The 72,089-nt window shown below is 41.9% G+C and overlaps 2 protein-coding genes across 3 annotated transcripts; one reads left to right on the top strand and one right to left on the bottom strand.

The window, feature by feature from the left end:
* Positions 1 to 22,761: 22,761 nt before the first annotated feature.
* Positions 22,762 to 23,668, bottom strand: LOC134227621 (uncharacterized). The gene is made up of 2 exons (XM_062709275.1): positions 23,318 to 23,668; positions 22,762 to 23,260 (listed from the first exon to the last, which is right to left on the bottom strand). The coding sequence occupies exons 1-2, from the start codon at positions 23,666 to 23,668 to the stop codon at positions 22,892 to 22,894; spliced, it is 720 nt and encodes a 239-aa protein (XP_062565259.1). The 3' UTR covers positions 22,762 to 22,891.
* LOC134227523 (uncharacterized) lies at positions 23,569 to 49,795 on the top strand. Of its 2 annotated transcripts, none has more exons than XM_062709119.1 (4): positions 23,569 to 23,695; positions 48,576 to 48,972; positions 49,037 to 49,317; positions 49,380 to 49,634. In XM_062709119.1, the coding sequence occupies exons 2-4, from the start codon at positions 48,622 to 48,624 to the stop codon at positions 49,468 to 49,470; spliced, it is 723 nt and encodes a 240-aa protein (XP_062565103.1). In that variant the 5' UTR covers positions 23,569 to 23,695; positions 48,576 to 48,621; the 3' UTR covers positions 49,471 to 49,634. The 2 variants fall into 2 exon arrangements, 1 of the variants encoding a protein (XP_062565103.1); XR_009983706.1 differs by lacking the exon at positions 23,569 to 23,695 and adding an exon at positions 49,654 to 49,795 and having other exon boundaries at positions 49,380 to 49,586.
* The last annotated feature ends 22,294 nt before the right edge of the window (positions 49,796 to 72,089 follow it).

Here is a 72,089-nt window from a genome sequence, read left to right as displayed (position 1 = left end):
AGGGAGATCACGGCATCATCGGCAAGTTGTCTAAGCGTGCATTGTCCTTCCAAACAATTGTCAATATCTTTAACATAGAAATTGTAAAGCAAGGGACTTAAACATGATCCTTGGGGAAGGCCCATGTAGCTATTTCTGGAAGTTGTCAGAGTGCCGAGAGTAAAGTTCATATGTTTTACTGACAACAAATTGTACAAGAAATTATTCAAAATAACGGGTAATCCACTACTGTGCAGATTTTCCGACAGTACTTCTATGGAAACAGAATCAAAAGCGCCCTTAATATCCAAGAAAACTGAAGCCAGTTGCTCCTTGTGCGCATAGGCCAGCTGTATATCTGAAGAGAGCAACGCTAGACAATCATTTGTTCCTTTACCTTTTCGAAAACCGAACTGAGTATTTGACAGTAATGCATTTTGCTCGACCCAATGGTCGATTCTTGAAAGGATAATTTTTTCCAATAATTTTCTCATGCAGGACCTGTCGCCATTCTGGTGGTACGATGTTGTACTCCATGAAACAGTTGTACAGGTCCAGTAACCGTCTTTTTGCGATATCTGGGAGATTTTTTAGAAGATTGAATTTGATGTTATCGCATCCCGGAGTAGAGTTATTCGATGAAAGAAGAGACATAGATAGTTCCAGCACTGACTGATTCTCGAAATAGCGGTTCTGCTGGTACGGAATCTGGACAGACCTTTTTTGCGAAATTGAATATCCATCGATTGGAGTATTCTTCACTCTCGTTGGTGGAAATGCGGTTCCGCATGTTGCGGGCCGTTTTCCAAAGTGTTGTCATTGAGGTTTCTCGTGATAGTCCCTCGACAAAACGTCGCCAGTAGCTACGTTTTTTAGCCTTGAGAAGATTTTTGAGCTTTCTTTCAAGCCTCAAATACTCTTCGAAAAGCTCAGACCTTCCGTGTTTACGGAAAGCCTTGAAGGCATCAGATTTCTCAGAATACAACTTAGTACATTCATCATCCCATCCAGGAGTTGCTGGCCTTCTTATGACGGATGTACTTGGAACGCGTCGTTTCTGAGCTTCTAGTGCGCTTTTTTGAATCAACTCGGTAAGGAATCGATATTCATCCAGTGGTGGCAGAATATCAGTTGATTCAATACCGATATTTACCGCCGATGCAAATGTTCGCCAATCAATGTTCCTCGTGAGGTCAAATGGGACCTGAACTGGCTCTGATCGTTAATAGCCATTTTTGATTGTGGTGACTATCGGCATGTGGTCACTACCATGGGGATCTTGGATTACATTCCACGTACAATCTAATGATAATGAATTTGAGCATAAAGACAGATCTATTCGACTTTCTTGACCTTGAGGTCCTACTCGAGTTACTTCACCTGTGTTCTAGATATTCAAGTTGAAATCGTCGCACAAATCATAGAAAATAGGCGCTCTGTTATCGTCTCTAGTTTCGCCCCATGCAATACTATGCGCATTCATATCGCCCAATATTAAAACTGGGGATGATAGAAGAGAAACTGCTCTCCAAAGATGTCGACGACTAAGCGAGGCATTTGGAGGAATATAAACTGAAGCTATGCAAAGGTCTTTATTCTTTACATTTACTTGGCAAGCGACGATTTCCAAGCCATTTACAATTGGGATGGGAACTCTGTAAAAGGGGTGACATTTTTTGATCCCCAGAAAAACGCCACCATAGTTATCATCCCGATCTTGGCGAATAATATTAAAATCGTGGAAGTTGATTTCATCTTCAGAAGAAAGCCATGTTTCACAGAGTGCAAATATGTCGCAATCGGAATTGCGAATCAAAAACTTGAACACGTCTAATTTATTTTTAAGACTATGACAGTTCCACTGCAGCACAGTGATTGTATCTTGGGTATTGGTAAGGGTATGCGATAAGACACTTTTTCCTAACGAAACGAAACGAAACGAAATTTAAAATGTGTATGTTGATTCGAAACGAAATGAAACGAAATATAAATTATTTCCGCAACTTCGAAACGATACGATATAAAGGTCTATTTAATTCGAAATTTTACGAAACGAAACGAAATTTTAATTTTTTTCCGCGGAATTTTTATTGAATTGATTTTACATTTTACAAAATTGGTTCACACGCAATCGAGATATATTTCTCCAAAATTGAAAATTTTGAATGAAAAACTGCAAGTGGGCTTTTTATTATCCTGGTCACTGTAGTAACAAAATAAGCAGTCTGAGATAAACCGCCTCTTCCCGTTTACAATTGGCGAAAAGGCAGTACCCCAGCAATAGTGCAGTACCAAATTTCTCTTTATTATCATATTTAGGATGTGATCCCTTCTTTAGAAGTAGATATTTTGCCTAGACTTGTAGATATAATGTCTTCAATGAAAGCAAAAACCTGTCAAATCCGTATAAATGAACCAAAACAAAATCACAGCACAAATTAGAAAACTCACAGCATAATGTATTTAAATGGGTGTTGATTATTTTAATCCGAAAAATTCCGAATTAGCGATCCGGTCTAATAAGTCGTCGGATTAGCGAGGTCCGGATAAGCGGGGGGATACTGTATACAGAAAATCCTTTCATTAGTAAATAATTCCAAATCCACGTTTTACAAAATTACCTTCTTTATATAAGACTTTTTATATTCTTTAGACACCAACAATAATCAGAATACAGATATATGTATATACTATTTCTTGGGAACTGTACATTCTGGCAAATTACGTTCTGGCAATTGGTCAATTCTGGCATATGGTCCATTCTGGGGAATGGGTTTCTGGTAAAATCATTGTGGCAAATGCCATACAATCATTGAGCTAAATCAAAACCAGAAAATGATAGATAGTAGATAAAGAATTGTTAATAGCATACATTTGCTCGCTAGACGAAAACCTCTACACCTTTCTAAAATGCACAAAATCGCAAAGTTTCTACGGCAGCAGTTTGCCAGGTATGAAGAAATAATGTTTCCTTTCTCATACAAAAACTTGTTACAAAAGGATATCATTTACTTCTAAATTCAACCTTTTTATAGGAAGCTCGGAGACCCATTGTCTTATATACAATCAACTCGACGAACCAAGTAATAGTCTGTTTGTCCTTGTATATGTATTTGTGCATATAAGGCATGTAAAAATCGTTGTTAAATTCATGAGTAATGGTATAAGCCGATCACGCCCTTACAGTCAATTTAGGATTAGAAGAGGAAAATTAGTTTGACAATTATAAGAGACCGAGGAATGCTCTGCATCTCAGTGAACACCACGGGAAAGGAATCTTTGGTTTGTTGAAAAGGTAATTCATGTGAAGCCACCTTGGTAAGCGACTAAATATTTAAAGTAAACGATTTTTTTGGGAAACGACTGTGAGGTTTAATCATAGATCATTAATTAACGGCTACGCAGTCTCATATTATTAAAACGAGTTTTTATTCTTCCTACGTTTCGACTCGGGATTAGTGTCTTCTTCAGGGGAAGATTGATTTGTTCGTACCAGACAGTTAAAGTTAGACAAACCATAAGACAAAAAACGAACAAATCAATCTTCCCCTGAAGAAGACACTAATCCCGTGTCGAAACGTCGGACGAATAAAAACTCGTTTTAATCATATGAGACTGCGTAGCCGTTAATTAATGATCTATGATAGTAAACGAAGTTATTATGAAAACTCGAAGACGAAAACCGTGTTTCAAATCAATCTAACTTCTTTTAATCAATGTGTTTCCTTTAATAATAATGTTTTCTTTGAGGTCTACTTAACTCTTAAGAGGTGCGCCCAAACCTGGTTTGAGACATAAGAGGTGAAGAAGTCGGCCGTTAATAAGAAAGAGGCGCTTTAAAAATAATTCACAAGGGCCTCAAGAATCCACGCCACGGCTTTGCCTCTTTGACAAAGTTGTACTGATCAGATTCGTATCTGATTACATTTATACTCTGAGCCTGACGTCTTAAATATTGAGTTAAAATAGTTAAAGATATTTTTCGTTATCTGTTTGACATTTCTAACAAAACACTGAAGACGATTTATAGATAAAAACTAAATACGTATTTGTCGACTCAGAATGGGACTATGCAGTAACCGTTAATATGAAAATTTGTATAACATAAAGTTTTTAAAAACAGCTTTATGATTTTGTTCAGCGGCGCAGCCAAAATTTTTGATAATACACTACCGTACGAGACAGCATGGTTTTCCGTTAAATTTCGTTAAAAGCTAATTTTTTCTAGCGAAATTTTTGTGATTTTACGAAACGAAACGAAATCAAGAAATCAGATTTCGCCACGCTCAAATTCCGCGAAATTCCGCGGAATTTCGTTTCGAACCACCTGAAACGAAATTTTTCGAAATACCGCATATGCTTAGGTATTGGCCGTATTATCCATCGAAAGATACAATTTCTGCAAGAAGGGGCCATGAAGCAGTCAATTGCTTCAGATATGTTTCTACTGTTGGTATAAAGAGGTCAATGATTGCCCTCATTGAATTTGGTATATTGGATAATTTCAAAATACGGTCCACAAGGTCCTTAAAGGATATCAATCCTCGCTTGGACGGAATTCTTCTTTTGGAAAAGCGAGTAACATTCTTTTTTTCATTGATAACCCTAGGCTGATGTTTTTTAGAAACATCAGTTTTAGGCAATGGCGGGAAAGTCTTACTACAACCTGGGTCAAAAGGGCAGTATAGACAGACTGCTTCGGGATTTTAAATAATCCCCCATTACCATCAGATTTTGGCAAGCCTTTATGGATGATTTTTGTTTTCTTACGGCGCAATCCCGGGGAAGACGGTTTCTTCCTCTTTTCGGGCACGTGTACCTCCGCAGAATCATCCATATCGGCTACGTCAGAGTCCGATTCGTCAATGGAAATGACATCATAAAAGTCACTAACTTGAACGGCAGCTGAAATAGCGGCCGTTGCGTTGGCAGTTGCGGATGTATCTTGCGACTTCACCATTTCCGCATACGACTGCTTGGAGCGCTGTACCAACGAGCGCTTCACTTTTTGGGTGCGCTTTTTGTACACCGGGCATTCTTGCAAACCATGGGGAGGATCCAACCCACAATAAGCACACTTTGTTACTTGTTGTTGGCAGGTCTCCTCCCGATGTCTTTCAAAACATTTGCCACAACGGGGTTTATTGTCGCAAAACTCGGCAGTATGCCCCAACTGTTTGCAGTTGGTACAATTAAAAACCCTGGGTACAATAAGACGCACCGGAAACAACATATTTTCGATATCTACATATTTTGGGAGTATCGAACCGGCGAACGTCACCCGAAGTGAGCCTGACTTTGAATACACTTTTTTGCCATCTACCGTGGAAGCTGAATGCAACTCCTTGCAATCCAGAATATCCACGGTAGACTTTATTGCATTCTTCAAGCGGCCTTTTTCCGCAAGTACATCCTTGCAAGTCAGGCTCGCTGCGTTTATCACGCCTTCAATCTCGACCTCCCGCGAGGGCACATAAACCAAATATTCTACATTATACAGTTGGTCTTTTGCAATAGCATTTGCATCCTGATATGTAGGTGCGGTTACACGTAGTTTGTTCCGATTGATCTGATGAAAATCAGTTTTCGGAAAACGACACGTCAAGTCACATTTGATTCCTAGAAAATCAATACTTTTTACTTTCTGCCGAAAGTAAACAACCCAGGGACCAGGTGAGGAAGCCTGGTAAAATCGCGTGCGGACAACATTATCTTTGGGAGGCGTATCGCCTCCGTTCTCTTCATTCATCAGTTGCGGAATGAATTCAAAATTGATAAACAAAAAAAACCAAGAAATAGGAAAAAAATAAGAAAGAAAAAAAAACTTAGATCTAAATTAACTAGTTAATGTTTAGAGAAAAAAGAAAAAAAAACTTAAAAGAAAAATAATAACTTTAATTACAAAATTCAGAATTTGTTTTCTCGTATCACTCTAATTTTGTCACACTCTAAGCAAGCCGACGGTAACTGGTGAACGACAGACAGACAGCAGCTCGACTAGGGATCCTATAATGAGAGATATGCGAAAGCGGCCATTGTAAGCCAATCGAGCATTGAGAACTGTCAAAACGTGAGCCAAATGAACGTTGTTATTGTTGCAGATTGAGACGAGGTTGAGAGGTATTGAGATTGATTTTAAGAAAAGTTTCATCGAATAAACAATTTGTTTTACTTTCGCGAGTAGAAGTAATCTAGTTTATGTATCGTGTTTCGCATATTTGTATTGCACTTTTTTTAGTGATAATGCTTATTTAAACACTACTGTTAGTGGACAGACAAACATATTCTAAATTTTTATCAAATGCAAAGTCATATACAAGCTTCAACATTTTGCGCTGCGGCAAGTGCTGGAAGCGTTTGCTAACCAAAGTCACAGCGTTGCTAAATCGTCTGGAAAAGTATTTGCATATCTCTCATTATAGGATCCCTAAGCTCGACCACTGCTGTGTGGTGAGTGCAAATTGGTTACAATAGGAACGGTTAGAACAATACACTTTGATATACTTATCCGTTCCCGTTCGAGTAGGTAGATGCTGCGCTGGTGCTGTTCGGCCTCTCTGATGACTGGATGGAGACCGAATTAAATCACTTGGAAATGCACGCGTAACCCTTTAGCTACACGTGCACCTTCTTCGACGATCACGAATCGCCTTAGACAGCCACTTAATCCACAGTGGGAATGACGCGGGAGGATATAAAAAACTCACTTTTGTGTGAGAAAAAACTCCAGTTTTGAAAAAATAACTGCCTGCGATGGAGACACGGACATTCACATCCGGCTACTTCAAGCGATCGGCAAAGAATGAACACTAATATTTACATTTTACAAGGAACATTTGCGAAAATGGAATGAAATGATGATGATGATGATGACGAAATGATGATGGTTTGCTTGCAAATTTACCAAAACAAAGACCGAGCCGTTCACTCAAAATTTCGACCAGCTGTTCAAATCTGTCTCATAAAATGGCTTATACCAGAAATGTTGCCCAAATCGGCATTTTCCCTATTTGTCCTACACCTGACTTGGAACGTGGATGCGCCTCTGATCGGGGTAGTAACCCTCGGCGTTTTGGAGCGGCCCCCATAGAGCTCATCCCCTGGAGACTGTCTGCCCCGTTTTTGTGTCTGCTCCGTTTGAGCAGTCACCCCCGACGTCCCCACGAATACTTGACCCTCAGTCTGGGTAGACTTTGGCACCACCGTCTTCGCTGTCACGTCCTCAGTCGATTCAACCTTGCCCGAGTCCGCGAACCCTTGGGCCTCAGTCTGGGTAGACCTCAACTCCACGGATTTCACGGGTTCGCACTTGGCCGGCTCGACCGCCCTCTCCAGCTTGGCGTCCAACATCGACTTTCGAAGTTTCAGCAAACTCCCCTTGAGGTCCTTACTGATATTATGCTTCGATGACGCAAAGTCAATGATGGCGTCCAGCTGTTCCGTCGCCACCTAGAAGGCCGAAAGCCCATCGCATTTGCGGTTCATAAGAGCCTTCTCCATTCGGCTCGGTCCATGGCTACACGTCGCGAACCACGCAGTCTACGGAGGGTCCGCAAGTCATCTTTCGCCTGATAGATCCACCTTACCCGCTGCGCAGCTTGTCTTCTCGTGCCCATCGGATCGTTGTCGAGAACCATTTTAACCGGGTTACTGTCCGACCGTCCGGCTACGTGTCCGGCCCACCGCAGTCGTCCGATTTTCGCGGTGTGAACGATGGATGGTTCTCCAAGCAGCTCAAGCAACTCTATTTGATCGGTACGTATGATTTCCAGCCACTATACATCTCCGAATTTCTCTGCTGGTGTCATTTTCGGCAGTCACCAGTGAGCCCAAGTACACAAATTCTTCTACCATCTCGATTTCGTCACCACCGATGCAAACTCGCGGTAGGTGTCTCACATTGTCTTCTCTTGAACCTCTTCCTATTTATTATGTACTTCGTCTTCGACATATTGATGACTAGTCCGATCCAGTTAGCTTCCCTCTTCTCAAACTTACGTGCCATAATATCAATGTGGTCGGCGTCGCCAAATAGCTGGACGGACTTATTGAAAATTTTACCACTAGTGTTAATCCCTGCTCTTCGTATTACTTCTTCCAAAGCGATGTTGAATAGCAGACACGAAAGACCATCACCTTGCCGTAACCCTCTGCGCGTTTCTAAGGGACTCGAGAATGCCCCTGAAACTCGAACTACGCACATCACCCGATCCATCGTCGCTTCAACCGTGTCAGTTTATCCGGAAATCCGTTTTCGTGCATTAGCTGTCATAGCTGGTCCCAATCGATTGTATCATATGCTGCTTTAAAGTCGAAGAATAGATGTTGCGTGGGCACGTTGTATTCGCGGCATTACTGCAGAACTTGGCGAATGGCGAACATCTGGTCCGTGGTGGAGCGTTCGCTCATAAAACCCGCCTGCCCCACGAACTCCCTTGCAATTAGTGCTAGTCGACGGCATAAAATTTGGGAGAGGCGGCGTTCAACAATGTGATTACGCGGTAGTTGCTACAATCCAGTTTATCGTTCTTTTTGTAGATGGGACACATGACATCTTCCATCTACTCCTGCGGCAAAACTTCCTCCTCCCAAATCTTGGTAATTGACAAAGAATGAATCATTTTATTTGCTCCTCCTTTATATAGGTACTAAATTACTGACAGCTACTGTGATACCAATCAATATGAAACTGGCATTTTTTTGTGGCTCCAGTTGCGCAAGTTATGGACAATCCTCGGTACCCAGAAATGTCATCTCAGTTACTAGTTCGTAATTTATTTTCGACCTTTTAGAACTAGATTTAGCACTGTTGTCAAGGTAACATTTTCAAAGTTTGTTTTTACAATTGGAATATGGAAAAAGAAATCGAATGGCGTGAAAAAAATTCAGGCGAAAAATATTATTTCTTTGGCAATTGCATTTGATTTACCCTTTTTATTTTACAGGAAAGCTAGAACGACATTGTAAAACAATTTGAATCAAACTTATCCTTCCGCATCCGCGGCAGTCCAGTCCAAGTTGTACCGACTTATTCGGTGTTGAATGGATACCAGATTCTTCAGGAATGTTATTTAATTGATTCTATCGTTGTTACCAAAATAACATGTCTGGTGGTTACGAGTAGATATTTCCCAACTAACCCTCTCGAAAAGCTTTGGTGCTGGCGTAACGGCTAAGCAGGTTCCTTAACCGATCGGAAGCACGCACCAGTATTTAATTTTGGCCTTCGAACAGCACTTGACTTGAATACGCTTGTTTGTAGAATCGGGTATTCACCTCCTTCGACATTGGGTGACTCCCCAACATTCGACCGTTACGATTAGGCAGACAGTGAAAACATTATCTTGCAAATTCGTTCTTCGAGAGGTTCAGTACCACGAGCCAATGGGTAGAGTAGAGTGGGGTAAGAGTGTGCGTGGGGTAAGAAGACGTTTTCGATTTTTTGAGGTAATAAAAAGAGATAAACTAGCAGCACTGCATCAGTTTGACAGGTATTCTGGCCAACTATTATCATGTGTAATTGTAAACGATTTGAATAAACAACAAGGGAGATATGGAGTTAGATAATTTTTTGGTCATTTTGCTAAAAATATTTGGGTTTCCGCAACTAGTATTTCATTACCATATACACAGGATTTTGTTTTTACGCGATTTTTTTTCGCTCGTATTTTTTATCGTGTGACTTCAATTTGCCACCAATCTCTTCGCAACATGTTTCAAAAAATCCAGAATAATCACATGACAATTAGTATACGTTAAACATTTAGGATGAGTGGAAAATTGAGAAAATGTAAATCGTGTAAAAACAAAATCCAGTGTATACGTTCAATCAGGTGAACATTATACCATTTCGATAACCTATTGTATAGAGTACTTTATGATGCAGAATACCAATTCGGTTGGTTTTCCAAGAAGTCAAAACCATTACTTGAATAATTTTTGGGACTGTGGGGTAGAAGTACGCAGGAACCGGTGGGGCAAGAGTACGCATATGAATCTTCAAGTTCTGATGTCAAACCCGTATCTCCGGCCAAAATAAGACTTCTTCCAAAGCGTAAAGATCCACAACTAAGAAAAAAGGGACAGAATTTATAACAAGTTTTAGGATAAGTTGAAGTTATTCGGTGTTATAAAGGACTTAGCGAACAAAGAACCCGAAGCGAAATAATGAAATTGTATTAGGACTTGTTGTACACCTAAACATAGTACACTGATAATAAAATGCATATTGTTAACATGTGCAATGCACATATTTTTTGATCAGTTGGTTTTGATTAGTGCGACACTAATCGATTCTTGATAATCGGATCATTATATGTTTCAAGTGCGAAGTTATTACTTTTTCATTACGTCTGCACATAAAATTTAGAATGAACCAATCAATCGGCATTTATTAGAAGCGCACATACATTTTAGAAGGAAAGTTTCCGATGAGAATCTATTAGCCATGCACTTAATAGTTCGTTTTGTTACATTTTCTTATTTTATTTCATATTTACCAAACGTTAGATTACATTTTGATTGTGTCATGATATTTTATACAGGTATTTTAAAAACAAATGAAACTGTAATTCTGGCCTGGAAGATGCTTTTTCGGTTAGCAGCATCGGCGGCACTGGCATCGGCAGTAAATGATACAACGTTGTAAATGTGCAGATCCATTCCTCTTGTCTGAAGTGTTTTGCTTTGCATGATATAGACTGTGAACGTTTCTTCCTGCACTGCCAATGACCGGGCCGGATAATCAACATCGGCACAGTAACATCACGGAAGTTAAACAACTTCATCTGCTGAGTGGTCGGGCATCACTGGATTTCAAATTCTCGTTTGTTATCAAGCAGGAGTAATATAGTAAGGCCCATCAAGGAACCAATTCTCAACATTCAACTTACAAAATCGTCATCATTAACAACACATTATTCCAATAATCCTCCTCCCACTAAACTCACTTGAAGCAAGCAAACATCCAGCTGCCCATGATCTTGATTGATTTTTTCACCGTTTCACCAATTTGTCGTCACCTCCCAGAAGCGCACGTTACATTCTGATGCGATGCGGCCTAGCTGTCGAAACTGTGTTCTTCAGAAGAGATGCTACCTCAAAGGTTGTATTAACTTTAGGCGATTACATTTTCTGGCAAAAATAACATAGATGTTTCAAATAAATAATGGCTGTACAAGTAAAAGTTATCGATTCGCTTCTTCCAAGTAAACTCACCTAAAAGTCTTTCTTCCAATAGAAGAAACTGAAACTGAAAGTATGTTTATGACTCGAAGGAAAGAGAACATCACTTGGCGCCATTTAATTCTGTTCCCGATTTTGTTTCAATTGGGTTGTATATGAAGCCTTTTATACTACATAACGTTGCATTCCAATTTAATGCAGAACTTGTTGATAATCAAAAGTACATCTAATATTTTTTATTACCTGCACATAGAACAGAAAATTTGGTCTCTGATTAGATTCTATGCGACTTATGCACATATAAACTATCATTAGTTTAATTTGAGTGTACGAAAACACAATTTCATCTAAATGATAATTTCATTTAATCAAAAGAAACATTCATAAATTACGCAACGTTTAGCTGGGAGGGGTTGTGAGATGTATGACGATCCATATGATTTTTAGAGGATTCATACAAAAAGTGTAATATAGGGGAAAATGGTGATGAAATAGCCAAATTTTACATTACGTGATTGGTGGACTTTCTTTAAGAAAAATTCCTTTGTATACGCCACGTGAAACCTGATATATATTTTTACCTCTGTAGTTTTTTGTATATACAAAAAACAATGATTTCTCGTATAAAAGTGCACACTTTTAGAACCTCCTCCCCCTTTAAGAGTTACGTAATCTTTAAACATTCCCTAATATATGCTAATAAAACATCAATTAAATGTTATTAACTCTTATTTGTGTTAATATATACTTGAAACACATGATTGGATAAATGCGTACTCTTACCCCACTCGATGCGCACTTTTACACCGGTGGGGTAAGAGTGCGTTTTTCACTTGTCTTGGAATAAGGGTTCTACTAAAACGAATATCAATAATTTCAATATTTTTTGCACTGGGTAACATAAAGGAAGAGTATATGAATCATCGACACTGATTTGATATGCAGAAGCTTGCTTCATAAGGGCCACAGGATCGATTGAAAACTAAGTGCGTACTCTTGCCCCACTCTACTCTAATATTCTTTGGATAAACTTGAAACGCAATCGTAGACAGATTAAACACTTTAAATCAAAATCGATGATAGCAAGTATAACAAGGATATCATCTGGTTATGTGTTCACTAACATATCCACAACAGCTCTCTTTCTGTCTGCTGTAGCCGTATATGGCTGGTGCGTGTAGCAGGACGATTACGATCCAATGACTTCCCCATACGGGTCTTTTACACTACAAAATTCCACACATTTTTATTGGCAAAAATCCATTAATTTAATTCATGATTCTAATTAGTGCACACATAACCACTCTCCACGCGAAGTACAAATATAATCTATAATCAAATAAAATGTATGTGTGGTCTCTAATATGCAGTTATTGAATTTATGTGTGGTACAAATTGCATATATTTGGGTCGCCAAATTGCAAAAATTATGTGTCCGACAAATATATTCAATATAAAGAATTTTTCGGTGTACGTTACTTGTAGCTTTTGTTATGTAATCCTATCTTTTTTAGGAGGACATTCGTTATAATTTTCTACTAGAAGGTCATGAAAGTATGAAAACTATTGCACCAGTCAAAAAGTCTGTGAGAGCCTATCTAAAATTAGACCGTCTGCACACGTTTCAAAATATAAAGCTGGCCAGCATGTATTCTAGAAATGTCCAGTTTAACCAAGCCATCCTTGATTTCGTTGTTATTAATGTTATTATTATCCTGATGTTGTTTATACTACACTGAGATAATTTCGCATCTAAAATATATGTGCACTGCACATATATTTTTGCAATCAAGCTTTGCATATGTACTTTATTAATGCCGCACATAGAATTAGAAATTTTGCTACTCTTATATTTTATGTGCAAGCATAAATAAAATTTGAATGCATGTGAAATATTTTTCATTGGCTCCTTTTAATATATTTTATGTGCGGCAGCCAATATTAATCATTAGACCTGTTATTAAGACCGTTTCAAGCTGATTTAGTTGTATTTTTTCGAATTTTACAAAAATAAGAATTGCGCAAAGATGAAAATATTTATTTTAGATATTCGCAAATGTTGCAGTTTGGGAAACATTGAGAAACATAAACAAGATGTTTTTAACAAATTTTCAAATCTGAGTTTGGCTTCGATATTTTGCAAATCATCCTTGGTTCGACAGGTGGTCTGACTTGTTCCATTTACTGGGTGAAATACGACATGGAAACCTTCTGGCTCAACGAGATATTGTAGATCCAGTTGAAAACCAAACTGAGCTTTCGCGACATTCGCATTTTCTCCCATTTCCGAATGTCGCAACTGCATCGCGAGAGGTGCGCATGATGGCGCACGGCTGTGGCATAGATGCGCACTACTCGCAATGCAGTTGCGACATCTGGAGATAGGAGAAAATGCGATTGTCGCGAGACCTCAGTTCGGTTTTCAACTGGATCTACAATAGTTGATGATTTTTCCGCTGTAGGAACCCGATGAAGACGAAGACGCTGCGCGATTATTCGCCTTTTTGAATTATTTTACCAAAACCAGCAAATCCGTTGCTATTTTAAGTGATGGCCATCGTAGAAACACGCCCCTTTACTGTTGATATTGGCAACGTATTTGAGCTCCAAACACTATTTCGAATACTTTAAACTGAACCTATTTAACGGCTTCCGGAGATCCGAAGCTTCAAGCAGAAATTTCGAGTCGGACCAACCACGATCGTAAAGCTTCAATATGATTCTTCATCTCATCTCGAATCATTTAGTTTGTTCTCACGATTTGGTGCTGATAATCCGGGAGCAAAAGTTAGCGAAGCGACAACAGCTGCCGGAGGAGGATAACTCCTTCGGCAACTGTTGTTGTTGCTTCGTTGTTGCTAATTTGCGCTCTCGGATTATCAGCACCGGAAGACCAATCCCAACAAACATTTGGAAGCTAAGAGAGCGCTTATTCAAACAAAATAGTCTTATTCAACTACAAAACTAGCTTATTCAGTTAAAATTGTTTGTTGGGATGTTTGCTTTATTAGAAATGCTGATTCCTCTACGCTGAATGAGTGGATTGAAGAAGTTGTCTATTGCCATTCGTCGACGGACTTCCCAGCCGGTGTTGACTGCTGCGGAAACATGCGGCATTTCGCGTAGAACTGAAGTTCGCAGAGGTTGCAACCCAAATCAGCTATTGATTACCAGCAACCTGCAAGTGGAATACGCGGTATACGTAATTTAAAGTTCTATAATCTAAAACATATTTATGGCCAATTGGATAACATGTTTGTTTTTTAGCTTACGTTTTTTGCCCAGTCCTTATATGTGGATACAATACATGATTGATCGCTGCCCAACTCTTGTGCACAATTTTGTGGCAATGTTTCAGGATCAAATCAGGAAACATTACCTCTAATAAACTACACACAAATGCTAAGAATGCAAGAGCAACTTTCTAACTCGCTCCACCGCCATTTCGGTGATTAATAATAATAATTATTTATTGAAACGCTTTTGATTTTTATGTGCGCGGATTGATAGCTGGTCAACTATGGGTAAATACATTTAAAATATATCCTCAAATCTAATAAATCATAAATGCTTGACATCCGTATTTCATATGTTTCCTTTTCAATTCTATTGGCAATTAGTAGACTTTAAATGCTGCACATAAAATTGAGTTTAGGAAAGCAGATTTGCTTCTATATGTTTCACGCACATAAAAAATATTGTGGATTTGATTTCAGTGTAGCATTCGATATAACCAGGGCCGGATTCAGCCGGAAGGGGGCCCCGGGGCCGACGGTATGTGGGGGCCCCAAAATGTACAAAAAAGGTTGGTTTTGTGGGGGCCCGGGGCCACGCCCCCCCATAAATCCGGCCCTGGATATAACCTTCAGCCAAGCAGACGTGCGCTTTATTTGGCACAATCAGCACAATGCATGCATCACAAAACCTTTGTTGTAGTTCATCGAATTACATTCAGAGAGTTTACGAAGTAGCCACGTAGAAAAATAATAAGAAAAGAAGTTTAAAAAATATGACTTGTTACTAATTCGGGCAAAGTTCTGCCAAGGTCGACTTTCATTTACTCAGTGGTTTCAAACGAACAAAAGTACTTAACACAGGGAAAAAAAACATCTTTCATTATAATGAATGGTACTCATACGAAACAAATTATAATACTCAACGATTTAGGTAATAAAGTCGTTAACACTCCTCCGACCGTGATAGGTTTTACTTACACGAACGACCATGCCTCGAAAGACACTATTTTCAAATCGCTATATCTCAGCCGTTAGTGAACCGATTTGAACAATTTAGGGACTCACAAATTTTCCCGTCCATCAAGATTTGTCTGAGATGTTGAGACCTCCGATCGGACCAAAAATGACCTCTGTGGACTTCCAAACGTCGGAGCAAGTCGTGATTTTCATACAAATTGCGTGGTTGGTGCTCACCAGCTTGATGTTCATGCTAATATTAGTAAGATATTTCGAAATCCGTGAGATTTAGAAAGTTGCCGTCTTCTACAATTTTGTTCAGGAGGCCAAAACCATACTGTCGCTGATTATATTATTTCGGAACTCGTCCGCTTGGCGGCGCTAGTGTATATGAGAAAGATCGCTGGGTCAAATATTTCGGAATCCGTAAGACTTAGAAAGCTGTCGTCTTCTACAATTTTGTTCAGGAGGCCAAAACCATACTGTCGCTGATTATATTACTTCGGAACTCGTCCGCTTGGAGGCGCTAGTGTATATGAGAAAGATCGCTGGGTCAAATATTTCGAAATCTGTAAGATTTAGAAAGCTGCCGTCTTCTACAATCTTGTTCAGAAGTGTAAAACCATACTGTCGCAGATCATATTATTTCGGAGCCCGTCCGCTAGGCGGCGCTAGTGTATATGGGAATACTCGTTGGGTCAAATATTTCGGAATACGAAAGATTTAGAAAGCTGTCGTCTTCTACAATTTTGTTCAGGAGGCCAAAACCATACTGTCGCAGATCATATTATTTCGGAACTCGTCCGCTAGGCGGCGCTAGTGTATATGGGAATAATCGATGGGTCAAATATTTCGGAATACGAAAGATTTAGAAAGCTGACGTCTTCTACAATTTTTCTCAGGAGTGTAAAACCATACTGTCGCAGATCATATTATTTCGGAACTCGTCCGCTTAGCGACGCTAGTGTATATGGAAATGCCCGTTGGGTCAAATATTTCGGAATCCGTAAGATTTAGAAAGCTGCCGTCTTTAAAAATTAAGTTCAGGAGGCCAAAACCATACAGTAGCAGATCATATTATTTCGGAACTCGTCCGTTTGGCGGCGCTAGTGCATATAGGAATACTCGTTGGGGCAAATATTTCGGAATACGAAAGAATAAGAAAGCTGACGTCTTCTACAATCTTGTTCAGGAGTGTAAAACCATACTGTCGCAGATCATATTATTTCGGAACTCGTCCGCTTGGCGGCGCTACTGTATATGAGAAAGATCGATGGGTCAAATATTTCTGAATACGAAAGATTTAGAAAGCTGACGTCTTCTACAATTTTGTTCAGGAGTGTAAAACCATACTGTCAAAGATCATATTACTTAGGAACTCGTCCGCTTAGCGGCGCTAGTGTATATGGGAATGCCCGTTGGGTCAAATATTTCGGAATCCGTTAGATTTAGAAAGCTGCCGTCTTTGAAAATTAAGTTCAGGAAGCCAAAACCATACAGTAGCAGATCATATTATTTCGAACTCATCCGTTTGGCAGCGCTGGTGTATATGGGAATACTCGTTGGGTTAAATATTTCGGAATACGAAAGATTTAGAAAGCTGACGTCTTCTACAATTTTGTTCAGGAGGCAGAACTCGTCCGCCTGGCGGCAATAGTGTATATGAGAAAGCTCGTTGGGTCAAATTTTTCGGAATCCGAGAGATTTAGAAAGCTGACGTCTTCTACAATTTTGTTCAGGAGTGTAAAACCATACTGTCAAAGATAATATAATTTCGGTACTCTTCCGCTTAGCGGCACTAGTGTATATGGGAATGCCCGTTGGGTCAAATATTTCGGAATCTGTAGGATTTGGAAAGCTGCCATCTTCTACAATCTTGTTCAGGAGTGCAGAACCATACTGTCGCAGATCATATTATTGTGAAACTCGTCCGCTTGGCGGCGCTAGTGTATATGGGAATACTCGTTGGGTCAAATATTTTGAAATCCGATAGATGTAGAAAGCTGGCGTCTTCTGCAATTTCGTTCAGGAGGCTAAAACCACAGACGAACAGACGTAACAGCTTGAACATTTTTTTCCTCTACCGCCACCTTGCGAGCATGTCACACGAAACAATGTTTCGTATGACATTTTCACCAGAAGGCGCTGGGATACAAAGAACAAAGGGATCCGATCGATTCCAGTTTGAGACAGCAGCACGTACGAACGTGTTTTTTGCTCGCGCATTTTTTCCAAGTGTTTTTTCTCGTTCGTTCGCTGTTTACGTTTTCGCTTCGTCGCGTTGGCGTTATTTTCTTCCGGACCCGTCATGGGAGACTCGGTGGCCGATTCGATCGCTGGAAAGTGCCTAAGCGCACTGCTCTTGGAGGCGCGGGTAACCCCTCCAAGCAGCTTTTGCAGAGCAACGTGTTCTCGCCGTTGCTGCTTGATAAAGAAAAAGAGAAAGAAGCAGCAATCGCAGCTGCCGCAGGTGCAACCAGAGTGGAAGGAGAAGTGCCCGCCCGTGTTTGTAAAAGGTGTGTCCGACCGATTTGCGCACAAAAATTTGCCAGCTGATCGCTTAGGGGCTGAAATGTGATGCCGGCAAACAAGGCCCATCATCAATCCGTCGTGGATTTCCTCAAGGTCCACAAGTATGAGTACTGCACTCATGACCACCCCGGCACGAAGCCGCTCAAGGCTTTGCTGCGAGGACTCCACGGAAGGAGAGTCCATGAAGGAGAAAGAGCTCCAAGCAGAGTTCGAAATTTGCGGACTGAAGCCAGTAGCCGTGCACAAGATCGCTCGTCACGACAAGGCGAGGAGATATCGCTACCAGCTTTACCTGATCCAGGACCTGAAGCTGGTTGGCGTTATAAATTACACCATCGCTGACTGGGGTGATATCGCACAGTGCACCGCGATGTCACGCAATGTACCAACTGCTTCAATTTCGGGCACGGCACCAGGAACTGCCGCATGAAGCCGCGCTGCAACAAGTGTGGCGAACACCATCCGACTAACGAGTGCCACAAAATAGAGGTGGCCAATCCCAAGTGCGCCAACTGTGGCGATAAACATGGGGCCACAACAAAGGGCTGCCCAAAGCGAGCCAAGTTCCTGGAAATCCGGAAGAAGGCTTCCACCAGGACCATTCCGGAGAAGAACCGTGTTCCTGTAATCAACGAGGTGAACTTTCCAGCCCTCCCGGCTCGCCCTCGTGTGATTGCAATACTCCCACCGCCACAGCCCCCCAAGCGACCGGCAGCGGAATCCCGGATGAATTCCCCGAGGGACTTCCGGAGGAATTCCTGGAGGAACTTTCGCAGGAATTCCTGGAGGAACTTTCGCAGGAATTCCTGGAGGAACTTCCGGAGGAATTCGTGGAGGAACTTACGGAGGAATTCCTGGAGGAACTTCAGGAGGAATTGCTGAAGGAACTTCCGGAAGAACTTCGGCAGGAACTTCTGGAGGAATTCCTGAAGGAACTTTTGGAGGAATTCCTAAAGGAACTTTTGGAGGAATTCCTGGAGGGACTTCCGGAGGAATTCCTGAAGTGACTTTCGGAGGAACTCCTGGAGGAACTTTCGGAGGAGTTCCTGGAGGAATTTGCGGAGCAATTCCTGGAGGAACTTCCGGAGGAATTCCTGGAGGAACTTCCGGAGGAATTCCTGGAGGAACTTCCGGAGGAATTCCTGGAGGAACTTCCGCAGGAATTCCTGGAGGAACTTCCGCAGGAATTCCTGGAGGAACTTCCGCAGGAATTCCTGGAGGAACTTCCGCAGGAATTCCTGGAGGAACTTCCGCAGGAATTCCTGGAGGAACTTCCGCAGGAATTCCTGGAGGAACTTCCGCAGGAATTCCTGGAGGAGCTTCCGCAGGAATTCCTGGAGGAACTTCCGGAGGAATTCCGGGAGGAACTTCCGGAGGAACTTCCGGAGGAATTCCGGGAGGAACTTCCGGAGGAATTCCTGGAGGAACTTCCGGAGGAATTCCTGGAGGAACTTCCGGAGGAATTCCTGGAGGAACTTCCGGAGGAATTCCTGGAGGAACTTCCGGAGGAATTCCTGGAGGAACTTCCGGAGGAATTCCTGGTGTGAATTTTTTTTGACAGTTTGTTATAACATTTAGAAAATTCAAATATCTCTCTATTAGTTAAACTTACTCAGTTATGACTATAAAATCGTTCAGATGGAGTAAAACCAAAGAGCAGATTTTTTTCCCTGAGCGTAGGACAACCTGTGCGACAGTATGGTTTTGGCCTCCTGAACAAAATTGTAGAAGACGACAGCTTTCTAAATCTTACGGATTCCGAAATATTTGACTCAACGGGCATTCCCATATACACTAGCGCCGCCAAGCGGACGAGTTCCGAGACAATATGATCCTCGACAGTATGGTTTTACACTCCTGAACAAGATTGTAGAAGACGTCAGCTTTCTAAATCTTACAGATTTCGAAATATTTGACCCAGCGATCTTTCTCATATACACTAGCGCCGCCAAGCGGACGAGTTCCGAAATAATATGATCTTCAACAGTATGGTTTTGGCCTCCTGAACAAAATTGTAAAAGACGACAGCTTTCTAAGTCTTACGGATTCCGAAATATTTGACCCAGCGATCTTTCTCATATACACTAGCGCCGCCAAGCGGACGAGTTCCGAAATAATATGATCTGCAACAGTATGGTTTTGGCCTCCTGGACAAAATTGTAAAGACGACAGCTTTCTAAATATTGCGTATTCCGAAATATTTGACCCAACAAGTATTCCCATATACACTAGCGCCGCCTAGCGGACGGGTTCGAAATAATATGATCTGCGACAATATGGTTTTACACTTCTGAACAAGATTGTAGAAGACGGCTTTCTCATATACACTAGCGCCGCCAAGCGGACGAGTTCAGAAATCATATGATCTGCGACAGTATGGTTTTGGCCTCCTGAACAAAATTGTAAAAGACGACAGCTTTCTAAATCTTACGGATTCCGAAATATTTGACCCAGCGATCTTTCTCATATAAACTAGCGCCGCCAAGCTGACGAGTTCCGAAATAATATGATCTTCAACAGTATGGTTTTGGCCTCCTGAACAAAATTGTAGAAGACGACAGCTTTCTAAATCTTTCGTATTCCGAAATATTTGACCCAACGAGTATTCCCATATACACTAGCGCCGCCTAGCGGACGGGTTCCGAAATAATATGATCTGCGACAGTATGGTTTTACACTTCTGAGAAAAATTGTAGAAGACGTCAGCTTTCTAATTCTTTCGTATTCCGAAATATTTGACCCAACGAGTATTCCCATATACACTAGCGCCGCCTAGCGGACGGGTTCCGAAATAATATGATCTGCGACAGTATGGTTTTACACTTCTGAACAAGATTGTAGAAGACGGCAGCTTTCTAAATCTTACAGATTTCGAAATATTTGACCCAGCGATCTTTCTCGTATACACTAGCGCCGCCAAGCGGACGAGTTCCGAAATAATATAATCAGCGACAGTATGGTTTTGGCCTCCTGAACAAAATTGTAGAAGACAGCAACTTTCTAAATCTCACGGATTTCGAAATATCTTACTAATATTAGCATGAACATCAAGCTGGTGAGCACCAACCACGCAATTTGTATGAAAATCACGACTTGCTCCGACGTTTGGAGGTCCACAGAGGTCATTTTTGTCCGATCGGAGATCTCAACATCTTGATGGACGGGAAAATTTGTGAGTCCCTAAATCGGTTCATTAACGGCTGAGATATAGCGATTTGAAAATAGCGTTCCGACTGTTTGGGTGGCACGGTCGGAGGAGTGTTAACATAGTTGTAAACTTTGTCTATGGCGATATCTTGAGGCTCCAGCACAAGAGGGCTAGCCAGAAGTGGAAGTCCGTCCATATTCCTGATGCCAACACGTTCAAGCGAGCGATCCACGCCTTTGATGCGACTTTATCAAACTTTGGGCCACAGCAAGGAATCTCGCCCTATCAAACCGAAAAGACAGAACAATCGAATAATTGTTGTTCGAAGCCCTTGAATGGGCGGTCAGAAAAAGTGCACATCTGTTGATCATCCCAAATCAACCCCACCGGAAAGAACGAACTTTCTCTGCTCTAGCACCCAACTGTCACTAAAAAGGAGTTCTTGGTGATCACCCGATGGGATTCTTGCTCCTGTCAGACATTGAAGCCATTTATAAGCTGCTTAGTCCGCGGACAGAATGGATCACATACTTCGCGCTGAAAACCCTGGACTGGAGTGTGAAGAAGACATAAGTTGATTTGTTCCGCAGTGATCACGGTAACTCTATTACCGGATGGCAGAGCAGCTGCCGCATGGAGACCATTGCCCACGACTCCATACATGTGTAAAACAACGTTCTTTTTTATTTTACCAAAAGGCAAAATGATCACCGGAATGAATGTGTGTGCTTCCAAGATATTACGCACCACTGCTTTTGCTGTACCCTAGCAGCACACATGTTCCACATAAGTTACTGCTACTCATATGTGACCGGATTCAGTCACAATTAAGTTGCTGCAACCATTTTTGTCTGACTTGTGCTGCTCGGGTACTGCATATAAACCAACCTAAAAGAATAAAAAGATATAAAATGACGAAAAAATAAATAATTTTATCTGCAATATATTCCCAATACATCACCATCATCGACCGAAAAATTATAAACAAACAAATGCAATGACAACGATGGGAAATTAGAACAAATTCAAATTCGAAGCGAAGGATTGCTTGGTTTTACTGGGTACCGCTGGGTACTGGTGAACTTAGTACACTGGAACCATAAAATGAGTACTAATTTGCTCTGACCCCAACATCTTGATAATTATAGACGAATCCAAGTAAAAATAAGAAGAAGACACACGACGGTGTTAACTTTGACAGATCCTACAGCGCAGCATAGGGAGATCATTTTAAAATGCTTATAATAAATTCTAGACAAATTGTAATTAAAATCTGATTGATGTATGATACGGAAAAAGTTCCGAACTGTATGATAGATACATTTTGGAAAATATTAAAAAATTGAGATAAGCTTCCAGATATGTAATTCAGAACTTTTTCCGTACCGTACATCAATCAGATTTTAATTACAATTTGTCTAGAATTTATTATAAGCATTTTAAAATGATCTCCTATGCTGCGCTGTAGGATCTGTCAAAGTTAACACCGTCGTGTCTTCTTCATTTTTACTTGGATCTGTCTATATCTATGGTGATACTGCATCGCTTGCTTGATAATTTTATATTTAATCACCAACATGATCTTCAACAAAATAAGCACAGCGGGTCAAAAACTTCGCAGTCTTTGGGATATCTGCATGTTTTATGCGGCACATATCTCCCGCATGAGAACTAATTCGTCAGTTTAGTAGACTAGAAATCAGAAATGGAGTTATCAAATTACGTTGGCCAGTTGGAATAATTTATTTGAATTATGATTTTAGATGTAGCGCTTAATCAGGTATGATTAAAATCGTAAAACTAATTCACACTCAAATCTCGCGTTATCCACCACAGCTAAACACTTCCATTGCAATCAATCAACTCTCAAGCTCATATATTTACAAAAGTTTTCCTCTATTCCAGGGTAGCTAAATTTTCTATTAACGCGTGCCAGTTCACCGTATGTAATGGCGAAGTCCTCCTGAAAGCCCGCCCGAACGGCCGCCGTTTGTGAAATGGGTCCAGTGAAGCAAGACGAGCTCAATTTTAAACCAACTGTGCGGCAGAGAGCGATTCTTGCCCGGAGCATTTCAGTTGCAATACCTCGACCGCGGTAGTCTGGATTCACGGATAAACCCATCGCATTCAAATATCGATCAACACCATAGCGCTCGAAAATATTTGCCCGTTTCGATACGTATTCGATGGTGTCGTAGATCGCCTGAAAGATCGCGCTGTCGAACTGTAATACAAGTCAATTGATTACACTTCTTCCGGTTTGCAATAAGAAGCTACTTACGCGTCGATCATCCTGATCTGATTTGGAAGCCACATCCAATATATTAACTGCCACAATCTCATCCGATCCCTCCCGAAAGCACACCAAAGACAGCCGATCCGGGAGCATCGCTCTCCACAGCGCCACCACATCACTCATGGCGACCAAATCCCGCGACAGTCCCTTCGCTTGGTTCATCAGTTCGTCCCGCGCAAAGTGGTCGCACATGTGGCGAATCGCATCATCGAACCGATCCTCCGGTAGATCCTGTACCCGATACCACGCCAGCTGATTCTTGGCCATGGGACCTTTTGCTTGGAACCGATGCCACACCGACGGAAACAGAACCTTTGCTGGTCGAGTCCACTCCATGGTGTCGTTACCAATCACACGCACACGGTATGTAAGATGGTAATTAGCAACGTTTTGTTTTGTTCGCTCACGATGAAACTAAACCGAACCCGATCGCGCGCCGATCTTTTTATCGGGACTGAGAAGGGTTTACCTTTTTGTTGATCAACAATTCCCAACGGCCTTGATTCAATTTGCGTTTTCGAGTTGTGTTTTGGAGTGGTTCTGCGTTACAGCTGTATATTGAATGTAAAACAATAAATTAGTGCGCTGATTTGTTTTGAGACGCAAGGTCCAACAGATCATTCATCGTCACCATGGGAGAAGAGAAATTTGTCCAAATTGTTTTTTTTTTTTTTTTTTTTTAACTAATGTTATTTGCTAATTATCTAATACATGCATTCATCTCTTAGACTAGGTGTTCCGTGTTTTCTTAACACTATCATCCTTATTTGCTATGTTACGCTTTTAGTTATTATTAATACATTAAAATTGCCTCTGGCAGTTAAATTTTTTCCCGTGTTTTAATTGACCAATGAAGGAATTAAAATGTTTTCAATTTAAACTAAACTTAACCTATTTTATACTATGGGTACAAGGAGTTAATCGTTGCAATAGAAGATTGCAACGATTTTTGTCTAGAATTGAAATTATTTTGTTGGACATTTGTTGCAATGTCTCAATATTAGAAACTCTATGAAGTTCATTGGTACTATACCACGGAGGCAACTTCAGAATCATTTTAAAAATTTTATTTTGAATCCTCTGGAGTGCCTTCATTCTGGTATTGCAGCAACTAGTCCATATTGGCACAGCATACAACATGGCAGGTCTAAAAATTTGTTTGTAAATCAAAAGTTTGTTCTTAAGACAAAGTTTTGATTTTCTGTTTATAAGTGGATATAGACACTTAATATATTTGTTACATTTGGCTTGAAGGCCTTCAATGTGATTTTTAAAAGTTAATTTTTGATCTAGCAGAAGTCCTAAATATTTAGCTTCGCTAGACCATTTAATTGGAACCCCATTCATAGTGACAATATGTCTGCTAGAAGGTTTCAAATAAGAAGCTCTCGGCTTATGTGGGAAAATTATAAGCTGAGTTTTGGAAGCATTCGGGGAAATTTTCCATTTTTGCAAGTAAGTGGAGAAAATATCCAAACTTTTTTGCAATCTACTACAAATGACACGAAGGCTTCGCCCTTTGGCTGAAAGGCCCGTGTCATCTGCAAACAAAGATTTTTGACACCCTGGTGGTAAATCAGGTAAGTCAGAAGTAAAAATGTTATACAATATGGGCCCCAGTATGATGCCTTGGGGGACACCAGCCCGTACAGGAAATCTATCAGATTTAGTATTCTGATAGTTTACCTGCAGTGAGCGATCTGATAAATAATTTTGGATCAGTTTAATGATGTACAGAGGAAAATTAAAATTCATCAATTTTACAATCAAACCTTCATGCCAAACACTGTCAAATGCTTTCTCTATATCAAGAAGAGCAACTCCAGTCGAATATCCTTCAGATTTGTTGAGCCGAATTAGGTTCGTAACTCTTAATAACTGATGAGTGGTTGAATGTCCATGGCGAAAACCAAATTGCTCATCAGCAAAAATAGAATTGTCATTAATATGAACCATAATTCTATTTAAAATAATCTTTCATGCTTATTGAAGAAAACAAACTGATTGGGCGATAATTAGAAGGCTCAGCTGGATTTATGTCCGACTTCAAAATTGGAACAACTTTGGCGTTTTTCCATTTATCTGGAAAGTATGCCATTTGAAAACACTCTTTAAAAAAATTAACCAAACAGGATAAAGAGCTCTCAGGAAGTTTTTTGATAAGTATGTAGAAAATACCATCATCACCCGGGGCTTTCATATTTTTAAATTTTCTAGTAATAGATCTCACTTCATCCAAATTGGTTCCCAACGAAGGGTCAAAAACATTCTCTTGATTGAGAATGTCTTCGAAGCTCCGTGTAACCTGATCCTCAATTGGACTAGTGAGACCTAGACTAAAATTATGGGCACTCTCGAACTGCTGAGCAAGTTTTTGAGCCTTTTCGCCATTTGTTAATAAAATTTTATTTCCCTCTTTAAGCGCTGGAATTGGCTTTTGAGGTTTTTTAAATTTTTTTGTTAATTTCCAAAAGGGTTTCGAACTGGGATCCAACTTCGAGACATTATTCTCAAAGTTGGTATTTCTCAGAATAGCGAAACGTTTTTTAATTTCATTTTGCAAATCTCGCCAAATAACTTTCAACGCGGGATCGCGAGTTCTTTGGTATTGCCTTCGCCTCACATTTTTAAGACGGATCAGTAGCTGAAGATCGTCGTCAATAATAATGGAGTTGAATTTAACTTCACATTTCGGAATTGCAATGCCTCTGGCTTCGACAATTAAATTTGTCAAAGATACGAGAGCATTATCAATATCACTTTTGGCATCGAGAGGAATATCAACATCAAAATTCCTATCGATATACGTTTTGAGAGAATCCCAATCAGCTCTATGATAATTAAAAGTAGAGCTGATTGGATTATAAATGGCTTCTTGTGCGATTTCAAATGTCACAGGAAGGTGATCAGAGTCAAAGTCAGCATGAGTTACCAATTGGCCACACAGCTGACTTGAATCCGTTAAAACTAAATCAATTGTAGAAGGATTTCGACTGGAAGAAAAACAAGTTGTTCCATTGGGATATTGAATAGTATAATATCCCGCAGAACAATCTTCAAATAAAATTTTACCATTGGAATTGCTTTGAGCATTATTCCATGAACGGTGTTTGGCATTGAAGTCACCAATTACGAAGAATTTTGATTTGTTGCGAGTCAGAATTTGAAGATCAGCTTTCAACAAATTCTTTTGCTGCCCATTGCATTGAAAAGGCAAGTAGGCTGCAATGAAGGAAAATTGTCCAAAATTTGTTTCAACAGAAACTCCCAAGGTTTCAAAACTTTGGTTTCAAACGAAGAAAATAATTTATGTTTGATACGTCTATTAATGACAATGGCGACCCCACCACAGGCGCTGTCAAGACGATCATTTCTGTAGATAAAATAATTTGGATCTCTTTTAATGGAGAGTCCTGGTTTTAAATACGTTTCAGTTATAATGGCAATATGCACATTATGAATTGTTAGGAAGTTGAATAATTCATCTTCCTTACCCTTTAGAGAGCGGGCATTCCAATTTAGAATTTTCACACAATTATTTGGATCCATTGAAACGGAGTCCGATAACAATTTTTTGTGTGTACTTTATACCAACCTGAACAGCTTCAGGAATGGTATTTGCTTTGAACATTGCATCAATCATGTGATGCAATTGTTCAGTTAAAAAATCAAAATCGGAAGCAGTCATGCTACCTGAATCGGCAACATGACCGTTATTTTCCGTTGGGACATGGGTATAAACCTCATTTTGAGAAGAGAAATTTTGTCTACCAGCAGCGATGTTTGCATACGTAGGTACGTTGGAAAAATTGGAATTTACTGAAGTGCTTGCTACCCGTTGACGAGCGGCAAAATTTGTTTGTGAATTGTGGTGGGTATGAATTGCTCGACCGGTAACCGGTTTCGAAATTTGAGCGTTTGAAAAATTTCTACCCGTCGAATCTGGGATCCGATTGGAATTTCCCGTCATCAATTTTGCACGGGAATTCAAAACTTTTGCGTGAAGGGCATTCCCAGAAATTGGATTTATGATTGCCCCACAGTTTGCGCACTTAAATTTATTGAATCTTCTCTCACAGGACATGCGTCCTTGGCGTGAGAGGTTCCACCACAAATCATGCATTTAGCATCCATGTGACAATGTTTGGTTCCATGACCCCACTTTTGGCACTTACGGCACTGGGTAGGGTTTGGAAATTTCCAGGCCTGCGGAAATGTTCCCATGTAACACGGACATGAGACATAATACAGGCCTTTTCCAAACTTTTCATATTATTTAGTTCACTTTTTGTTAAAATGAACTAAATAAAATTCTTGAGAAATGCCCTCTGGGAAGTACCAGAATGGGATTTCTTTTTCATCTTAATTACTTGGACTGGTGAAAATCCAAGTAATTGAGAAATTTCAATTTTAATCTCATCCAGTGATTTGTCATCACTGGGGAGACCTTTCAAGACGACTTTGAACAATCGCTCAGTTTTGTCGTCGTATGTGAAGAATTTATGGCGCTTCTCAGTTAAATAGTGAAGAAGACGTTTGCGATCGTCAAAGGATCCCGGCAAAACGCGGCAGTCACCCTTCCTAGCAATCTGAAATGAAACCTTGATCCCCTGAAGGTTACTCAAGATTTCATTCCGAAAGCCAGAAAACTCGGCAACAGATACTACAATTGGCGGAATCCTTTGTTTCTTCGCATGAATCGAATCACCTGGGCTAAAGGTAGATTCGATTTGCTCAATTTCATCATTAATCAAATCGAACTGATTGCTCAGTTCGATAGGAGAAGAAACAATGTCAACATTAGATTTAGAAAGAATATCAGAAGTCTCCAGCTTCCTTCTATTTTTTCCGCGCTTGGGCAGGACGGTCTTGAAACCTTGTTTTTCGAAGGAAGTGGAGAATTCAGAGACTCCCCCTTCCTCTTGTTTTTGTTAATACTCATTGCTGAGCGTGGAGACGTGACCTTCTAAGAGGTTTTTTTCCCAGAACGGTGTCCCTGCAGGATTACCACCGCTTGTCGGAATTTTACTTCCGCAAACGGGTCCAACGTAAAACGAAGGCACGGGTCCTTGCAAAGATCGTAACGGGATCAGTGGGTACAAATAGCGCTGAGAAGCACTGTTGAAATTAAAATAGCTTCGGGTAGTATTAAAAACTTCCTTCCGCAAAGAGAGAAAGAACCGCACAGCACGAAAGCACGATGCGGTCTTGTCCAAATTGTTGTTTATCTCTGTTACATAGGATGCCTAATCCAGTGAGCTGGTTTATTTTGTTATTATGCCATGCAGAGATTCCTATCGAGTTCGAAAAACAAGCATGATTCATTGTTTTGAATATGTTGGTTGATTGGAAAAGCCAATTGAAGATTTCAGATTTCCAATAAAAAAAGACCCAAGTGATTTTTTTCAGCGATTGAATCTTATTAATTTCTGGTTGAACTGAATTTTCTCAACTTTTTGAGTATCATCTGAATTTTATTTGATTTTTTGTGGTGTTTCATTACGTTTCAAAATCATACCGTGTAAACTATAACTAGATGTAACTTTTTGTTTTAACTGAAAAAAATGTGAAATCGTCAGTTTTCGGAATTTATTTACTTAGGCCGATACAAATATTAAATTTATTTTATGTCCGACAGCTCTTGGAAGGCACGAGGGGGGATAAAAAAAATAACAAGGAAACGAACAAAAGTCCAAAATGATATTATTCTATAGAAATTTCAACAATTTAATGGAAAATGATAGCAAAGGATGTTTAGAGAAAGCAAAGCTTATGAATTGGTAAGATTTTTATCCAAAAATTTAAAAAAAACAGACGCCTTGATAGTCGAAGTGAGCGACAAGACGACATACGCAGTGATATTACGGAAGGTGAGAGAGGACCCGGTGCTCAAGGACTTGGGTGAAAAAGTGGTGAGGACTAGGCGTACTCAGAAGAAGGAATTGACGAATTTCGCGCCAACCCTTCTATGGGGCTGGCAGCACCATCTCAGAATCGAATGAAACTTGGTGGGCATAAAGATATGGTATTTCTAAGGCACTCTGCATACTGCAAAATTGTCAAGAGTAGCATTTGATGAGGGCCTAATTTTTTCATGGATTTTCATAAAACGATGTAACTCTAAAATGACAAGACCTACAAAAAAGTGTTGTATGGCGGACTGTCGTGAAATTCCCAGAAGTTTTTGGAAAAATATCCAAAAAATAAAATACCGATTTCTACACCGAAAAAATTAGTTTTAAAAATTAAAATCGATACTACAAAAAAACCTCATCTCAGAAATTGATTAAATGTTTTCTGCAGATAGGTATTTTAATTATCTAACTTTTCTGGGAATAATGTTCCTGTGACATATTTAAGGAAAAAAAGTTTTTCTAACAAAAACTTTTTTCATGTCCATATTGAGTGAAAATTTATCAGCGTGTTTTATGCCTACAGCGCCAATTATAGGTTCAACAGCCTATCATCAACCAACGACACATTTTGGATGTATACAAATTTGTTTGGGAAGCAATTTAGCATAATCTAACATAATTGTGGACCAACATTTGAAAAGGGTTTATGTTTTATTTGACTTTTTGTATCGAAGTAACTTAAAAACAATTACAAAAAATAATTACTTTGAAAACGGGCAATGTTGCCGAAACGAAACTGAAGTGATATTTAATTGTAATAGTGGAAAAGAAGATGTTGTTTTTCAGCAAAGGCTAACCACTGAACGGTGTAATTTAGAAACCGTTATAAAGCCTGTAGAGTAGATGATTTTGTATCGTATTTTATTGAAAAAAAAAATACACTTGTACTGTTAGATTTCTCTGAAAATTATTCATTCATTATCCAAAATGCTGCTCAAGGTTGGAATAATTCCCAGTCAACAATACATCCATTCGAAGTTTACTTCTAAAGATACGGTTAATTAGAAAACGTTAGCTTTATTAATCAGAAGTAATGACCCATGACACAAAAGCTATTCACTTATTCATTTCAAAATTAATTGACTTTTTGAAACAGTCGATCGGTTTTACAAAAATTACTTTTGTATCTGGTTGAGCTGCAACACATTATAAAAATAAAAGGAACTTTGCAAGTCTGTGTAATTTAAATTCAAAACATGGCTTAGAGACAGAATGGCACTCTATTGGCTATTGGAGGCACTCTCAAACGAATTGCAAAACGAGCAAGTCTTGCCAAAGATTATGGAAATACTATCAAGACTCTTCGGGAGTTGTACGAATGGGCGAATGGGCACGTTTTCAATCAAACAAAAATATCAATATATTACATTTCTGTTATATCACGAATGAGCAAAACCGCCATCAGGGGTGGCAATGGGTCTGGGGGTTAGGATGGCTCATCGCTCTCACCGCGAGCATTAAGGGCGTAGAGCAAAATCGTTCAAAAAGGTCTCTTATATTTTGTCTTCTTGTCCTCAGATACATCCATTCTACAAGCATTCTAAGTAGTTGAAACAGTGACCCATTCTCACCCCATTTGACCCATTGTCACCCCCGACGACGGTACTCAACAAGAGTTTAATGAACTTTTCAAAAAGCAAAACTATAGTTGGCACACAAAGCTTCATTCTTTTATACCAAATGCTCATAATAAAATCCTGGCTAAAAATATTCCAACTCAGATGAAGACCCAAAAGTCTTTGAATTGTTCGACTAAGTTTACAAATTAATGAGTATTCAAGTAGAAATGAGAATTAAATGTAGTAACAAATAAAATTGAAGAAAAAACTAAAAAAATGCGGAAAATTTATTATTCTTTAAATGTGCGTTTACCGGAGATCCCCCTAATGAAATTACCTACCGAGCTTCATCGTTTGGAATCAAAATGTTTATCTGATAAAAAAAATCGACCTCCAATTTGTTTTTGCTAAACCAATTTTAATCTTTACATTCATTAATTTATTTTCTCGGTGAACAAAACGCTCTTTTATGTTTCAGACTTCATAGTTCAGACAAATTTACAATAGTCCATCAAACATCACAATTTTGTAAATCTGGTCATTTGTGTGTAACATTGATATAAGCAATTTAGGAAAATATACGCCCTTTTCAAATGTTGGTCCACATTAATGTTAGATTATGCTAAATTGCCTAACCAAATTTTTATACTTCCAAAATGTGTCGTTGGTTGATGATAGGCTGCTGAACCTATAATTGGCGCTGTAGGTATAAAACACGCTGATAAATTTTCACTCAATATGGACATGAAAAAAGTTTATGTTAGAAAAACTTTTTTTCCTTAAATATGTCACAGGAACATTATTCCCAAAAAAGTTAGATAATTAAAATACCTATCTGCAGAAAAACTTTCATCGATTTCTAAGATGAGGTTTTTTTGTAATATCGATTTTAATTTTTAAAACTATTTTTTTTCAGTGTAGAAATCGGTATTTTATTTTTTGGATATTTTTCCAAAAAACTTCTGAGAATTTCACGACAGTCCGCCATACAACACTTTTTGTAGGTCTTGTCATTTTAGAGTTACGTCGATTTATAAAAAATCCATGAAAAAAAATTAGGCCCTCATCAAATGTTACTCTTGACAATTTTTGAAAAACTAAGTATGCAGAGTGGCTTAGAAATACCATATCTTTATACTCACCAAGTTTCATTCGATTCTGAGATGGTGCTGCCAACCGCTGGTCGAGTTGGCGCGAAATTCGTCTGCTGTTCGAGCTGAAGAAGGATCCCACGGTCAAGAGCTCGGCCTTCTGGGAGCTCATTACTAATTCCTCAGGTAGTGAAGGAAACGTAAGGGCTTTAACGCAGGAGGCAGTGGTCGAATGCAGAGACCTGGACGAGATCACTACGGTGGAAAACTGAGGAATGCACTGACCTCACAATGCACGCTGGGCGAAGTTCAGATGACCATTCGGTTGAGGAAAGCGTGTACACACTTAATTTTTTTACCGGGCTCTTAACAAAATGTTAAACTTTTACCGAGTTTCGCACAGCCGTGCCCCAGCAAACATGTTTTTTGCCGAGATTTCTGTCAAAATTGCTGAAAATCAGCAAATAATTTGCCGAAAATCAGCTAACAAACGTCATTTTGCCGGGATATCAGTTTTTATTTTGCTGGGCAGACGGCTGTGCGGATTTTTGCCGAGGTGCAGAATTAAAAACTAAGTGTGTACGGTGGTACACGAATAGCAGCGATACGACTACCGGTAGACGCTGCCAACAAAATGGTGGAGGTGGGCAAGGTGAAAGTCGGATGGTCTATGTGTCCGTTGAGACTCACCCCTCGAATCACCAAACAGATGGAGCGATGCTTCAAATGTATGGCGTCTGGACACCAGGCGCGAAACTGCAGTGGCCCAGACAGATCCGGTCTTTGTAGGAAATGTGGTGGAGAAAGACACGTTGCTAGGGAATGCACATGACGGGTGGCTTCCAATGCCCTGCCTACAAGAAGGCGATGGCGGGCCGAGATTAATGGAGATCATCCAGTTAAATCTCAATCATTGCGACACCGCACAGCAGCTGTTGTGGCAGTCGACAACAGAAGCAATGTGCGACGTGGCAATTTTTGCCTAGTCGTACCGGATTCCTTCTGACAACGGCAACTGGGTGGCGGATGCTACGGGGATTGCGGCTATCCAAGTGATGGGCAGATTCCCTATCCAAGAGGTGGTAGACAGTTCAAGCGAGGGTTTCGTAATCGCCTAACTTTACGGGATCTTTGTGTGTGGCTGTTACGCACCCCCAAGGTGGACTTTGGAGCAGTATAACCGGATGCTGGAGTCACTCACGGAGAAGCTTATCGGCCTTAAACCCGTAATCATCGGAGGCGACTTCAATGCTTGGGCAGTGGATTGAGGAAGCAGGCTGACCAACGCCAGAGGTTACAGTTTGCTGGAGGCGCTTGCAAAGCTGGAAGTCAGACTGTGCAACGAAGGTACCATTAGTACATTTCGCAAAGACAGCAGGGAGTATATCATTGACGTGACGTTTTACAGCCCGTTGCTGATGAGAAACATGAGCTGGATAGTTTGTGAGGACTACACTCATAGTGATCACCAAGCTATCCGGTATAGTGTTGGAACACGGCTACCGACGACGCGGAGAGGGATAAGGACTACCGGGCGAAGATAGAAGACGAAAGACTTTGACAAGGAGCTTTTCATCGAAGCACTTCGAGTTGACAGCGGCGCAACAAATCTGGAATCAGATGAACTGACGGAAAGGTTAGCGAGGGCTTGCGATGCGTAGATGCCAAGGAAACTGGAGCCATTGGACAGCCGACGCCCAAATTACTGGTAGAACGAAGCTCTTGCCAATCTTCGTGCTGCCTGTCTCAGGGCCAGGAGACGTTTACAGAGGGCAAGGTCTGAAACGGTAAGAGAAGAGCGTAATATAGTTTTCCGGGAAGCTAGAGCGGCTTTCAAACGGGCGATCCAAATCAGTAAGTCCAACTGCTTCAAGGAGTTGTGCCGGGAAGCTGACGCAGATCCTTGGGGTAACGCTCATCGAGTCGTGACAAAGAAGATCAGGGGTCCTGCGACGCCAGCCGAAATGTGTCCGGACAAGCTGAAGATCATCGTGGACGGCCTTTTTCCGCAGCATGGTGCTACGACGTGACCGCGTACGCCGTACGAAGATGAAGACCGAGTAACCGTAATGCAAGTAATGCAAGTCACCAATGACGAGCTATTATCAGTGGCGAAAGGTTTGAAGATGAAGAAAGCTCCGGGTCCGGATAGAATTCCATATGTGGCTCTAAAACCCGCGATTTTGGCGTTTCCGGACCTGTTCAGGATGGTGCTGCAGAAGTGTTTAGTAGACTGTAATTTTCCGGACATATGGAAGATCCAGAAACTGGTGCTGCTGCCGAAGCCAGGAAAACCGCCGGGGAATGCAGCATTGTATAGGCCCATATGTCTGCTGGATACACTAGGGAAGCTTCTGGAAAGGGTTATTCTTAATAGGCTTACACAGTTCACGGAGGATGAGACTGGCTTATCGGAAAAACAGTTCGGATTCCGCAAAGGCAGATCGACTGTGGATGCAATCAGGACAGTCATTGAAGATGCAGAGAGGGCGTCCAAGAAGAAGATGAGCGGCAATCAGTTGTGCGCGGTAGTGACAATTGACGTCAAGAACGCGTTCAATAGTGCCAGCTGGTAGGCCATCGCCGCAGCGCTGCATGGAATGCGTATCCCCGACTTCCTGTGTAAGATCCTTAGGAGCTTCTTCCTGAACCGGATTCTGGTTTACAACACGAACTCGGGGCAGAAGTCGATCAGGGTTACGGAGGGCGTTCCACAAGGGTCCATACTAGGGCCGACGTTATGGAATGTGATGTACAACGGGGTGCTGATGCTGAAGTTGTCAAACGGTGTAAAGATTTACGGATTCGCGGATGATGTCGTCCTAACGATAACCGGTGAGTCACTGGAGGAGGTGGAAATGCTGGTGGCGGAAGCGACCAACGCAGTAGAAACCTGGATGAATGGAGTCAAGTTGCAGCTGGCTCATCACAAAACGGAAGTGATGCTGGTCAGCAACTGCAAAGTAATCCAGCGGATGCAGATTACCATCGGAGGGCACGACATCCCGTCGGTGCGGACTCTGAGACATCTAGGTGTGATGATTGATGACCGGTTGAACTTCAACACCCACGTGGACTATTCCTGTGAAAAGGCGGCTAAAATGATCAGTGCGTTAGCAAGGATCATGCCGAACGTCGGCGGTCCGAAAGGCAGCAGTAGGCGTCTTCTTGCGACAGTATCATCCTCGATACTAAGGTACGGAGTTCCAGCCTGGGGAGCTGCGCTCAAGACAAAACGTAACCGAAGGAAGCTGAATAGCGTGTTTCGTCTAATGGCCATTCGAGTCGCGAGTGCGTACCGAACTATTTCGTCGGAGGGAGTTTGCGTTGTCGCAGGGATGATTCCAATCTGCATAACCGTAGCAGAGGACATCGAGTGCTACCAACGGAGGGATACCAGAAATGTGAGGAAGGCGGTGAGACTGGACTCTATGGTGAAGTGGCAGCAGGAGTGGGACAATGCGGATAATGGAAGGTGGACCCATCGGCTCATCCTTAATGTGTCGACGTGGGTGAACAGGGAGCATGGTGAGGTGAACAGCGAACCGGAAGTTTCTGCCAACCGGTATCGTAGGACCGACCTCGGCACTCGAACCGTCAACCTGCTGAAGAAAGAAGAAAGAAGAAGGAAGTGCTTGTAGGGTACCGCCAGTGCGGACGTTATCCACCTCCGGAACTGTCGGACCACCTCTGCAACCTGAACACGAAGTCGGAGCAATGCGCGAAAGCGTCTCCTGCGATAGCCGTCGGTAGTCGGGGCACCATCAGTGCGGAAGTTTCCTTCACCGGAACTGGTGGACCACCCTCGACGCCGGGGGAAGTCAGGAGGATTCGAGTGAGGAAGTTTGCGGCACGACCGCCGAGGGATCGAGACAACGTAGCAGTGGATCTCAGCAAGCCAACTAGCCTAAGCTAGGGGCCGGAATTTTAGAAGAAGTGCATGAGCACAGAACCCACCCCCCTCCCCCCCAAGTAGTCGCAGCATCCCGTGGTCCCGGGGGGATCGAGGCAAGGAGGATAAGGGACCCGGTTTATCCGGGAGGCACATTTTCAGCAGGTCGAGAGGAGCCCATCCCTGTTCGCCTTCGAGCATAGTGCGGATGCTCGAGGTGTCTGTCGCGCAGATTTTTGATGGCCTTTAACCCATGTAAAAAAAAGAAACACACACACACACAATCCCGAAGAAACAGCGGAACATGCAAGATTGTGCTAGCGTACTGAAGGAAGGCGTCAAGAACGGTGATTGGCAAACCGTGGAAAGTCAGCGGGAGAAGAAAAAGAAGCAGAAGGAGAACGTGGAAAAGAAGAAGGACCAGAAGAAGAAAGAAAAACATCGCTCTTCTCGTGAGAGGGTCAAGGGGGACGCCTTGATAGTCGAAGTGAGCGACAAGACGACATACGCAGCGATATTACGGAAGGTGAGAGAGGACCCGATGCTTGGGTAAAAAGTGGTGAGGACTAGGCGTACTCAGAAGGAGGAATTGCTGTTCGAGCTGAAGAGGGATCCCACGGTCAAGAGCTCGGCCTTCCGGGAGCACATTGCCAATTCCTTAGGTAGTGAAGGAAACATAAGGGCTTTAACGCAGGAGGCAGTGGTCGAATGCAGAGATCAGGACGAGAGCTCTACGGTACACGAACTGAGGGATGCACTGACGTCACAATGCACGCTGGGCGAAGTTCAGATAACCATTCGGTTGAGGAAAGCGTGAAAATAGCATGGCGTTTAGACACCAGGCGCCAAACTGCAAAGGCCCGGATGGATCCGATCTATGTAGGAAATGTGGTGAAGAAGGACACGTTGCTAGGGACTGCACGAAGCAAACAAGATGCCTGCTCTGCTAACCGGAGGACGGAAACGAGCATACGACGGGTAGCTTTCAATGCCCTGCATACAAGAAGGCGATGGCGGGCCGGAATTAATGGAGATCATCCAGTTGAATCTCAATCATTGCGACACCGCACAGCAACTGTTGTGGCAGTCGACAACAGAAGCAATGTGTGACGTGGAAATTATTGCTGAACCGTATCGGATCCCTTCTGACAACGGCAATTGGGTGGCGGATTCATCGGGGATTGCGGCTATCCAAGTGATGGGCAAATTCCCCATTCAAGAAGTGGTAGACAGCTCAAGCGAGGGTTTCGTTATCTCCAAAATCAACGGGATCTTCGTGTGTAGCTGCTACGCACCCCAAGATGGACCTTGGAGCAGTATAACCGGATGCTGGACTCACTCACGGAGAAGCTGATCGGCCGAAAACCGGTAATCATTGGAAGCGACTTCAACTTGGGCAGTGGAGTGGGGAAGTAGGCTGACTAACCCCAGAGGTTACAGGTTCCTGGAGTCGTTGGCAAAGATGGACGTCAGGCTATGCAACGAAGGTACCGTTAGCACATTTCGCAGAGATGGCAGGGAGTCCATCACCAACGTCACGTTCTTCAGTCCGTCGCTGGTGAGGAACATGAGCTGGAGAGTTAGTGAGGACTATACACATGGGGATCACCAGGTGATCCGGTATAGTATTGGAACACGAATGCCGGCGGTACGGCGAGAAATTAGGAATAGCGGGCGAAAATGGAAGGCGAAGGACTTCGACAAGGATCTTTTTATCGAAGTACTTCGAGCAGACAGCGCCGCTACAAATCTCGATGCAGATGAGCTGACAGAAACTCTTGCGAGGGCATGCGATGCGACGATGCCAAGAAGACTGGAGACAAGGAAAAGACCCCACCCCCTCCTCGAAGTAGTCGCAGCATCCAGTGGTCCCGGGGGGATCGAGGCAAGGAGGATAAGGGACCCGGTTTATCCGGGAGGCATATTTTTAGCAGCTCGGGAGGAGCCCATCCCTGTTCGCCTTCGAGCATAGTGTGGATGCTCAGGTGTCTGTCGCGCAGATTTTTCCAAAGCCTTAAACCCTTGTGAAAAACACACACACACACACACACACACACATACATCACTTCAATTCGTCGAGCTGAGTCGATTGGTATATAACACTATGGGTCTCCGGGCCACGGGGTGTTTCAAAATATTTCATCATTTTCAAAATATTAAATCTACAAAGATCTAAAAATCGTCAAAATCAAGAAAGTGATAGAAACATGCGAAAATTGAAACAGACAATTCACTGTCTTCAACCAACGACAATTGTTCAGTTGGACACTTACATAATACAATGGACAACTGACAACATTCAGTAGACCAATGAAGAATGTTTCGTTTATCGAAGATTTTCCACGACTTAAGCTGGCGTCGGCAATCGAAGGGGCAAACCAGAGTGAACGCGACGTGCGATGCGATGCGACGCGGCAGTGCAATTTGACAGCCTGTTGATAATGATTGTTATTCTTTTACGTGAGTCGCTTCGCGGACGCATCGCTCGTCGCGTTTACTCTGGCAGGCACCAAACTCCTACACGGAACCGCGAAACAACTTACTTTATGGTTCTTTTCACTCAAATCCGCCCTTGCGTGGAAGAAGCCAAAAATAAGTAAAATGCGAAAAAATCCGGTGAGTACTTTGCCTACTCCCGTGTTGCATTTTCACCCACTATGAAGTTCCACCAACTCAAATTTATGTTATTTTCACTCACCCGAGACTTCGGTGAAAACAACTCAAATTTGGCTTCTTCCACGGAACAACACACGTTGGGTCGATGCAGCTCTTCTTGTTTATAATATCATTCAAGAGAGGTAGGGTGACCATATGGTATCCTAAAGGAGGACATCCCAAGTAACAATTTCCATGCTTCTTAGATTTATTCAATTCTTATAATGGATTTAAAATAGCAATCCCCATAGCTAGTTGCACAGTTTTATAGTCGCTCTTATTGCTATCAATAAACCCCTTATAAATATGCTGAAAAAGCTTCAAACGTCAAACGCCTATTGATCTTATGAGCACCTCTACGGTTGTGATTGAGAGCGTTATAAATCCTATTTTTAAAGCTCGGATAAAGCCATAATTTTTGGTCGTAATGTGGTCAAATGAATAGCCCCAATAAGAATATTTGCATTGCAAAGAGTTTAATACGGTTTGTAATAAGAACAGCAATTTTTTCATCGAAATTTATGATGGCCATGTTGAAAAAGTAGAGGCATTTTCAAGTCAGTGATATTTATCACTGGAATTCATGACTTGACGATTTTTTCAGCACGTAATCAACTTTTTTGGCAATTGATTTGCACTAAAAATATATTGAGGTGGAAACTCAATACAATCAGTGAAGATTTACGATATTGCTGTTATATTTTTTTCAAATTTATTGCCCTAAACTACAATATAGTGAGAGCGCGTGGTAAGCAATCTAATTTTTTCATCAGCTTTCACCATAAAATCGAAAGCGCACCTCATTTTAATAAAAGTACAATGAACAACAATCCTGTAAAAATATTATTTTGTATCAACTCTCATCATTATTCTCATCAACAATTTATTTTGTTATTATTACTCAAAGATTTATTTCTCTTTTTTCAAAGCAACTTATTTGACAGCTGCCGCAGCCAAATTCCCTTTTTTGCGGATGGTTCAAAAAGGGTTTATAAATACTCTTATAATAGGTTTATAGCGGTCATCCTGAGAGGGCCACTTGGCCATATCTTACTCTTATAGTGGTCATCAAAAGGTTTTTGTGTAAAACTGGGTTTTATTGGTCGATCTTATAATTTAATCTTGAAAACATCTCCTAGAGCAGAATAAAACTTGAAATGTTACTTAGGATGTCCTCCTTTTTCGATAAAAATCGGATGTCCTCCTTTTGAGCTGAAATGTCCTCCTTTTTGTACTTTTGAGGAAACAATTGACAATGCTAGACATTAATTTCGGTTGTAAATATACATTTGCGTTTAATTCGTTTCCAACTTGGAACCCTTTCCATCTAGTTTTCGATTAAAATAAATGTTAATACCAAACATTAGTGGAGTGTATTAGAAGATGTCAAAAAATGATTTGAAACAAGAGTTTGATAATTTTAAGAAATTGTGAATAATGGGCTGAGAATAAAATTATTCAAATGCTTCTCAAGCTGTGCTGCGAGAAAGCATACATTGGTTGATTGAATCTTTTTTCGATCGTAGCACATGGTACGTCTCCTAAAAATAAATCTAAAAAAATCTAAAAATGGTCACCTGTCATGAGTCGAGTTTAGTACTATTCCATTTAATTCCACCGCAACGTGGTCCCATAACAGGTAAAGACATTCCACTAAAAGAGCTTAATAAAATGTGTTGGAGGAAACATGGGGTTCAAACTTATGACCCCATTGCAAAGGCGGGTGCAAACATATCTAGACCAACATTTGAAAAGGGCGTAACAGCCAAAAATTATTTCTTCTGATTCTTTGTCTACATATAAAGCTATATATGTGGACGAATAATCAGAAGGAATAAATTTTGGCTGTTACGCCCTTTTCAAATGTTGGTCTAGATATATTACCTAGTCAACGATATTCTCTAATCAAACATAAAGTTCCAAATTTGCAGTAAATGAAAAATCAATTGTAATCTTTCTTGAATTCATCTGAAAATAATACCTCGCAAAGCTTCAAAATCGTCATGAAAATCTCCGTAGTTGTATTGTAACCGTTCGGGGAAAGTTCTCGAGGATTGCTAAAACGGTGGCTTAAGCGCCACTCTCTACGAGAGACCACCGGTCGTGTTTGGTTTGCCCGACTTTTTAGAGACTCAGGGAAACTCTCGAACGGTTCGCGGAACAATGGTAATAAATCTCGTAACGCATGCACTTACTCCAACTCGTTATCCGTACGAAACATAGGGAACTCAGAGGGAATGTTCGCTCATTCGAGCAATAAAACGGAACGAAACGTAATTTAGTTTAGTGAGTATGTTTTATTGCCAACTGGCGTTAAACGTAATGGGAATTCAACCAACTCAACAAAATTCATTTAAAACTTTTTATATTTTAGAGCATTCATTCGTACTGGACGCGATTAAATCGTACGGAATGGGAAAGAGCAAAACATGGCCATGTAACAAAAAGCTCTTCACGTACCTGCGCAGGATTTTTGTTGACTCGATGCCGGCAGGAACGATGAGGCTTCGATGTCGTTGACGATGGCGACGATAGCTACGAAGATGGCGGTAACACGATGGCGGTCACCGGCGTGTCCGTACTGCGATTTGGCGCGCAGCGATGGAGATGACCCGTGTGCGATATGGCCGATCTAAAGGTGCGGAGTGAGTGGCGGCTGGAACGGAAGCTTCCGATTTCGATCGGAGAGAGTGTTGTGGCACTTGGCCTGGATTCCCCGGGACGATCGGCTCCGCCGAATAGAGGCACACGTACCCAAGCGACCCGGCTTCGCGTACCTTTCCGGTTCACCGAGCGGGGAGTGGTGTGTCCTCTATCCTTTGGTTAGGATCGAGGTTCGTGGCGTGCAATTTACGACACGCAGAAAAGACGAACCTACACTCTCTAAAACACTGGTCCGAAAATGTAACGTAAAGGACCTTTCCGTCGGCAATTAACGACCAACGTGGTAAATTCGCTACGATTGACTTAGCGACCTCACTCACCTCCGTTTGGCTACCTACTTGAGGCGGGCCTTCGCTGGGCACACGGGTCGGACGGTCCTCGGACGGTCAACGGACGAAGTCGTGGTGGAATACCACGAACGGAATCTCGATGAGGTGATGAATGCCGCCGATTAGCGACAGAAAATCCAGCCGTACAAAAACAGCGCAGGGCGCTTTTTTCGTATCAATTCACTTTAATAAAATTATCTGAGCAGAAAACGCAATCGATTGGACCTCGGTCCACTTCAAATTAAACTAAAAATTACTCAAGCAAAATCTTAACTTTCAAGAACTGAACGTAAGTATTTTATTCGCGCACTGCTGCTCTCCAGCCGATTCGTAGACGAAATCAGCGAGTCTGAGTCGTACTTGCGCCAAGAAATTTTGAATCTTTTGAAATCATTTTACTATTCAACTATTCAAATCTGAGCTATCATTCAATTTGATTGTAAAGCATATTCAAATAAAATTGCGCCAACCGATTGGCATGGCGATCGGAGGCATGGCGCCTGTTTGCCGCCTATTTGCAGCTCACATGCGTGCCATAATGAGTTGAGCTTTTATAACAAATACTATAAACTTGAAATTGATACACGAACGAACAGATTTTACGAACGCAAACGAAACACGACACACGATCATAAATAAAAACAAAATTCAAAATTTATTTTTGTTTTATCGGTTCTAATCGAACATTTTTAATTAAATTTTAATCGAAACAAACGTAAAACGTTACAGTATCCAGCCTGAAACCATTTTTAAATTTCTACGAACAACTATTGAAACTTTTAATTTGAAAGCATCGTGGTCATGGTGTATGCCGTCTAGATGCATTCGCATGCCATGAACTTGTTGGTTTTTAAGGAATAATCTCCACTGGTCTTTTGGGTGTCTTAAGTAATATACAATCAGTTATCTATTGCTCTACGTTGGGATGTATGCGATGGTTAAGTCATTCGAAAAATAATAATATTTCAGAATGATATGGAAATGCTAATATCATCTTCCAAACTTGGACGTACATGTTCATGATATCATTAGAGGCGAAAGTATAGAATTGATAGTTCCGTTAGGATACGGCAGGCATGAAGAATGTTTTTATAGAAGTCGATTTGAAAGCGAGCGGAGGGCAATATTTGTGATGGCATATATCGCACGACCTTCCTTCTGCCAAGCTCCCGTATGAAGGGGGAGGGAAGAATATCAGTGTGGAAGCTGATATATCTCCACTGGCAAAAGGAAGGTGGTTTGACTTGCTCATATGCCATCGCGTGCGGAAGGATTTGCTATCGACGAGTACTGTCTCCAAATTTCTAATATGACATCAGCATTTAGTCGAATAGGATGATGGTGATGGTGAGTTCGTTCTTTTTTTTTTAGTTTAATAAATTTGTGTGTCGTATTTGACTTGACGCCCGGAAAAATCAGTCAATTTAATATCAAATACAGGAAATTTTCGGGTTGGCAATTTCTTTCATATGTCCTCCTTTTTCAATCAAATGTCCTCCTTTTTTTTCACGATTTGAAGGAATTGTCCTCCTTTGGAAAATTTCCATATGGTCACCCTAAAGAGAGGGAGTGAGAAAACTACCTAAAATTAAGTTAAAAATTTGAACTTCGTACTCAAAGTTGAGTTCTTTAAACTTGTTTTTTAGGTTATTTATTTTTGCTGTGTAGCTTATAATACATATCATATAACTACCATAGATTTTAGGAAATTTGTTTCTATGAAATCGAGCCATAACCATCATATTGGATGTTGTAGGTTGATTGGAGGAAAATGTTATTAACGATTTGATAACTTTTCAAAATATAGAAGGTGTCCCGGATTGGTCCAAGAAAAATCTGGTCGCTTTAGGATAAATCATAGTAATTAACCCTCAATATTGGAAATATACTCATTTTTATTTTTTCTGTACAGAGAACCAATATTTATACGGATCTAAAATAGTAGAAAATCATGTTTTTATGTAATTCAAGCGTTCCTTATGAGTTTTTTTGTTATTTGTTTACATAAATTACAATCTTTTTTCAGCAATTATCGACTATCTCCGGCATCTATCCTGTTCTCTGTTAAATAAAATAACTGCAATTCTATCTTTTAACATTTGTGGCACAAGTGCGCCGTATTTTGTAAGATTTATAACATTTTCTTATTTGAACATATGATACAGCTCGTTACTCATGCGTATGTGCCACACGCTTTATTCTGGCCTCTCACTGATTATAGTACGTAACACCATCCACTCATTACATTTGAAAGCCAAACTTAGTCCTAGAACTGATTACGTGAGCCGAAGGTAACCTCATTCGTATTAAAAATGCTTCACAGGAAACGTCATAAACAACCTCTCCAAGCATTTGGACATTTTTTCAACCCATTTTCAACACAACAACACATTTTCTCAAGCACTAGCTCAGCATAAACTACACACAACTTATCTCTATCTCTACATGCAACCATGTACATCATCTTAGCAGTGCTAACGCACATGCTCCTGGGTTTTGCAGACGAAACTGAGCTCATTTGAAACGATTGCAGAGGTCTTACTGAAGATTTAAACGGTAAGAATAGACATAATCATTCACTTTACCAGTACGAAGTATGTAGATTGTTATGGATAGAAATAGAATAAGAGGATATGTAGGAGATGTGATTGGAGGTGTTGAGGAAATTGTTTACCTTGGAATGCTTGTGAAGTAGGACAATGATCCCTGGTAATATCGTTGTACTTATAGTGGTTTCTCAACACACTTGAAGAATAAATCGCTATCTCCAAGAACATTATTAAGCCATAATTATTACTTGGGATGTTTCCCGTAAGGTTGAAAGACGTAAATGGTCTTCTAATACGTAAGTAGCCAGTTTACTGCCCATAAAAGCTATAGAACCCTCGCAGATATGGAACGCATCAAATATGAGATGGTCGAGTGTTTAGCTGCAGCGTAGCTTCCGTAATACACATGCAGTATCAAAATTCTCTCTATATAAAACTTTAGGTCATCCGGTAGCCATTTTCAGACATGAAACATGGAAATTATGACTCATAATTTATGAGAAGCTTTTGTGGTTTTCAAGCAAAATGTGATGTGTACCACAAAAACTTTGAGACAGTGTATCAAGAGAAAATATAAAATATGGCAGACTGACAATGGGCTGGTTGTCTAGTGCGAATGTTGGAAGAAAAGAAATGCAAGTACAATATTGAACAGAGAATTGAATAGAGGCTGTAAATAGATTGTTACTCATGCAGAAATAAAAATAAAATTACCCAAAAAATATTTCTGAAACGCTTAAAATACAGAAAAAGAATATTTTCCAACATTTTTGATCCATTTAAAATTTCTTTTCTATTAAAATTTTTTTTTACAAATGTGTATATTTTCAATTTTTAAGGGTTAATTACCATGATTTATCCATTGCTGAGTTATCAATTGACTTTTTATACGGTATATCGGAGAAGAAAACAATAAAAATTACTTTTTTTCAAAAAATCGTCGATGAAATATTTTGAAACACCCCGAGGCTTATTTCTAATGACCTTGCCCAATTTTCTGTGAAAAAAAAATCAGAGGTAAATGAAACTTCGATAATAATCCATTTTTTACACCGTGATATAGCCTTTACGTATACTTTGTATGCGAGGAAGGCAAAAAGGGCCAAGATGGGAGCCATGTGGAACTCCCGAAGTGACTTGAATGGTATTGAATTTCTTTCCGTTAAGGTCACTCCTGACGGAATCCATGTTTAAAAGTCCTCGCGTTTCCGGGGGCACACCACTCGATACGGAAGCAACGCACAACTGTCATTTGTATTATTTCACGCATGCTGCGACGCAGCAAAGCTAAACCAACAAAAATGACAGTTGTGCGCCGCCTCTGAATCGAGTGGTGTGCCCCCGAAAACGCGAGCACTTTGGAACTTGGATTCCGTCAGGAGTGACCTTAAATGTTATTATAAGTCGAGTCAAGTACGAGACACTGAAGACGGCCTTACTTTTGAGGTCGAAATATGTATCTGTCAAGATACAATTAAGTGGTGGTGGAATTCAATGGGATTGTATAAACTCGTCTTATGACAGGTGAAAACATTCCACTAAAAAGCTCAAAATAATTTTCTTATTATTATTTGTTGTCAGTCTGTGAGATAAGATTCAAGCCATCTAAGAAGTGCTGGCTCAATTCCAATTTTTTGCTATTTGTTAAAGTCAGTGTATAAAGCTTCCACGTAGCTACCATTTTCCATCGCATTAAGAGAATAATCAATGAATTCTATTTAATTTGTAGTGTAAAATGTACGCTGCTTATTCTTAATTCTGTTTTTAAGTTGTGAAAATATTTTTTCATTGATAATGGATTCAAAAAGTTTGGGAATGCAAGATATAATGGCTATTCCACGGTAATTACGAATGTCAGATTTTTTGCCTGATTTGAAGATAGGCACAGGAGCTTTTCCATACACTGGGAAAATTTCCGGATTCCAATGACAATCTGGAGAGCCAAAACAAAGGTGCCGTCAGCTCTTTAACCAGACTCTTCATAATAATCGGTGGAATACCGTCAGGATCAGGGCCTTTAGATGCATATATGTTTTTTAAAGCGTTTAGAATATCGTTAACCATTCTGGAATTCTGGGATAGGCACAAAAAAATCTAGGTCACAATCTTGTTCCGAAAAGGTGGTGTACATTTCTTGGAAGAAATTTCCAAAAAGATTACAGATATCTTCCGAGCAATTACCGACGCGTTCATCTAAATACATAGATGATGGAAAATTGTCTGATTTTAATTTTGATTTTACGTAATTGAAGAAGGTCTTTGGGCATGACTTCATATCGTTTTCTGTTTTCGTGTTGTGCTCTTCAAATGCTACATCAATTATTAGTTTTAATTGATCGCAAATGTCTAAATATTTTTCCAAATTTTTATTCGTATGAACGTTTTATGTAATTTTTGTTTGCGATTCTTTAAATTTTTTATCTGCCTATCATACCAAATTTGATATTTTGAATTTCCGTCCCGTCGTTTTCTTTTTTTTTGGAACCTCGGCAATAATGATATCAAAAATAATTTTATAGAAGACATCAACGGAAGATTCAATATTACCTTCATTCTCTAAAATTTGCTTCCAGTTAAATCTACTTAGCTTATGTCTTATGTTGTCATAGTTTGCTTTATGGTATTCAAGGACTTCTTCAAATTCACAGTCGCTAGGTTTTTGATACTCATGAACAAACAAAGAGTATTCGATTGCCGTGTGGAATGCTACCCGAGCAGCACACATCAGGTTATTCTGGTTGCAGCAACTTAATTGCGACTAAATCTGGTCACATATAAGTTGCAGTAACCTATATGGAATATGTGTGCTGCTAGGGTAGCAGCCCTTCGACTACGTTCAAAGATCTTTCTTGGTGAGAACTGGACTCGATTGATCGCCTCTTAGGACGGCCGTATAGTGGAAAGCACATCAGTTTCCACTCCCAGTCCCGAAAGGACAAGATCCTCGCCATGAAACGGAAGGCCAAATCTTTCCACAGAGAGAGGGATGGAGCACCATGGTGGCTCAGAAGGAGAAAAGAAAGAGACTGCGGAAGCAAAACGAGTCGGTAGAACTGGACTGAAAATCCTTTAACTCTTCAGAAGACACCGAAGAGGGTAGCCAAACTTGTCAATGCCAACGACACAACGATAAGCGCCTTGATACCGGAGAGATGCTATTCTAGTTGAAGAAGGACCCTGCGATTCGATTATGCACAAGCGCATTGCAAAATCGCTGGGAACTGGTGCGGAAGTTAAAGAATTTATTCTGAAGCATGTTTTAATCCCAAGACACGCCTGAGCCTCAAACTACACAATTAACAATTTGCGCCGAATAAGCTAGTTTTTAGTAAAAAAAATATTGTTTGGTTATATAAGCGCTATTCACGTCTCCAATGATTGTCGGGTACTGACCCATTTCTCTTGGGTCCAAGCTCATTTTTAGAAAAGGAGCTTTTCGGTGATTTGGTTCTAGGTAAAGTACACGCAGTTCTTTTTTTACACGGTTGGGTTTTAGTCGATTATGACCTCTAGCGTCAATGAAACTATGAGTTCAGCCCAAAAGCTGTGAAAGTCCAGGCTAACCTAGGAATCAATAAATACCAACCGTGTAAAAAAGTATTGGGTGAATTACCTATATAGTCAATTTTCCCTGGCAACGGAGGAACTATCGGACAATGCGTTGTCTTCATGTCGACGGTTTGTTGAACAATGAGTTAAAAGCAGTGTGAAGAGAACTTTCCCCTGACGGTTAGGTCCTTTCGGGCCACGGCTTCTTCAGAAAGTGTCTAAAATTGGTCGGGCACGCCACTTTACCATTGTGCCCGGAGGATAAATTCTTTGAGGAAATGCCAGAGCACATGGTCTTCGAATGTCTTTATGGTTAGACACAGTAAGAAAGGAAATACCCGGTTTGAGCTTCTAAACGTGTCGAGAGAAAAGCATTTGCAAGACAGTACAGAGGTATAATAACATCAGTAGTTATAGGGAAAGGGTTTCTAGTCGCCTTGAGAGCAAAGGCGTAGGATTGCCAATCCGGAGATGGCGAATTCGATTCTCGGTCCGGTCTAGGATGTTTTAGAGTTGGCAACATTCTCGACACCCTGGGCATAGTGTACCCATTGTACTTGCCACACAAGATACGTATTCATGCAATGGCTGACATAGAAAAGCTTTCATAATAACTGAGGAATTACTAATAGAATATGTATTAAGTTGGAAACCCGGCCAAGTTTCAATTGGAATCTGGAGCCATAGAAGAAGTAAAAAAAGAAGAAGAAAATACGTCTGATTGAGTACTGTTGGAAATAATTGATAAATATGTAGGCAAAGGTAAAGGTTAAGTTTACGAGAATATAAACTCGCACCCACGAAAACCAGATATCTGTGAATCATCATTGATTGTTTGCTGGCTGCACGAATCCGTTTGATATCTACATTTAAACAAAATTTTCACAATACTGGATTAGAAACAAAAGCATGTCGAGAACGCTTTGCGCAAGCGCGCCTTTTAGGCCGATAAACGCATGCGCTTCTAGGGCTATCAGTTTCAACACGTTAGATTATGTCAGACCCTTATCTCCAAACATTCATACAGTGTTCATTCATAGGAAAATACCCTGACCGGCCTTCTCGGGTGTTAGTTAATGCACAACAATGGGTTGGCAAAGACCTTCCGAACCGGCAATCCCGACCGTTTGGTACACATTCCAAGCACCGGACCCGGACAACGGTGACCAGTTGGCTAACTACCGAGTGGAAGATCTGACCGAGGATCGCTACGAGGACACCATCCGGCACTATACCAACAACTTCGTCGACGATGAGCCGCTTTGCGAGAACAAGCAATTATCGCAGGATGAGCAGTCCCTGGCGGAGATTACGTTCTTCTGGCGCTGGTGCTTCGAAAAACGGATGACGATCGTTTGCTACAAGGAGGGCTCGAACGAGATTGTCGGAGCGAATCTGTTGAACGTGAAACACGTTGATGATAAAGAAAAGTGGGATGTAGGATCTCTCCCTGTTGGTTTTACTCCGCATGGTTTAACGGCATTTCAATTTTTTTTTGCAGATGGTTAAGAGTAAAAAGATTGTGGACCTTTTGCTGACAAACGAATACATGACGGACCAGTTCAACATTTTCCAGAACTATGGCGTTGATCGATATTTGACGGCGTACGGGTTGGCTATTAACCATCGCTATCGAGGTCGGGGGATAGCCACAGAAATTCTGAGAGCAAGGATTCCACTTTGCCGGGCGTTTGGAATCCAAGTAACGGCCACCAATTTCACTGCCATTGGATCACAGAAAGCGGCCGCAAAGATTGGATTCAAAAACGATTTCGAAGTGACGTAGGGGATGTAATTATCAACTTTTAAACTGGTGATTCATTTGTTGTTTTTTATCATAACAGGTATGACGATTTTGCCAAAATGGGACCAAGCTACAGCTTTCCGGGCATCAAATCAAAAAGCTTGAAGCTGATGAGTCTGAAGATTGAATGAATTCGGTGATAATGAAAGATAAGCAACATCCTTATAAGGTAGAATAACTACCGCGTGATGCTTTGATAAGATATCGTGTGGTTCGTTACCTTTGACTCCGATGCCAGATAAGATTGGTAAATAAAACGTGTTTCGCCTGAGCCCGTCCAAAGGGTGGCATTTAATCATGCCTTTTTATTTTAGATTTGGAAACGAGCCTCTGTGCTGGATAGGCGCTTGCATCCGGGTTACTTTTATGCAAGCACTTGCACTAAATTTTGAACTCAATACTGTTGCATTCAATTGATAATCCGAAAAAGTTAAACCCGTTAGAGCACTCTACCATCTGATGTCTTTTTTATCCGTGATTTTTTATTGGGTTTTTAATAAGTTCATCACGACTACCATTTGATGTGTTTCGCAAAAATTATCCATTAAGACGCCTTTCGCCTTTAAACTTTTTTTTTGCTATTCAAGTCTTTCAAGCCTTTTCAGCCTTTTTAGCTTTTTTTTTTGACTCTTTTGTTTTGTTTGGCCTTTTTTGCCTATTTCGCCTTTATTTTACCTTTTTTGTTTTTTTGCCTTTTATTCCTTTTGTTTGCATTTTTTTGTCTTTTAAGCTTTTTTTGTAATTTTTACCTTTTTTGGCCTTTTAGGTCTTTTTTTGACTTTTTTGCCTTTTTTGATATTTTTTTGCCATTTTTCATCCGAATTCCGAATGACATCAATACGAATTCCGTCAGAAATAAATTCAAATTCCGGCAGAAATAAATCCGAATTCCGACAGAATTTCATCAAAATTCCGACAGGACTTCAATTGAAAACCGACAGGAATTCACTTGAATTCCGACAGAAATTCATTCAAATTCCGAAAAAAATTCATCTGAATTCTAACAGGAATTCATCCGAATTCTGACAGGAATTCATGCGAATTCCTACAGAAATTCATCCGAATTCCGACAGAAATTCATCCGAATCCCGACAGGAATTCATCTGAATTCCGACAATAATTCATCCGACTTCCGACATGAATTCATCCGAATTCCGACATGAATTCATCCGAATTCCGACAGGAATTCATCCGAATTCCGACAGGAATTCATCCGAATTCCGGCAGGAATTCATCCGAATTCCGACAGGAGTTTACCCGTATTGAGACAGGAGTTCATCCGAATTTCAAGAGGAATTCATTCGAATTCCGAAAGGAATTCATTCGAATTCCGACAGGAAATTATCCGAATTTCTACAGGAATACATCCGAATTCCGACAGTAATTCATCCGAATTCCGACAGAAATTCATCCGAATTCCGACAGGAATTCATCCGAATTCCGACATGATATCATCCGAATTCCGACAGGAATTCATCCGAATTCCGACAGGAATTCATCCGAATTCCGACAGGAATTCATGCGAATTCCGACAGGAATTCATGCGCATTCCGACAGGAATTCATGCGAATTCCTACAGAAATTCATCCGAATTCCGACAGGAATTCATTAGAATTCCGACAGGAATTCATTAGAATTCCGACAGGAATTCATCTGAATTCCGACAGGAATGCATCCGAATTCCGACAGGAATTCATCCGAATTCCGACAAGAATTTATCCGAATTCCGACAGGAATTCATCCGAATTCCGACAGGAATTCATCCGAATTCCGACAGGAATTCATCCGAATTCCGACAGGAATTCATCCGAATTCCGACAGGAGTTCATCCGAATTCCGACAGGAGTTCATCCAAATTCCGATAGGAGTTCATCTGAATTCCGACAGGAGTTCATCCGTATTCCGACAGGAGTTCATCCGTATTCCGACAGGAGTTCATCCGAATTCCAAGAGGAATTCATTCGAATTCCGACAGGAAATTATCCGAATTCCGACAGGAATACATCCGAATTCCGACAGGAATTCATCCGAATTCCGACAGAAATTCATCCGAATTCCGACAGGAATTCATCCGAATTCCGACATGATATCATCCGAATTCCGACAGGAATTCATTAGAATTCCGATAGGAATTCATTAGAATTCCGACAGGAATTCATTAGAATTCCGACAGGAATTCATTAGAATTCCGACAGGAATTCATTAGAATTCCAACAGGAATTCATCCGAATTCCGACAGGAATTCATCCGAATTCCGACAGGAATTTATCCGAATTCCGACAAAAAATTCATCCGAATTCCGACAGGAATTCATCCGAATTCCGACAGGAGTTCATCCGAATTCCGACAGGAGTTCATCCAAATTCCGATAGTAGTTCATCCGAATTCCGACAGGAGTTCATCCGTATTCCGACAGGAGTTCATCCGAATTTCAAGAGGAATTTATTCGAATTCCGACAGGAATACATCCGAATTCCGACAGGAATACATCCGAATTCCGACACGAATTCATCCGAATTCCGACAGAAATTCATCCGAATTCCGACAGGAATTCATCCGAATTCCGACAGGAATTCATCCGAATTCCGACAAGAATTCATCCGAATTCCGACATGATATCATCCGAATTCCGACAGGAATTCATCCGAATTCCGACGGGTATTCATCCGAATTCCGACTGAATTCATCCGAATTCCGAATTCCGAATTCCGGAAATGCCTTTTGCCTTTTGCCTTTTGCCTTTTGCCTTTTGCCTTTTGCCTTTTGCCTTTTGCCTTTTGCCTTTTGCCTTTTGCCTTTTGCCTTTTGCCTTTTGCCTTTTGCCTTTTGCCTTTTGCCTTTTGCCTTTTGCCTTTTGCCTTTTCCCTTTTCGTTTTGCCTTTTGACTTTTGCCTTTTGCCTTTTGCCTTTTGCCTTTTGCCTTTTGCCTTTTGCCTTTTGCCTTTTGCCTTTGCCTTTTGCCTTTTGCCTTTTGCCTTTGCCTTTTTGCCTTTTTGCCTTTTGCCTTTTGCCTTTTGCCTTTTGCCTTTTGCCTTTTGCCTTTGCCTTTTGCCTTTTGCCTTTGCCTTTTGCCTTTTGCCTTTTGCCTTTTGCCTTTTGCCTTTTGCCTTTTGCCTTTTTGCCTTTTGCCTTTTGCCTTTTGCCTTTTGCCTTTTTGCCTTTTGCCTTTTGCCTTTTGCCTTTTGCCTTTGCCTTTTGCCTTTTGCCTTTTGCCTTTTGCCTTTTGCCTTTTGCCTTTTGCCTTTTGCCTTTCGCCCTTTGCCTTTTGCCTTTGCCTTTTGCCTTTTGCCTTTTTGCCTTTTGCCTTTTGCCTTTTGCCTTTTGCCTTTTGCCTTTGCCTTTTGCCTTTTGCCTTTTGCCTTTTGCCTTTTGCCTTTTGCCTTTTGCCTTTTACCTTTTTGCTTTTTCGCTTTGCCTTTTGCCTTTTGCCTTTTGCCTTTTTGCCTTTTGCCTTTTGCCTTTTGCCTTTTTGCCTTTTTGCCTTTGCCTTTTGCCTTTTGCCTTTTGCCTTTTGCCTTTTGCCTTTTTTGCCTTTTGCCTTTGCCTTTTGCCTTTTGCCTTTTGCCGTTTTCCTTTTGCCTTTTGCCTTTTGCCTTTTGCCTTTTGCCTTTTGCCTTTTGCCTTTTGCCTTTTGCCTTTTGCCTTTTGCCTTTTGCCTTTTGCCTTTTGCCTTTTGCCTTTTGCCTTTTGCCTTTTGCCTTTTGCCTTTTGCCTTTTGCCTTTTGCCTTTTGCCTTTTTCCTTTTGCCTTTTGCCTTTTGCCTTTTGCCTTTTGCCTTTTGCCTTTTGCCTTTTGCCTTTTGCCTTTTGCCTTTTGCCTTTTGCCTTTTGCCTTTTGCCTTTTGCCTTTTGCCTTTTGCCTTTTGCCTTTTGCCTTTTGCCTTTTGCCTTTTGCCTTTTGCCTTTTGCCTTTTGCCTTTTGCCTTTTGCCTTTTGCCCTTTTCCTTTTGCCTTTTGCCTTTTGTCCTTTGCCTTTTGCCTTTTGCCTTTTGCCTTTTGCCTTTTGCCTTTTGCCTTTTGCCTTTTGCCTTTTGCCTTTTGCCTTTTGCCTTTTGCCTTTTGCCTTTTGCCTTTTGCCTTTTGCCTTTTGCCTTTTGCCTTTTGCCTTTTGCCCTTTGCCTTTTGCCTTTTGCCTTTTGCCTTTTGCCTTTTGCCTTTTGCCTTTTGCCTTTTGCCTTTTGCCTTTTGCCTTTTGCCTTTTGCCTTTTGCCTTTTGCCTTTTGCCTTTTGCCTTTTGCCTTTTGCCCTTTGCCCTTTGCCTTTTTTCTTTTTTCTTTTGTCCTTTGTCTTTTGCCTTTTTGCCTTTTGCCTTTTGCCTTTTGCCTTTTGCCTTTTGCCTTTTGCCTTTTGCCTTTTGCCTTTTGCCTTTTGCCTTTTGCCTTTTGCCCTTTGCCTTTTGCCTTTTGCCTTTTGCCTTTTGCCTTTTGCCTTTTGCCTTTTGCCTTTTGCCTTTTGCCTTTTGCCTTTTGCCTTTTGCCTTTTGCCTTTTGCCTTTTGCCTTTTGCCTTTTGCCTTTTGCCTTTTGCCTTTTGCCTTTTGCCTTTTGCCTTTTGCCTTTTGCCTTTTGCCTTTTGCCTTTTGCCTTTTGCCTTTTGCCTTTTGCCTTTTGCCTTTTGCCTTTTGCCTTTTGCCTTTTGCCTTTTGCCTTTTGCCTTTTGCCTTTTGCCTTTTGCCTTTTGCCTTTTGCCTTTTGCCTTTTGCCTTTTGCCTTTTGCCTTTTGCCTTTTGCCTTTTGCCTTTTGCCTTTTGCCTTTTGCCTTTTGCCTACCAAAGACCTACAATTAAAGTGATTTGTACGTAGACAGTTACGTTTCCTTGCAACAGAAGATTCCATTCCAGAAATATTAGCGATATCGAGTTCGGCTAGGTCACGTGCGCACGTCGGGCCAGGAGGGGCTCAACCGAAACAGCAAAATCGTTGAAATGGAACCATCATGGCGAGGAGATGCAGATCTTCCCGTTCGCGATATGGTTCAGTTCCTGTGGGATTACTCTTCGCTCCATAGCGTTGCTTTTTTTCGGACTCAGTCTATCCCCATTCGCATCAGCTGGCTGTTATTTTAGCCATAGTGCTGCATACCGAACATGCCAACTTGAGAGGAAACTTCTTCCGTCGTACTCAACTCAAAACCCATAAACCTTTGTTTCAAACGCTCAGCCAAGTGGAACGATATCGGTTACAGTTTTTGTAGGTGCTGCAGCGGCAACAGCCGTGACGATTATTCTTCCCGGAAATTTGCCCACTTCACTCGTAACTAACCTAAATAAGAGCCAAATTGCGCCCTAATGAGACTGATGTTGGAATGAGAATGCAACTTTGCATCGCTTTCGATCCGAAGCCAACGAATATTATTCGCAGTTGGACCAAATCAAGCAAAAAAAAAAGTGGATTCAATCACCTAGCAGTGAGAAACCCTTCTAATCGGGTTCTAAATTTGTTACTTATAGAAACTGTGTTAACAATTATCAGTTTTCTGCCGTGATCTTCCGTCTTTTCGTTGAAAGTAAATTTACCAATCGAGCATTCGAGCTCATTCATTCATCAATCATCCAGAAAACTCATTCACATGTCCGTCTGTAGCTTATACAAATGTACGCACGTAGAAACCTAATCTCCGCAAAAGAAGCCGGACATCATGCACGACTTGCACACATTGGAATTAAAATAGCTGATCACGACTCTTATAAGTCAGCCAAGCGAACGCCCTTCATAAAAAACTCTTCCACAGATCAATGGTTGGTGCAGTAGACATTTTCGTACATCGCCTAGACAGACCCCCCAAAAAAACTGCACCATTAATCATCCATATGGACCCAATAATTGTGCACGCTATTGCCCTAACTAACCGGTACCAGGAGGTTCGTGGTTCGCAAGTTGGAAGGAGAAGAGTTATAGTGATTATTAGATTTCTACATTTGGTGGAGTCGGGTTCCCTCTCTGGTCATGCCTACACGCCTACCAATAATGAGGTTTTTGAGGAGTTTCGAAATTAAGTCGTTTGTTTGGCAGAAGAGACAAACTACAAGGCTATGAAAGCGATCCTACAGCTAAGGTCGATAATCGAGATGCGCGTGTTTGACAAGTAATGGACACAAATAAAATAGGTCGAGCCCTTGCGTACGCACATGAGAGCCAGTCAATCATATTTTACAAATCTTTGATCCCCACCCTCCCCCATGTAACTATGTCAGTTATCATCCGATTTTGACAATATAGGGATTCCTGAACTGGAAAATTAATGCAGTTTCACAGTATGTCCATGGAAGTATGGCCCTCAGGTTCCGGAAACATTCCGGGTTTTTCAGAACCGTAAATTTGAGGTGGATATTAGGATAAGTTGTGGTTAAAAATTGAATAATATTAGTAACTACAAATGACAGGGAATCAATATTCGAGCAACGTCTAACAATATACCCTTTGTCATCAACAGAGTTTGTTACTGACCAGGCCTGGGATTTGTCACCTTCATACAGAAAAACCATGCGACAAAACCAAAGAGAAAACAGTCACCTCAAACTGGGCAACACAACCTAACCAACGTTGCTCGATACAGCGTACTACTGGTCTCTCGCTCCAGCAAGACATTTTGAATCTTGTCACATGCTTATTTTGTTACGATATATTTGTCGTGTGACGCTTTCCATCACGACTAAGATTTTGCACAACCAGACGGATTAGAATATTTGTCATGGTTATTGACAAAAAAGTTCGTCATGTCACCTTCGAATTTTGTCGCGACAAAAATTGTTGTCGTTGTCAGCAAAATGTTGTCATTATGAATTGATGACAAACTGTGGGGAAACCACTGAAATGGTGTGGTTTCTGGGTTTTACAGCAGATGAAGCCGAGCTCATTATAAAAACGGCTAATATGTACGGCATAATAATAATGTGTCGAATTTTGGTGATTTTAGTCCAGCTGTTTAACCAAAATGCGTCATTTAATTACATATCTAAAATGTATGTTTAAAAACCACGAATGGTTTGAAATGATCTATATCCGGAAATCTTTTAAGCGGGCCATTAACACTCGAGCGCACAAGCTGTTGTATTTTGAACAACATAAACCAAAAAACATATCACGCTGTACGCATGAACAAGCCATAAATGTACGGCCCCTCAACAGTAAATGTATGAATGTCCCTTAATTGCCCCTAATGTAGGATATACGCTTGAATAAAATTCCATATTTCTCTTATACATAAAATATTGCAGTCAAATAACCATCTATCAGGCAATTGCTACAAACGATGCGCCGGTCAAAATCCACTGAAGTCGACGATTGTACTGCGTAAGTCAAAACCGCGTAAATCACAAAAACCGCGTAAAAACGACTTAATCAAAAATCGCTGTTTCGTACGCTCCGATTTTTTTTTTCAAAACCACGGGAACAAAATCAGTTAAAAAACGCATTAATCCAAAACCCGCTTGAAAACCACGAAAACTCCATAAACCGCGTGAAAAGCGAGCAAACTTGCCTTGCGTTAAATGGCTCAATTATTCGACACTGGGGGATCTTTCTCTATGCAAGAGACACTTATTTTTTTGTTTATGTATTATTATGTACGTAACAACGCAAAAATTGAATAAAATTTCTTATTTCTAAACAGAAAATCTGTCAAGAGAACAAGAAAATAATTTATTATAATGTGCTTTTTTCGGTATGATATTTCAAATTTGTCCGCTGCTATTGCTCCTCCACGCAGATGGACAACCAGAAGATGCGACATAACTTACTTTCGGGACCAATGTTGTGTCGTGCACAGAGCCGAAAGTGTATGCGTTGTCACACTTTTGTCGCAGATGTGTCAGATCAAAATTCGGTCTGAATTTTCTTCATAAAGATGAATATTTTAAGCTCTGGTTGTATGCAAAAAATATATTAGAACTCCAGCTTTCCATTGCATATTATTAACGCAATGAACAAATCTCGCTTAACTTTTCAAAAGGACCTAAGTAACATTTTTTCCATGAATTAATTTGAGTACTGCAATCAAAAGCTTTCATATTGGTCTGTTGATTGCGCTATTCAAATTAATACATGAAAAAAATGTTACTTACACTTAAAATTCTAAGTTTACCGATTGCCGAGAATCCAACAGCCGAGATATTGGTAATAATTTCGACGAATTTCGGTATTTTTTACCGAGAATTCGGTAAACTTTACTGAGTCATCGGTAATCGTTACCGAGATCTCGGCAAAAATCAACTTTGCCAAACAAAAATAAAGGAATTACCGAATTTCAGTAAAAAATATTACCGAGATCTCGGCTGTTGGAATCTCGGCAAAAATTTTGCCGAGATCTTAAAAATAATTTAAGTGTGTAGGACCTTTGAAAAGTTAAGCGAGAAATCATAGTTTATTAGGAATCGGTAATCAAAAAAACCCTTCCAGTTTTGTATAGGGGAACGGTTCGCCACTTCATCTCATAGCTCCTATTTCCATCCCATCAAAAACAAAGCAATGGAAATGAATTTTGTTTGTTTATTATTTTTGTGATTTTTTTCAGTAGTAAGCACGCATGTTGACAATACGATAATGATTGGAAATATTATTTGATAACTAAGTTAGTCTTAGAAGTCTTCTCAGGTGTGAAAAGTAGGCGAGTTGACATCGCTGCCGTAATCTGAAAAAGTAACGTATGCGCCATTTTACAACATGCATGTTTTTCATTTTTCTGTTAAAGAGTTCTATGAGTGCTACTCGTTAACACCATTTTTGGAAAATGGTTAATACGTCACTTTTCCAGATTACGGCAGATCGGTGATAACTTTTCAAATTTTGGAATCAATTGATAATAAACACAAAATTATCATTTAAGGTCACTCCTGACGGAATCCAAGCTTCAGAGTGCTCGCGTTTTCGGGGGCACACCACTCGATACGGAGACGGCGCACAACTGTCATTTTTGTTTATTTTGCTTTGCTGCGTCGCAGCATGCGTGAAATAATAAAAATAACAGTTGTGCGTTGCTGCCGTATCGAGTGGTGTGCCCCCGAAAACGCGAGCAGTTTGAAACATGGATTCCGTCAGGAGTGACCTTAAATGAGGTTAGAAGCAGAGGGGTGTAAGTGACATTTTGGTCAAAATTGAGTTGACTACAGCAAAAAATACTTTGGTTCTCGAGCTTTGCGGCAATATGTTGATATAGTTTGTACGATGTTTATAAAAAATGTGAAAATTCACAGAAAATTAGTAATTTTTTGAACTTCCATACAATTTGTATGAAACAAATTTTTCTTGAAAAACTTTGCCTCCATTTTTCTCAAAACTAACTTTTTGTCACTTACACCCCTTTGCGTTTGACCTCCTCAAATGTAAATCTTACCAATACAAATTTAATGTTAACAATGAAGTTTAATGTACATAAATGTTATGTACATAAATCAATCGAGATTAATCGATAATTTGAATATGTGATCGCTTGGGAGTATTGCTCATACTCAATTATTTGAAAAATTGTTTTTCTCCATCCCTGGTGCCCATAGTGGAACATTTATTAGAAATGGTTTACGAAAGATGTGCGTGGTCATATACTCGAAGAGAATGCACCATACTTCAATTAATATGGATCTTTGGCTACGCGTCTGGATCTATTGGACTTAATTCAGAGATATCGTAGATGACCAAGAACTTTTGCTATTACGCGTGTAGACCAAAAGGGTTCTCTCCAGGAATTTCTTATGTGACCAAGAATAGGTCTTACTCCATGAATTTCTTGGATGACCAAGATCATATGCTGTGGACGCATTCTATTCTTTGCATCACAGAGGGCAAATCATATTTGAATCGGGCAAATTGATCTTGCAAAATGTCGTGACCGTCACCAGATGATCCGATATGAAAACAAAAACTACCTCGCTTTAAAACGATGTTGTTTACTGACAATCAGTGCAAGCGCATTGTGACATGTAGAGCTGACGCGTGAGTACCTTATGTAAGCGTGATACCCAGGCTGACAATCATGAACTGAGAGCATCAGGTCGGTCAGCTGTACTTTTGCAGGTGAGCACCGTTTTTGATTGACTTTCCCAACAAACATTCACTAGTTGAACTAACATCAGTGTGATGATTTAATTCAGCGCTGTGTTGAATTATGTCTGTACTATTTCTTATCACAACTTCTATTCAAGCTTTGTTCAAACAATTTTGGCGAAGTTATACAACTACAACATCTCATTTTGAAAAACAACTTTATTAACTGATTCGTTAAACCTTTAATAAGCATTTTACTAAGCCTCAATTCAGCTACATGTGAATTCTTCGAAAATAATAACGCATTGAAGGTAACATCATCAAGATCTCCAATGAACGTATTTTGATGCAATTGCTATTTTCATATAATCATTTTAAAATTTTCCCAAATCGAGTCTCGAACTGCTGACATTTGATCATCTGCCGGTAACGTTGTCATCCGCGCCATCCTTGATTTGTTAGGTATGGCTCACTCAATACATAACATAAATAATCTTATTGCTGAATATGAATCATAATTGGACTCTTAATCAATAAGTCGATCTGTCAAACTACAGATTATTAATAACTGTACAAGATTTTATTTCAACCATTGTTCAGCCAGTCATAACCATCGCACACTAGGAAAAATACGTAAAAATAATGTCGATAAACGATAAAATAAAATCCGTCCCCAATGCTATTTATGAATTTATGAAAATAAAATCAATGTATATTCGGCCTTCCTCAGAATCTCTTGATAAACGGTTGCGATATGATTGTCAAATGCTAAGATTATTCCAATTTCGCCGTAATAAAGATCAACATCCATGCGATAATGTTGGGTTTCCACACATCAAAGATTCAAACATTTTCCGACGTTATTCAACGGCGTTATGTCCGGCTTTTAGTAAATTTAGTTCCGCATGGATGCATGATTTTTTTCATTGCTCCTGCAGTTTTTCGTTAAAACCATGTCTTGAAAATAAATCATTATTTTCCTATAAATCAACTTTTCCAGATCTAGAATCCAGATTTTCTCTCAAACTGAAAAAGCTTAATGTTTTTTTTTCCACTGTGCGATAGATCAGATAAACGTGAAATCCAATGGTTAAGAAGGACAAAGGTTAAGAAGGATGTCCAATGCTTGATTATTAACTTACTATTCAAACTCTATTCGACCACCCTTTCAAAGCATCACATCATAGTCGAACAGAGAACTTAAAAAATCATTAGTTCAGCACGTTGTTAAACTTCCCCAATGTGCTGAAATGTTATAAATCGAAAACGTTAGTTCGACTTCAAATAAAGGTAGTAAACAAATAAATAGGCCATGTCGAATATTATAGTTAGATTAAATGCTAAAATGAAATCTGTCTAGCGAATTATTCAGCATCCATTTTATTCAGCTACGTAGATCACAAATAAACAATAATTCAACCTAGATGCTTATTTGAAGCTTGTCGTTGTTTGTTGGGTTGTTGTCGTTTAATTGGAATGACGTCGTTTTTTAAATAGATAAATCAATAAGGCATTTCATGAGACAGAACTGAACAGCTGTTTTTCTCATATTTATCTTCTTTGACAATTAGCAGCAACCTGTTTGTTTAGTTACTTTGCGATGAACATTCCGATAGGACCCATCATCAACTCTACCTGTTTTAGTTTTCGCTACCAGGGCTTTAGAACAAAGTGTTTCATGTGATTCTTAAAACGTGTCATTAGGTTATTTATACCATAACATTCTAAGCATGAAATGCTGAAGAACACGAATGAAAAGTAAAACGTAGGGAAAAGGTGGTAAAATGAACACGTTAAGGACCTGCGTTGAATTCAATCATAAAACGAGAATAACTATAGCTAGTTTAACCACTTAGACCAACAATTTAACTCATATTCTTATTGCACTGGGCATTGTTTTCGCTAATAAACATCTTTTTACATAGTTTTTCTTCGAAATAAAAAACATCGAAATTTCGTATGTACAAAAATAGTGCGGGTAAAATGAACACTTCCTTGTGGTAAAATGAACATCGCTTCTAAAACCCTTTTGAAACATTTAATTTTCTTTTTTTAACTCAAGCACTGTATATATAACTAATTAAGATTACGAGAGCCTTTTGAAAAATCTGGTATATCTTTTGAAAAGCTCTTAATTATTAAAATAATAAAAAGAAGAAAACAAGTTTTGGAATATCAGTTATTTTGAAATTAAATTTAGATATTCAAAGTTTTATCTTGATTATTTGATATGGTTTGTTTCTTGAACTTCCGCTTCACAATTGCACAACTTTTATCATAAATTTGTATAAGTTTGATACAAGTGTTCATTTTACCTGCATACATGCCATGTGATAAATAGCTCTTCCTATAACGATGCAAACCAAAAATTTTACTATTCACCCCTGCAACATCTTTGTGAAGGTTGTCCTATTTGCCGCTGTGGTTTGAACCAATTTTATGATGAATTTATTAAGAATTTAAGCTTACGGAAAAATGGTTGAAAATTACATCAGACCCAATTTTCACGGCTTCGTTTAATATTTTGGATAGTAATAGCTATTCGCTCGGTCTCAAAACCAAAATATTAGCTCAGGTACCTTATGTTATTTAGAAGAAAACTTGTGCATGGTTAACATACGCCTAATTAGTGTTTTAATCGCAATATAGCCAACTGTTCATTTTACCTGCTTTTCCCCTATACAATGATTGTAATGTTTTATGTTCGGGCCTAATCGAAGAATTATACCAAAACAAAACATTAAAAGTAAATAATCGGGCCGTCACGAAACGTCTGATAAAATACCTCATTGACGAATTAAAAAAGTTTTGTCACAAAAAATCCACTTCGCATACTAAATTTCTCCAAATTTGATCTAGACCATCTTTTGAAAAGGGTCAAACTTTTCTTACGGATTTTTTCAAATGGACATAATCGAAAAAGACGCATCCTACAAAAAAGTGTTGTATGGATGACTACTGCAAAATCAGTCAAACTTTTTAATATAAATATTGGAAACAATCCAAATTGAGCCCTACACTGAACAAAATCAGTTCAAAAAAAATTAAAAGTCGATTTGCACAAAATGGTCCCTTTTGATTTGAACGATATTTTGTTTAAAGATATGTGATTACTTTTCCTATCAACCGTCGATACATCGCAAGCTGAAAACTTTTAAGGGAAACAAGTTTTTTTAACAAAAACTTTTTCTTGTCGGAATTATTTTCAGTTTATTTTCATCCAAAACTAAACCAATGAATGCCATAATTATCTCAAAACCACAAACAACTCAATTTTTATGATATTTTGCCTAATTTAGCAAACAAAATTTTTTTTTTGTAAATTGAGAGTTACATTAAAAACCCTGATTATTCCACCTAGCGGTGATGGTGCCTTTCTCGTGCATTATAAAAATAGCATTATGGCCATTACTCTTGTGCCCATAGTCCGATCTGACATAGAGTATCCTGCGTCGAATGCAACTTGTTGCGAGTAAATCGGTTAAGGATAAGTACCTAAAAAATGAGTGACATTTTTTTTGGGTGGGTGCGCACAGACACACACACATTCACACACACACACACACACTTGGACTGAGACCATCGTCCCTAACCCCTAATCCCAAGGCGTCAAGCGATCCGTGCCGAGGGGATGCATGGCCAGGGGGGTGAAATAATAAGTTAGGCCTTTAACGGAGCCTGTGGGGTAGCTGGGCAGCCTCCACAGTAATTGTCCCATACCGCGTCATGCTGGGCCCTGGCGTGGTGGACCTCTTTTCCCGAGCAACTCTTGGGACCAAAATTGTAAACCAAGACAATTCTTCAACTAGTGGTAGTAGTGTAGGCGACAACCCCTTCGCAAGAGGTGGGTTGTTCAGGTCTCCGCCTAGGAGGCCAGAGGCAATAGTCGGCAGCTCGGTGCGCAGTGCCAGCGTGGGTCACTCAACCTTCCTCTCGGCTAGAAAAACGCCGGTAGGGGTTATTGACGGCCCATGGCTTGTGGAGGCGATGAACCGCAAACGCGATGGGCTTTCGGCCTTCGAGGTGGCGACGGAACAGCTGGACGCCATCATCGACTTTGCGTCATCGAAGCATAATATCAGCAAGGACCTCAAGAGGAGCTTGCAGAAACTTCGAAAGTCGATGCTGGACGCCAAGCTGGAGAGGGCGGTCGGGACGGCCAAGTGTATAGCCGTGAAATCGGTGGATTCGAGGTCTACCCAGACTGAGGCCCAAGGATTCGCGGACTCGGGCAAGGTCGAATCGACCGAAGGCGTACCAGCGAAGACGGTGGTACCAAAGTCTACCCAGACTGAGGCTCAAGTATTTGCGGGTACGTCGGGGGTGGCTGCTCCAACGGAGCAGACACAAAAACGGGGGAGACAGTCTCCAGGGGATGAGCTCCCTGGGGGCCGCTTTAAAACGCGGAGGGTTACTACCCCGAAAAAGAGTAGTGGTGCTGGGAAGCTGAACCCCGGCCAGGTACCTCCCAAACCGGGGAAGGACGGACCTGGAAAGGTCCGTCCACCCAGGAAAGACGGTAGTAAGGGTTTTCGGCAGGCTGAGAGCTCTCAGCCGCACCAGACCAGGGAAATAGAGGGGGATGACGCCTCCTGGACTTTGGTCAAGAACAAGAGGAATCCAAAGACGTCAAGGGCCGAAACGAAGGCCCAGGCGAATGAGGGTAGCAAGAAGTCTAGGGTAGGCGCCAATCGCTCCAGGGGCGATGCCCTAGTCATCACGGCAGACGAGGCTAAGTACTCGGACGTCTTGAAGGCGATGAGGAGTGACGTCAAGCTCGGTGAACTCGGCGTCGACGTACGTCGAATAAGACGTACCCGGATGGGCGAGATGATCCTCGAGCTAAAGCGGGGTGTCTCGCAAAAGGGCGCCGCATACAAGAAGTTGGCGGAGGAAGTCCTAGGTGAGACGGTCAAGGTGAGGACACTCACAACGGAGGTGAATCTAAGAGTTAAAGACTTGGACGAGATCACCGAAGTCGAAGAGCTCGTCACGGCACTGCGGCGACAGTGTGAAGTGGAGACGCCCACCGCAGCCGTTCAGCTACGGAAAGGTCCGGTAGGGACGCAGGTAGCATTGGTTCGGCTATCTGCAGCGGACGCCTCCAAGGTAGTCAAGTTAGAGAGCGTCAAGGTGGGATGGTCGGTATGCCCTGTGGGTATATACGAGCAACCCGAAGTTTGCTTCAAGTGCCTGGAACCGGGGCACAAGCAATGGAGGGACATAAGGCCCAATGCTGCACGAACCCTCCCAATTGTTTGATTTGTTCCAGCAAAGCTGTGAACAGCAAGCACCCCATGGGGGGTTCGATGTGCCCGGCGTTTAAGCGTGCTGCAAAATCACAGTGCAGGTAACGCAGCTGGCTTGCTCGGCCTCGCCCGAGTGTTTGGTGTGCGCAGGTTTAGAGGAAACGGCGGAACACGTGTTGTTCGTGTGCTCACGTTTTCGCGCAATGCGTGACCACATGCTTGCCACATGTGGTCTGAACACTGCCCCGGACAACCTAGTTCGGAGGATGTGTAAAGATGAAGTTGGCTGGAACGCCGTTTTATCGGCTATCGCCCAAATCGTCTCGGAGCTACAAAGAAGGTGGCGCGTGGACTCAAGGATGGCTAGTTCAGGCGCAAATAAGAGGTGGTCCAAGGGATCGAAGTCGGCTTCATGGGTCATACCGGTGGTCATGCTCTGTGGTCGAACTCGATCCTTTTATCGAACAAGTGGCCGCGCGAAGAACAACATGGTATCGTCGCTTTCGCGGCGTCGGTCAACCGGGCGGGTTCCGTGCCCGAGGATGGAAAGAGGTCCTCGTCAAGGCTGGGGCAGGCGTAGGCACCGCGTCGGCAAGTCCCTCTGTGTGCTGGCGAATAGGCCCTATCGCAGAAAGGTCAATTTGGGGTGCACGCGGCATCATCATTCTTGATACCAGTCGTGCAGAGGGAAGCAGGCGCGAAGTCGACCTTTTCCACCTTCCGAGGACATAGGGCGTGGTTAGGCCACCTGGAAAGTCGATACCATGGTGTTCTTTTAAAAAAGCGAGTTACGATGTTCGGTGCTGCAAAGACACGCAGCTAACCTCGAGGGTGCGTTATGCACTGGCCCCTCTTTGAAGCATTTCTTTCTGGTTGTACCGAAGGGACTATGGGCTTGGCGGCAATGGAAACGGTTTAGCGGATCGGGGATGTAGTCCTGCCTCCCTCGTTTGCTGTTGGAGGTGATCCCTAACCCCGCACTTCCTGGACAACCCAGGATGTCTGTTGAGCAGATTCCCCCTCCATTGCTTAGGAAGAAAAAAAAAACATCTGTACCGCACTGGTCTCTGACGGCAGAGACGACGTCGTCCGCATTCGTGACCTCGTCCAGTTGCTTGCACTGGAGGGTCACTTCCGCCCCCAACGAACTCACCTCGGCGTCGTCACCCAAGACCTCTTGGGTAAGCTTCCTGTAGTCAGTCCCACTAGCCTGCGCTCCGCGTTTCAGAACCAAGATCATTTCACCGGTCTTGGTGCGTCTGACGCTTCGCACGTCTTGACCCAGCGCCGAAAGCTTTTCGGTCGCCCGCATCGAATTAAGGACTTCAGCGTACTTTGCCTCATCAATTTTCACCAACAAGGCCTCGCCTCTGTCCTTAGCTATTTTTGCGGGTTGAGATGCGTTCGACTTCCGCTTTGCCCTACTGACCAGCTGCTTGGGATTTTCGGTCCCTTGTGCCGATGGCACAGGCTGGCTGCTACCCTATTGCGGCCCGGCGACTTGCGCCTGGTTGATGCCTTTCGCCTTTTTGGGCCGAGAAGTCAACTTCTCGGGTCGACGCCTTTTGGGTTCCTCTGCACCCCGATCTGCTCCACCCAGACGACGTTTGGCCTTTATGGTTGCACGTCGTTTGGCTTTGCTCTGAGCGCCTTCGAGAAGGAGAGGCATCGATTTGAGCGCCTTTGTCGGCCTTCTCTCTTCCCACCACCCGCCTGATAAACGCATCCTGTTCTTGTCTTGCGACTCGAACAGCCTGGGGAAGCATCCGAAGGTTCTGTTTCAGTTCCTTACTGATGTTCTGCCTTGCGTTCGTGAATTCGATGATATCATCAAGTTGCTCGGCGCCCACCCGCATCCCGTGTAGGGGCCCGCCAAGCGTGCTGATAGGGCTATACCTTGTCACAGCTGGGGAGACTCCGCTCTCCGCCTCCCAGGGAGGAGACCTCGCCAAACCCCCCTTGGCAAAGGGGTCTACCATCTCCATGCTTAACGCATCATGAAAACAGTTATTTGGTTTTGCTTCACTCATTGTAACTGGGTCCCCCTTGTGGCTGCCGTTGAATTCTACTGGAGTAGTCGCCTTTAATGATCCTATGGTTATCTTAACATGCCTTACGGCATGCAGGGTGGCCATGCTAGGTTTGACACTTTCGTGTTCAGAGCCAGATCAGCGCAAGTCAGGAAAGGTCATCTGAGCCTACTCCCAGCCAGCAGGCAAAGCTTGGGGACAGGATTGGACAGCGTGCTACAAAACCCGCCACGGAAGACAGCCTAGCCATTAGCTCACTCGCCGTTTCGAGTCAGTTTTTACTTACTTTACTTATGGATCCTGTACACCTCCGGTGGTGCAAAGGGCCGACTTGAAAGATCTCCATCCTGAGCGTTGCCCGGCTATCGCTTTAACCTGTTGCCAGGTTAGATTTCGGTCGACTTCTTTTATTTCTTTATTGAGGCTTCGCCGCCATGGCCTCTGGGTCTGCCTCTGCTGCGATGTCCCGCTGGGTTCCAGTCTAATGCTTGTTTACAGATTTCGTTTCCGCCCCTACGTAGAGTGTGGCCGACCCAGCCCCACTGCCGATCCCGAATTTCTGTTGCTATCGGCCTCTGGTGACAACGACGATGGAGCTCGTTGTTTGAGATCCAGTTGTGAGGCCACCAGGCCCAAATTATATACCGCAGGCATCTGTTAATGAACACCTGCAGCCGTTGAGTGTTCTCCACTGATACACACCATGTTTCACTAGCGTATAACAGCACAGATTTCACGTTAGAGTTGAAAATTCGTATTTTGGTGCGTTCACTTATCTGCCTGTTTTCCAGATATTTCCTAAACTCGCAAGGGCAGCCCTTGCTTTCTTGATCCGTGCGCCTATGTCGATCTTGGTACCGCCGTCTGACGCCATTTGGCTACCAAGATATTGGAAGCTTTCAACATTCTCCACTGGTTGCCCGGCTACCGTGAAACTGGAAGGAGTCACCGTGTTTACATCCAACGATTTGGTTTTGTTGACGTTGATGACTAAACCTGCCGATCAGGAGCGCTCGGAAAGGTCGTTGAGCTTACTCTGCATATCAGAGCGCCGTAGCGCGAGGAGTGCAACGTCGTCAGCCAATTCGAAGTCGTTTAGGTGCTCCATGGTTATAGGCTGCCATAACAGTCCGCGGTTTGGTTCACGATCAATCGCATCTACCAGAATCTCGTTGATGAGGAACAGTAAAGGTGATAGAATACATCCTTGCCTCACATCAGCTACGACCCGGAAAGGGTCGGACATTGTGCAGCACTCTACACGAAAAGGCCTCGTACTGTGCCTCGATGAGGCCGATGATTTTCTCAGGAACCCCCTTGCGTCTTGGGCCCCAAAAATTCTCGTGATTGAGACGGTCGAAAGCTTTTTCGTGTTCAATGAATACCAAGTAAAGGGACTCTTGGAATTCGTTGACCTGCTCCAGAATGATGCGGCACGGAATCCGGCTTGCTGCCGCCGGAGAGTCGTATCGATATTCTCCTGAATCCGGGCTAGAATAATTTTGCACAGAACTTTGTGAACGGTACACAGCAACATAATGCCTCGCCAGTTATCGCATACAGCCAGGTCACCCTTTTGGGCACCTTCACTAAGATACCTTGCATCCAGTCGACCGGGAAAGTTGCGGTGTCCCAGATATCACGAAAAACCGATGCAGTAGTTGAGCGGATGTCATGGGGTCAGCTTTGAGCATCTCGGCTGATATGCGGTCGACCCTGGGGCTTTATTCGATTTCATGCTTTGGATGGCTGTTGGAGCTGGATGGAGCTTCGGTATTGACGCGTGCCATACGTCGGATCCTAGGCAGGTCATGCCGAGGTGGTGATGGCCTGGCTGGCACTTGAAAAAGTTGTTCGAAGTGCTCAAACCAGCGTTTCAGCTGGTCAGTTGGGTCAGTCAATAACTGATCATCGCGTCTTTCACAGGCATCGTTGCATTCATCTTCGCCCCGCTTAAGCGTCGTGAGATATCGTAGAGGAGGCGAATGTCTCCGGTTGCGGTGGCTCTCTCTCTCTTTCGTCGGCCAGAGAGTCTGCCCACGCTCGCTTGTCCCGTCGACATGAGCGTTTTACTTCCTTCTCAAGAGCCGTGTATCGTTGACGGGCTAAGACTTTGGCTCCTCTGAAGGTATTCTTGATGGCGGTCCATTGGTCTTCCACGCTGCCACCTTCCGGAATATCTGCAGCACGCGTCTCCAGTTCTTCAACGAAGGACCGTTTCACCGTGGCATCTTCCAGTCGGCGTGTGTTGAATCGTCGTCCAACTCTTTCCTCCTGCCGACGAATCCGTGCAATGCGCAGGCGTATTGCGCCGATGAGGAGGTGATGATTAGATGCGATATCGGCACTACGTTTATTCCGTACATCAAGAAGGCTTCGTTTCCATTTTCGGCTGATGCAGATCCCCATAATGCGCTCATGGTTCGAGTTGTCGGATCCGACCTTCGCATTGAAGTCGCCCAAACAGATCTTGATATCACCCTCCGGGATTCTATCAACCACGGCATTGATTTGGCTGCAGAAGTTCTCTTTCTCTTGCAGATTGGAAGCATCGGTTGGCACATAATTTTGGATTATAGTAAGGTTTCGGACCCGTGTTCTAAATCTGGCAATGATTATCCTTTCACTTATAGGTTCCCACTTCATAAGAGTGTGCCTGGGCGCTTAGTAGGAAGTCAACTCCGCGATGCCGGGGAGCGTGTTCACCTCGTAAGCCAGAATATATCAGAATTTGTTCTGACGGTTTTCTGTGTTCTCCAAAGTTTGGCCAATGGACTTCACTCAGTCCCAGGATCTCAAGCTTCATGTGGCGTGCCTCATTGGCAAGTTGTGCCAATTTACCCTGCTGGGCTAGGGTTAAAACGTTCCATGTTCCTATTCGTGTCCGTTGTTTCGCGCTAAGAGTCGTTGCCGTAAAATCTATCCGTATTTTTTAATTATCGGATTCTCGAGCAAATTGATGTTTCGGGAACAATAGGTTGTTGGTCCAAGGTTCCCTATCCACCAGGATGGAACTGCCATTTTAGGTATAGCTTCTGGAGAATACCATTTCATACTCAACCGCTGGACGCTCAATCAGTCGGGTCAAAGTCCCACCTAACACCAGGACTAGGCTAGTGCGCTTTGAGCGGCACACGGTCGCTTTGATAGGGCCTGCTTGGGGACACATACAGCTTTTTATAGAAGTTCAACAGAACCCACTGTCGAACCCCACCACATGCTAGGCAGACCCCACAGGACGCGCCCTCTCACTCTAACTGATGTCAGAAGGACAACAGTGCCCAGGCTGTACTACCAGTTAAGTACGCAACCCTTAGCTGGCAGTCGATGGTCATCGGCAGACCCGTGGAAGCGTGAGTATTGGAACATGTGAGACATGACCAGAGTTATGTTAGGCGCCCTTCCCGGATGTCAACTCACCATTTCGCAGCCCGAGTCAGTGTCACCCGGCTCTACTAAGAGAGTAGAACGTCAGACTGCCAGCCCTCGCTTTCATAATACTACTATATCCAAGACAAGGTCCGTTAACACGCGGCCAGAATTCCATAACCAGGAAGTCGGTGGCATTGATCCTGGTGTGCCAATTGGCACTCCTTGTGCTTCTGTGCGCTTTGAGCGGCACACGGTCGCTTTGATAAGGCCTGCATGCAGACACATGCAGCTTTTTGTAGAGGTTTAACAGAGCCCGCTACCAAGCCCCACCACGTTAAGCCCTTACACATAGTCCCTGCTGCCCCCTGTCTGTGTGTATGTGTGTGCGTGTGTGTATGTATGTATGTATGTATGTGTGTGCAGGGATGTCATTCTCTCGGTTTTTTTCGGTGTACGGTGCATGCAGCGCCGTGCACCGTGCGGTGTCAACAAATCACCGGGGAGATCTTGCTAGATCTTGCTGAACACCGCGGTGTTTCGGTGTAGAATACACCGCGGTGAGCCGCACCGTGCACCGCGGTGCACCAGTAAGTTCGTAAGTACAGTTGAGTCTCCTATCAAACGTGCTATAAGTCTATAATAAGTTCCCTGGAATGAAAAATTAATCACCAAAACCGGACTTAAATTCAAGATGGCGGCCATATGGACCAATTATTTGACGTGAAACCATGCAATATGAGTGTCTAACGATCGGCAAGCAAAACGCCCTAATGGAACTAACCTACAATATATTTGAATCTCCACGCACAATCCATTTATTTATTTATTTAATCAGACTAAGGCCGAAGTGGCCTATGCGGTATATAAGAGTCTTCTCCATTCGGCTCGGTCCATGGCTACACGTCGCCAACCACGCAGTCTACGGAGGGTCCGCAAGTCATCTTCCACCTGATCGATCCACCTTGCCCGCTGCGCACCTCGCCTTCTTGTGCCCGTCGGATCGTTGTCGAGAATCATTTCCACCGGGTTACTGTCCGACATTCTGGCTACGTGCCCGGCCCATCGCAGTCGTCCGATTTTCGCGGTGTGAACGATGGATGGTTCTCCCAACAGCTGATGCAATTCGTGGTTCATTCGCCTCCTCCACGTACCGTCCGCCATCTGCACCCCACCATAGATGGTACGCAGCACTTTCCTTTCGAAAACTCCAAGTGCGCGTTGGTCCTCCACGAGCATCGTCCAGGTCTCGTGTCCGTAGAGGACTACCGGTCTAATTAGCGTTTTGTAGATTGTCAGTTTGGTACGTCGGCGAACTCTATTCGATCGGAGCGTCTTGCGGAGTCCAAAGTACGTACGATTTCCAGCCACTATGCGTCTCCGAATTTCTCTGCTGGTGTCATTTTCGGCAGTCACCAGTGAGCCCAAGTACACAAATTCTTCTACCACCTCGATTTCGTCACCACCGATGCAAACTCGCGGTGGGTGGCTCCCCATTGTCTTCTCTTGAACCTCTTCCTATCATGTACTTCGTCTTCGACGTGTTGATGGCTAGTCCGATCCGCTTAGCTTCCCTCTTCAGTCTGATGTAGGCTTCCTCCATCTTCTCAAAGTTACGTGCCATAATATCTATGTCGTCGGCGAAACCAAATAGCTGGACGGACTTATTGAAAATTGTACCACTCATGTTAATCCCTGCTCTTCGTATTACCCCTTCCAAAGCGATGTTGAATAGCAAACACGAAAGACCATCACCTTGCCGTAACCTCTGCGGGTTTCGAAGGGACTCAAGAATGCCCCTGAAACTCGAACTACGCACATCACCCGATCCATCGTCGCTTTGATCAACCGTGTCAGTTTATCCGGAAAACCGTGTTCGTGCATTAGCTGCCATAGCTGGTCCCGATCGATTGTATCATATGCGGCTTTGAAGTCGATGAATAGATGATGTGTGGGCACGTTGTATTCGCGGCATTTCTGCAGTACTTGGCGAATGGCGAACACCTGGTCCGTGGTGGAGCGTTCGCCCATAAAACCCGCCTGGTACTGCCTCACGAACTCCCTTGCAATTGGTGCTAGTCGACGGCATAAAATTTGGGAGAGTACCTTGTAGGCGGCGTTCAGCAA

Source organism: Armigeres subalbatus, chromosome 1 (genome assembly GCF_024139115.2).
Source record: "Armigeres subalbatus isolate Guangzhou_Male chromosome 1, GZ_Asu_2, whole genome shotgun sequence".
NCBI lineage: Eukaryota > Metazoa > Arthropoda > Insecta > Diptera > Culicidae > Armigeres > Armigeres subalbatus.
The sequence above is the reverse complement of the archived record's forward strand: the minus strand, read 5'-3'. Positions and strand labels throughout refer to the sequence as shown.

What these genes read in the sequence shown, in the direction of transcription:
- LOC134227621 (XM_062709275.1), bottom strand. Translation starts at nt 23,668, where the DNA reads ATGGAGTGGACTCGACCAGCAAAGGTTCTGTTTCCGTCGGTGTGGCAT. An exon ending in CAGATCAGGATGATCGACGC is followed by an intron (nt 23,261 to 23,317) that starts GTAAGTAGCTTC and finishes CTTGTATTACAG; the next exon opens with TTCGACAGCGCGATCTTTCA.
- LOC134227523 (XM_062709119.1), top strand. Translation starts at nt 48,622, where the DNA reads ATGGGTTGGCAAAGACCTTCCGAACCGGCAATCCCGACCGTTTGGTAC. An exon ending in ATGATAAAGAAAAGTGGGAT is followed by an intron (nt 48,973 to 49,036) that starts GTAGGATCTCTC and finishes TTTTTTTTGCAG; the next exon opens with ATGGTTAAGAGTAAAAAGAT. An exon ending in AAAAACGATTTCGAAGTGAC is followed by an intron (nt 49,318 to 49,379) that starts GTAGGGGATGTA and finishes TTATCATAACAG; the next exon opens with GTATGACGATTTTGCCAAAA.